Below are 72,089 nucleotides of genomic sequence, written 5' to 3' on the forward strand. Positions count from 1 at the left end.
TCCAGTATTTTCCTTGACCTTTTCTAATGAAGCATTAATGTTTGAATGAGTTATATATCCACATGTTCAAAATATAAAAGATACAAATAAATATGCACTGAAAATCCTCGTGAGAACACATGTCCCCCTGCCAGAAAGTCTCTTCTCCAGATAAAATTGATGTTTTTAATTACCTCATATTCTTCCACATGCTTTGTATTTTATGCACGTCTAACAAAACATGAAAAGTTAGTATTTTTCTTGTGTCTTTACACAAATGGTAGCATATTATACTTTAACTTTGTTTTTGGTTCATTTAACAATGCACATCAGAAAATGTTCTATGTTCCTAGGCACAGTAGCTCAGTCCTGTAATCTCATCATTTTGGGATGCTGAGGTGTGGGGGAGGGTCACCTGATGTCAGGCAGGGTAGAGGGCACCTGTAATCCCAGCTACTCCGGAGGCTGAGGCAGGAGAATCGCTTGAACATGAGAGGTGGAGGTTGCAGTGAGCCGCGATCATGCCACTGCACTCCAGCCTGGGTGACAGAGTGAGACTCTATCTCAAAAAATAAAGAAAAAAGAAAAAGAAGAAAGAAAAAGAAAAAAAAGTTCTGTGTTAATAACTTTTTTCTTCATATTTTTGCCACCGAAGAATGTTGTAGCTGTCTGCCTGCCTACACCTATCTATCATCTATCTACCTATCTCTATCAGTCATCTATCTATCCATCCGTCAATACATCCATACATTAATCTAACCATCCATCTATTCATCCATTCGTTTATCTCATCTCTCTATTATCTATTTATCTCTTTATTAGTCTCTTGATTGTCTGCGTTTGTTTTATTTTCAATATTTTTCTAGCACAATGTTGCAATGAAAATTCTTATATAAAAATATTTCCATGTAGATGATTGATATATGTGTAAATATATAAGACAAATGCTTAGAAGTCAAATTGCTGGTTCAAATGGTATTTTCATTTTTCATTAATTTGTTTTTTATTAAATTTAAATAAAATGTGTACATGGTGAAAAATTCAAAAGAAATAAGATAAAACAGTGAAAATATAAATCTATTTTATAAAGTATTTCTTCAGTCATCTAATTTTCCTTTGTAATACAATTAATGCTAACAGATTATCCTATCCTGTCATAAATATTGTATGCATATATAGACTTATATATCTATAAGATAGTTTATTTTATCTTAACATCCCTTTGTTTTCTTCTATACTCTACAGAGATCAGAATGTTTTTGCCACAGAGTTGGTTCAGAAATAACCCCAAGTTTCATGGTAAGCACTGAAATTCATAGGCACAGTCCAACAGAAGAATTCTGAGATTGAAATAATGATCCTATTTGTTTTCATCATGACTCTCAGTTGTCTTGGGAGGAAGCACAGTTAGGATACAGGCTTCTGCACTGTTCATGGCCAACAATTTCCGTACTTATTCCAGTTTGGACGGGTCGCCCACTGCATGTTGCCTATGGTAGCCATTTTCAAATCCCCTGCATCACCATCTTGGGTTTCTTCTCTTCTCCTTCCTGTGAGAATCTTCTGTTTTCCCGGTACCTTATATATATACATTTTTCATGATTTATGCCTTCATTTCTGTGAAGGACATCCTCAGGTAGATTCTGGTAATAGACGTATGGGGATTTTTTATTTTTAATTCATTAATAATGGTAGTGTCTTCACTGCATCTTCTCATTTGACTAGGAGTTTGTCTGAATTCTAACTTAGAAATAATTTTTCTTCAGTGTTATGAAATCATTTCTTCAGTGTTTTCTAATCTCTAGTGTTGTTTTTGAGGAATCTAAAGGTATTCTAATTCCTACTTCCTGAGGTAAGAACTTCTTTTTGGACTACTTAATTGAATCCCTCCTTCCCATCTTCTCTCTTATTTTTTTTCTGTCTGAGACTCCTGTTATTACTGTAGTAAGACTTTTAGGATTAGTCCTTGTTCCCTATCGCTGTGTTCCTGTGTTTTTGCTGTCTTCTGGGAGAATTTCCTAACTATGTCTTCCAAGTTTTTTTCTTTTTTTGAGACGGAGTCTCACTCTGTCGCCCAGGCTGGAGTGCAGTGGCGCTATCTTGGCTCACTGCAAGCTCCGCCTCCCAGGTTCATGCCATTCTCCTGCCTCAGCCTCCCGAGTAGCTGGGACTACAGGCGCCCGCCATCATGCCCAGCTAATTTTTGTATTTTTAGTGGAGACGGGGTTTCACCGTGTTAGCCAGGATGGTCTCAATCTCCTGACCTCGTGATCCGCCCGCCTTGGCCTCCCAATCACAGCTGGGATTACAGGCGTGAGCCACTGCGCCTGGCCTGTGTCTTCCAAGTTTTTAATTGAGGTTCCCTGTAATTCTCAGAAGCATGTCCTTATGAGTCACACACTATTCTTACCTCATGTGTACAGTAACTTCTCTTGTCTTTCTGAGAATCTTACGATAATATGCTTGACATTCTCTCTCTCTCTCTCTAGTTGTCCAGGCTGAAGTGCAGTGGCATGATCATGGATCACTGCAGCCTCGACCTCCTGGACTCATGCAATTCTCCCTCCTCAGCCTCCCGAATAGATGGGACCACAGGCACACACCATACCTGGCTCCTGGCTTTTTTTCTTCCTCCTTTAAGCTGTTTACTGGTTTTCTGATTTGTATAAACTTTCTATTTCACATCATAGACTTTCCTCAGGCATCAGGACATCCATAATTCTTTATTTATAAATAAAAAAGATGAAATAAGCTGCTATTTGGAAGTTCTGAGCCAGAGATTGGTTTTCTGAACCTTGAGCTTGGTCATGAGATGGATTGTTTGCTGTGGAGGACACAATGTCATGTCTTTATTTTTTTCTCTTTGGCAGTTGAGAGTTTTCATAAAAGTGTCATCTCATCTTTGTCTGAAAAGTAGGAATTCATCTAACTGTGCTCTGGGACTAGCTCTGGAAAGACCACTAGCAGCCAGCATCTGTTGTGCAGAGGTTGGTCTGCTTCTCATTTGCAAAATGGCAGCCGTGCCCTCAGCCGCAGTGGCTTCTCCCTGTCTGAGAACCTCCGTGACTCCCTCTCACCGAGTCAACCTGAGCATATTGGAGTGAAACAGAACAGGTGCAGCCACTGGATGCCTGGAGATGGCGAAAACAATCTGGGGGCTGAACGGCTTCACAGGAAGAGTCCAAGTCCTTGTCCTAGTCAGGGTTCTCCAGAGAAGCAGAAGCCATATGATGTGTCTGTGCGGGCATGCGTGTGAGTGTGTATATGTAATAAGGGATTGGCTCTCATGACCATGGAGGAGACCATGTCATCTGCAGTCAGCAACCTGAAGACCCAGGAGAGCCAATGATTTAGATCCAGTCTGAGTCTGAAGTCCCAAAGACCAGGAGAGCTGATGGTTTTGTTCTAGTCCAAAGTCTGGCAAACTCAAGACATAAGATCCAGTATTTCAGTTCAAGTCAAAGGCTGAAAAATGCTGATGTCCCAGTTTAAAGGCCATCAGTTAAGAGTTCTCCCTTAATTGCAGAGATGTCAGCCCTTTATTCATATTTAGGTATTCAGCTGGTTAGATGAGGCCCACCTGCATCAGGGAGGCCAACATGCTTTACTCAGTCCGCCAACTTAAATGTTAACTGCGTCTAAAAACACCCACCCTGGCACCTCCAGCATAATGACCGTTTGACCAAATATCTGGGCATCCTGTGGCCCAGCCAAGTTGACACATAATTAACCCTCACAGTCTACCTCTTCGATGCAGTCCTATTTTTCATCCCTAATTCCAACAGCACTGGGGGTCCCTGCACCTTTTGAGAATCTGCATTTATTTATTTATGTATTTTTTGTTTTGTTTTGTTTTCTGAGACAGAGTCTCACTCTGTCACCCCAGCTGGAGTGCAGTGGTGCATGGCTTACTGCAGCCTGACCTCTCAGGCTCAAGTGATGCTCCCACTTCAGCTTCCTAAGTAGCTGGGACCAAAGGCATGCATCACCACACCCAGCTATTTTTTTTGTAATTTTTATAGAGACGGGGTCTCGCCATGTTGCCTACGCTGGTCTTGAATTCCTGGGCTCAAGCAATCCACCCACCTTGGCCTCCCAAAGTCCCTGGATTACAGGTATGAGCCAACGTGCCCAGGCTTGAGGATCGGCATTTAAATCACATTGTTTTCCATCTTTCCTCACCATGAGCTTGCAGTGCCTGTTTGGATCTGCTAGATGAATTTCTAGTCAACTGTTTTCTTTCCAGATTACAATATTGTTTAATGGCTTTCTGCTCCCCTGATGGTCAGCTCTTTGTGGGTTTGCATATTTATTTTTAAATGCCTTTGCCATGGTACTGAGGATGTGGAAGAAGGATCTATTAGACACATTCAATCTATTTCCACTTTCTGAACTCCAAAGTGTCTTTACTTAATAAAAATAGTAACTTGCTCATTCAACGTATGAAGGTTAAATTAAGATGTAATATTATTTTATCTCTGCTGTATGTGCTCAATAGATATTTAATTAATGGAATTTTGTGTATGCACGTATCTTAATTAACACAGATAGGTATGAATTATGTGTGCTTACCTCTACCTATAAATATCAATGCATTTGAATATATGTGTAATATGTGGTAATATTCTTTTACATAAGTTGGTAAGTGTACCTACCATCATTCCCTTGGAAAACTGAAGACTAAAATACTATAAAAGATAAGTATGTTTAAGTAGTTATAAGCAAAGTATATATGTATATATATGTAGAATAAATATTGTATTTTTCTGTTAGAATTGAAAACCTTAGGTTGTACTAGAGTCCTTCAATTTTTATGCTAAGTATTGGTTGTAACCTGAATATGATAGTAGTTAGCATGAACGCTGAAATCATAGTTTTGCCATTTGAAATATGACTGAGTGAGATAATAGTGTTCTTCGGTGAGCATTTTGAGTTTTGTGCTTCACATCTGTAAACTGATAAAATCCTATTATGCCTTCCAGCTGTGATGCTTATACCATGGGCTGCAGAATTATAAGATAAAACATTCTACATAAGCATTGAGAATCGTCTGAACCTCTGCAGGGCTATCCTAAGTTGTTATTGACTTCAGACATCTTTTCTTACCCAAAGCAAGCTCAGATATCTTGGAAAGTGCTTGTCATTTTCATTTGTCTTATTTTTACTGTCCATCTTCTTTGTACCTCTGTACCTCCTTATGTGAAACTATTTCTGGTTGTGGATCCTCTTCTAGAATTAGTTGATTAAATCATAGACTCTTATTCTGAATTCCTTGACTACTGTCAAAACATATTTGTGTCAAAGTTTCAATCCCTGTCATCATCTGAGAAGCCTTGATTAGTTCACATTGCAGACTTTCTGTTTATAATGAGAGCATTTATTAGCATCTTGACCTTTCAGATCATTTATATCAAAACTAATATTCCAGGGCTTTATGTTTTAATGAATATACAGTTGTCAACACTTTTTATCTTCTTTTTATACTCTAAATCATGCTACTTTTGGTAAGCTATTTCTTTCTAATTAGTTTTTATGTTCAGATGGTAAAAGATAATGGAATTACTTACAGTTTTATTATTGATACATAGGATTTGGTTTGCAAATGTATAATATGCAATGATTATGTATGGTAATATAAACTATATGTAAGTTATGAAGCATAATGATGGAAGATGTATTCATGAACTCATCATACAAATTAAGAAATAAAATATTTGTTATATCACTAAACTACCCACGTGCTCCTTTTCAAATCCTATCCTCTCGTCTTAACTGGAGAAGATAGCACGATCTTGGATTTTGTTGTGTTTTTTTTTTTTCTCTTTGTTATTCTTTAGCTTTATCACAGAATATATCCCTGCACATTCTACTGTTTGGTTTTTGTATCTTTGATTTTATATAAATGGTATGCAGCCTTCTGCTATAGATGTAAAGTAACTTTTGATTAGTATTGGAAAGTGCCTGCTTTAATTTTAATCACATATTCAATGAGATAAAAGGTAAAATGTAGAATCTCAATGGAAAATTGGAAAGTATCAAAAGCAAACTAGATCGGAAGATGCAAACAAACAAACAAAAACAAAACAAAAAACAAACAAAAAGCTACACTCGAGATTTAGACTTTGGTGTTTGATTTAAAGTTAGATTAGAGATCATTAGGAAAAGTGGAGCAAGGACTTCTAAAAACACTTCTTTCCATAAAAACAAAGAGAACATTTCCCCAAAATTACCAAAATAAACTTTATTAAAACTCCAGAACATAACCAAAGGCTTATACTCATCTGGAAGCACTTATATGGAAGAAAACCAGCTAACTCTGGGTAGAAGAATGAGCTTTGTGATATTTTTACTTGCTCTATTCACATCACCCTCTGCCAGCTCCATGACAGCCTTGAAAATCAAATGCTGTGATCACAACTAGCAGCAAAGCAGCCAGTCAAAGGCTTAGAATGGAACTTGGCCTTTTTCAAAGTCCCAATCTCAGATGACGGTCATCATCTGACCTGTCCGGACTTGCTGTAGAAAGTCTCATTTGTAAAGCTTGTCTTCTGTTCACCTGGTGCAGACATTGCCCAGGGTGAACAGCCTTTTCTCAGAGGGTGTTTGTCAAAAACACAAACAAACAGAAGTAACTGTTCAATAACATAGCTGCCTGAGATTGGGAGAACACTTGAAACAAAAATAAGCTAAGTCAAAACCTTGAAAGTGAAATCTGGGGAAGAAGGTATTCCTGGGAGCTTTCAGAAGCTGCATTGGCTCCTGGGCATCCATAAGCCAAAGCACAAGCTTGGGTCTCTGCACATGGCCAGGGCTGTGCGATGTTCAGGGCAGGACAGAGAAGCACATACACACTCACTTCTGCTGAACCTGAAGGCTCTGCACAAACACGAAGTGAGGGCTGAGGCAGAGTTGTAAAGAAATGCACACCATGGCATGCCATAAAAACTTGTAAAAAGCCAAAGACAGAGAAAATGTATTGAAAACGGCAAGAGAGAAGCAACTCATTGCATACAAGGAAGCCTCAATGAGATTACAATTTATTTATCTTCAGAAACTATGGTGTCCAGAAGTCAGTAGGATGATGTATTAAAAGCACAGAAGGAAAGAAAGAAAGAAAGAAAGAAAGAAAGAAAGAAAGAGGCCATTAACCAATAATTATCTGTGCAGCACAATTGTTTTCACAAATGGAGAAAATACATTGCAAGATAAAAGCAAAAACAAAAACAAAACAAAATGTAAATAATTAGTCATTTTATTAGTCTTGCAAGTAATAGTGAAGGTAGCTCTTCAGGCAGAAATAAAATGACCCTAGACAGTAACTCAAATCTACATCAAGAAACAAAGGGCACTGATGAAAGGAATTGCATAGTTAAGTAAAAAAGACAATATAAATGTATTTTTTGTTAATGACATTATCTCTCTTATTTGATTTGAAAACAATTAGATAAAGTAATAATTATAAGACTGCATTGATGGGGTAGAAAAGATAACATATATTTTTATGGAAAATAATAAAAATAAATTTAAGGGAAAGGAGCCTTATGAAGAGAGACTAAAATAATCTCAATAAAACACTGGTAAATAGAATTCGGCAGCATATTGAAAAGACTATATAGCATGACAGCTATGGTTTCAACTTTTAAGTTTCCTTAAAAGCTTTGTGTTGAAGACTTAATCCCCAATGCAGCAGTGTTGATATCTATGGTCTTTAAGAGGTGATTAGGTCATGAGAGCCAAGTCCTCATGAATGACTTAATGCCATTATCACAGCCATGGGTTAGTGATTGTGAGAGTGGGTTTGTAATAAAAGCAGCCCCCTATTGTTCTTTCTGTCCCATGTCTTGCTTCTGCCTTTCCACCTTCCACCACGTAACTAGGCAACAAGAAGGCCCTCACCAGATGTCTGGGCAGATGCTGGTGCCATGCTGTTGGACTTCACAGCCTCCAGAAGCCAAATAAATCTCTATTCTCTATAAATAACCCAGTCTATGGTATTCTGTTATAGTATCAGCAAACAGTCTAAGAAAATGACCAAGTGAGACTTTCCCCAAAACTGCAAGGTTGGTTTCCTGCTAGAAAATCAATTGAAGTAATGTATTTTATCAAGAAAACAAAAGCCCAAAATTACATATCATCTCAATAGACACAGAAAAAATATCTGTTAAAATCCAACACCCATTTATGATGAAAATACTCAACAACTAAGAATAGAATAGAGCCCCTCAAACTGATAAAGGGTATCTCAAAATACCCATATCTAATGCTATTCTTAGTCATGAGAGACTGAAAGCTTTCCCTTGGGGGTCAACGATAAGACAGAAATGCCCTGTCTTACAATGTATACTCAAATTCTACTTGATTTCTAGCAAGGGCAAGTAGTCAAGTAAAGCATCTAGATTGAAAGTAAAGAAGTAAATCCATGTCTATTTGCAAGGACAATCTAATTTATAAAACATCATAATGAATCCACAAAAAAACAACCTTTAAAGTTAATAAATACAACCAGCAGGATTGCAGCCTACAAGATCAGTATAAAAAATCCATTGTAACTTTATTTAAAATAGCATCCAAAATGAAACATTTTAAAATAAATTTAACAAAAGAAGTGAATATGTGTACAGTGAAGGCTACAAAGCATCACTGACATAAATTAAAGACCCAATTGAATGGAATCTAGTCTATGCTCATTGATTGGAATTTCTATATTGTTTAGATGACAATATGCTCCAAGATGATCTACAGATTCAATACAATTACTATCGAAACCTACCTTTGTTTTTGCATTAAGTAACAAAATGATCCTAAAATTCATATGGAAAATTGAGGTACCCCAAAAAGCAAAAAAAAAAAAAAAAAAAAAAACAAAGAAAACTTAAAAAATAATAATTTTGGAGAACTTCTAAGTTCTTATTTCAAAACTTACTACGAAATAAAGGCAGACAGAATAAACAATAAAAGAAGAAGATAATCTTGATTGTCTCTAAGCTAATTATTTTGAATTTAAATGAAATGTTCAAGTACCCAGAAAAAATAGAAAATCAGCAAAGGTGACTGAGAAATAGAAAATCCGAAAGGCCTAAAAATCACAGTGCAATTTAAACTTTATTTAAAAACATTCCAATGAAGAAATTCCCCCAAACTGTAATTAAACATAGTTTACAAAATATTAAGTAATTCCAAATTTAGAAAACTCTTTCCAAAATTAAAATACAGAATACTACTGATCTTGTCATATGAGACCAGTATTGCCCTCATATGAAAATCAAAGCAATGAAAATGTAAAAATATTATCCTCCCCAAATAGATTACTTGCAACTCTAATGCAAATCTCAGTAGATTACCCTGTACAATTTGATAAGAAAACGCTAAAATCTCCACTAGGATGAAAAGGTCAGAAATAGACAAATTTTAAAGAAGGAGCAAATTGTGGAATAATTTGTTTTACTGGATACCAAGATTTTTATAGTTATAGCAATTAAGATAATATGGCGTTTCGATATAGAGAAGATTAGCATGGCCCCAACGCAAGGATGACGTGCAAATTTGTGAAGCGTTCCATGTTTTTGGGTCATCATGAACAGATGAATAAAGGGCTCTTTTTGTCATTTTCTGAAAAATAATAAAAAATATTTTCCTTTCTTCAAGGAAGTGAATATTTTATAGCTGAAGGAATGGCTTCCAAAGAGTATGAATAAGTTCAGTTATAAAAGATACCAGTAAAGAAAAATAAAACAAAATAAACAAAATGGAGGAAGTATCCCCCCCGGTTTAAGACAAAAAAAGAAAAGATAATATGGTGTTTCTACAATGATAGAGAAATACTACAATAAAATTGAATGGAAAACCCAAAATCATACCCATTCATAAAAACCATAGATTTAAAACAAAACTGTCACTGAAGTCAATGAAAAAAGTATGGCCTTTTCAATAAGCAGAACTTGGTTAATTGTATAGTCATAGTAAAAAATATATATATTTGCATTATTTATGTATTTTGTATATATACACACACACACACACACACACACACACATACTTAAATCCCTAAAACATAGCTTCCTACTTCACATCATATAAATATAGGAAGTATTATAGATGTAAGTAAGAAAGATAGGATAAATATATCTTTTCGATTCTAAAATATTTTCATTTTTGATAAAAAAAGTCACCTTGAATAAGACTTAAAAGCATTAACTGTAAGTGAAAATCCTGATAAATTTAACAATGCTATAATTAAGAACTTTTACTTACCAAAGGACAAATGGATAGAATAAAAAGGCACATCACAGTGGGTAAAATATATTTACAGGCCAGGCGCGCTGGCTCATGCCTGTAATCCCAGCACTTTGGGAGGCTGAGGCAGGTGGATCACCCGGGGTCAGGAGTTTGAGACCAGGCTGACCAACATGATGAAACCCCATCTCTACTACAAATACAAAAAATTAGCTGGGAGTGGTGGCAGGAGCCTGCAATCCCAGCTATCAGGAGGCTGAGGCAGAAGAATCGCTTGAATCCGGGAGGCAGAAGTTTCAGTGAGCTGAGATCATGCCATTGCACTCCAGCCTGGGCAACAAGAGTGAAACTCCAACTTAAAAAAAATTTTTTTTACAAAATATGTAACTGGCAATGGCTTTGAATGCAGAAAATATGCAATGTGAAACATTTTCAAGTACTCCTGAAAACAAATTTGCATAATTTACTAAATGTGAATAAATTCATGTTCTAAGACTCATAAATACTATTTTCAAATCCATTTCCCAACAGAAATATGTTCACATATGCCTGAAGATACCTGTATAAAAATGCTTAAGACAGTATTTTTTATTGAAGCCGTAAACTGGAAAAATTACCTCAACAGTGGTTACAGATAAATATATTGTGGTACATTCATTCAGTGCAGTACAGCAATCACAACAAATAAAATATCATCACACAACAAAATAGGTGATTCTCACAAAAATAAAGAACACCTAGAATTCTGCCTTTATAAAAGAAAAGTAAATAGGAAAAAATGAAACTCCAGTGTTAAGGAACAAATGTGAGAGTGTAATATTACAAGGAAAAGTAAGTCAGTAATTTTCATAAAAGTCAGGAGAGAAGAGACGGGGAGTGAGCCCTCGAAGAGGTTCTAGAGTGGAGTGCTAGCATGTTGAGTTTCCTGACTTGTGTGGTGCTGTGTTTATTTGTTATAATGCATTGGGTTTTATTCTGTTTATCTATCTATCTATCTATCTATCTATCTATCTATCATCTATCTATCTATCTATCTATCTATCTGTCTGTCAATGTGTCTATCTCTTTATTTTTGAGACAGGGTCTGGCTATGACCCAAGGTGGAGTGCAGTGGTGCAATCTCGGCTCAATGCAGCCTCGACCTCCCCAGGCTTGGGACCTCCCAGGCTCAGGTCATTCTCCCACCTTAGCGTCCCAAGTAGCTGGAACTGCAGGTGCACACCACCAAGCAGCTGATTTGTGTATTTTTTAATAGAGATGGGATTTCACCATGTTGCCCAGGCTGGTCTAGAAAGATGAAGATTCACATGGTACTGACATTTTTGTAAGGCAACATCTGATATATAATTCCTGCTTTGAATTCCTTACTTATAAACTGGAATAAAAATAGCCCTGTTCACAAAAAAAGCCAAACTCTGTAAAATATTTGAAGAGGTTTATTCTGAGTCAGATTAGAGAAACATGGCCTGGGACACAGCTTCAGGAGGTCCGAAGAATGTGTGCCCCGGGTGGTTGGGTTATAGATTGGTTTTACACATTTTAGCGGACAGGCGTTACAGGCAAAGACATAGATCAATACACATAAGACACACATTGGCTCAGCCTGGAAAGGCAGGACATCTCAAAGCAGGGATCTTCCAGGTTCTAGGCAGATTCAAAGATTTTCTGATGGGCAATTGGTTGAAAGAGTTAAGCCCTGCTTAGAGAGTTAAAGTCAGCATAAAGAAATGCTTGAGTTAAGATAAGGGGGTGGGGGTGGTGGAAGCCCAGGCTCTTGTCATGTAGATGAAGCCTCCAGGTAACAGGCTTCAGAGAGAATAGACGGTAAACAAACACCGCATGTTCTCACTCATAGGTGGCAATTGAACAATGAGAACACATGGACACAGGAAGGGGAACATCACACACCGGGGACTGTTGTGGGGTGGGGGGAGAGGGGAGGGACAGCATTAGGAGATATACCTAATGCTAAATGAGGAGTTAATGGGTGCAGCACACCAACATGGCACATGTATACATATGTAACTAACCTGCACGTTTTGCACATGTACTCTAAAACTTAAAGTATAATAATAATAAAATTAAAAAAAAAAATGTCTCTTATTGGACCTTAGAAGGTGTCTCTGGAAACGACCTAGTGAGGGACCGGCATCCTTTTTACACTTACACTTTTACTTGCGCTTTTTACAGACTGCAAATTTCCCCCACAAGAGATGACTTTGCAGGCCTTTCCAAAATTGCCAAATAAATATATTTTGAGGTAAAATACTTGGATTTGCTTTAGGGTCTGCGATGTGTCATGTGATGCTATACCAGAGTCAGGTTGGGATTTGGTGTCTTACTGCTACAAAGAGCCTGCTTTGTCAATCTCCAGATCTCTGTTTTAACGTGAATGCTGGTCAGTTGTGCCTGAATTTCAGAGGGAGCAGGGTGTAATGAGGCATGTCTGCCTTTCCCTTCCTGTCATGGCCTAAACTAGTTTTCAGGTCTCTTTGCAATTCCTTAGGCCAAGAGGGCGGGGCCGTTCTGTCCATCGGGGGACTAACAATTTTATTTTTGCTTTGCAGTCTGTACCTCATGAAGTTGTTGGTATGTACTTTTAAATGGATTCGAACAGGAAAAAGCACTTGGAATTGTGTCTGACACACAACAAGCACTCAACAAATGTCAGCTTTTGTTGCCATTAGCCTAATTTTCAGTGTCATCCGTGTTATAAAAGGATCTATATCTCTTCTTGTAGCATAAATGCAGGCAGATTTGGCACTTAACTAATGATGAGTAAAGTAATCAACAATAGCTAATGTATAGTGAAAAAAATAACATTAGATTTTGTCTCTGGTCAACTTTCCCTATTATATATTGCAGAAGCAAACAAATATGTTCTGCATTCTATCAAACGGTATAAAATACAGTGCTCCTTGGAGCACAATAGGGCTTTCAGTGCAAATATACAACAAGTTAGTAACACTGAAACTTTGGCAATGGCTAATCAATATTTTACTTGCTTCAGGGTCCAAGACTACTTGATTTTTTTTTCTTTCTTTGCTTTTTTTTTTTTTTTTTGAGACATAGTTTCGCTCTTTTTGCTCAGGCTGGAATGCAATGGCACGATCTCGGCTCACTGCAACCTCTGCCTCCTGGGATCAAGTGATTCTCCTGCCTCAGCGTCCCAAGTAGCTGGGATTTCAGTCGTGTGCCACCATGCTTAGCTAATTTTTAAATATTTTTAGTAGAGATGAGGTTTCACCATGTTGGTCAGGCTGGTCTTGAACTCCTGACCTCAGGTGATCCACCTACCTTGGCCTCCCAAAGTGCTGGGATTACGGGCATGAGCCACCGCGCCCGGCTGGCTGCTGTTTAAGATAAGAAAAATAGAGCATTTGGGGTCAATAAAATGTAGAAAAAATCACATCTACAAACGTATGGGAAAAAAAAGTTAATATTTCAACCACCATTAATGTGGCAGTTTATTTCTCGTAAATTTCTTTATGGATCATGGTTTTTATAATTTTGTAACACTATCTGAAGCTATTCTCTCAATGTTTTCTCATTATTTATATGATCATTGTCAAACATTTATGTGCCATTTATCAAAAAAAAAAAACCAACTCCATTTACATTTCAACATGCAGTTTTTTAAGATCTTCCCCCAACACCTGTAATTGACTTACTGACACTTCATATATGCTGTGCTCTAATTTATTTCCACCTAATCATCATCAATATTTTCAAAGGATAAACACAGGACACTTTGGTTTTCCTATGAATTTTTCATTTTGTTTTCTTTTATCTCAGTTATAGGAAAGGGAAGATGTGGTAGGATGAGATGATGACTACCTCATGGGAATTCATCTGGGGAAATGAATATTTAAAAAGTGACATGACATCTACTTTGAAGAGTCAAGGAAAATATACTTCAAACTGGGTGTGAAGGAAGAGAACAGTAGTAGCTCAGAGCTGGCCAACAATCAGACTTCCACACGAGGTGCAAGGAACACACTTTACTTACTTGCACGACCACACAGAGCTGGAAATCCTTCTGCTTCACATAATGGTCTGGTTATATTCTTTCTTTTAGCAATAGCATTTTGAGTGAGACTTCCTAGGTTGATTCATAGATACGGTTTTCTGCCATAAAACTGTCAGAGGCATGTGAACCAGAGCAACTCCATCTTGAATAGGGACTGTGTAAAATAAGGCTGAGACCTACTGGGCTGCATTCCCAGATGGTTAAGGCATTCTAAGTCACAGGATAAGACAGGAGGTCAGCACAGGATACAGATCACAAAGACCTTTGCTGATAAAACCGGTTGCAGTAAAGAAGCCAGCTCTAACCCACCCAAACCAAGATGGCAACAAGAGTGATGTCTGGTTGTCTTCACTGTTACACTCTCATTAGCCCCATGATAATTTACAAATGCTATGGTAACATCAGGAAGTTACTCTACACGGTCTAAAGAGAGGAGGCAGGAATAATCCACTCCTTGTTTAGCATATCATCAAGAAATAACCATAAAAATGGGCAACCAGCAGCCCTTGGGGCTGCTCCATGGAGTAGCCATTCTTTTATTCCTTTACCTTCTTAATAAACTTGTTTTCACTTTACGGACTCTCCCTGAATTCTTTCTTGCACGAGATCCTGTAACGAAAGGGCTGATAGACATAACTTACTTTTACATGAAATATTCTTAATACCACTTCAAGTAAAACTTTTCAGAAATCTCCAAACACCCTGTTTCTTAGTGAATTCTTAACCTTGTACCGTCCTTTTTCCTCCTTCGTTGAGACCTAGCATAATCCTTTTTAATCATATGTGTATACAGACCCACCCTTATATTCATTATCACATTATTTATTAAATGTGCATTCTTAATGTAAATGCCAAATAGTATTCTTGGAATCAGATCTCAAAAGAAAATAAAATCCCAAAGATATTGTGAGAATTTAAAGTATTGTTGGAGAAAGGACATATCTTTGATCTTCATTGAGTTTCCACACTATCCTAGAATGTGATGTATTTTTATCTCATGCCTGAAGTAAGGAAATTATTTTGTTGTGGATTCACTGAGATAAGAGTTGGAGGTTTGTGGCCCCAACTTCAGGAGAAAAACTTGTGATTGCAGCTCAGAACAGAAATTTCGCCCAAGGATCTGCTTCTGTTTACACAGAACTGTTTTCCTTTTGAGGCTACACTCCCCTTCTGTGAATTCCCTGATGATATTAGAGATGTTATCATGCTAAGAGCTTCATGCCACACAGAGTTGGTTGTGATCAGAGCTTTGCGAAGCCATCGTCCTCACACAGTCCTAGGAGTGAAATCCAAAGTGAAGCTTGGCTTGTCCATCAGCAAAGGTATCCTTTGTTCTATGACTGGGAGAGGATGGCTTCTGTGAAAATACTGCTTTTCATTTCACCAGACCTCAAAGTGATGCAGAAAAATATTTTGCCCTCTCATCTGTGCTTCTTTACCTTTCATGGCAGGGCTAATTTTTCAGTTCTAATGACAACTTCACTATAACATCAATCAAGTATAAAAGCTGTCTCTGTCAGAGAGGAAAGACCCTTTATGCAAAAAAAATTTGATGCGGAAAACAAAAGTTAAGCCACACAGCAATTAGAAACACATTTTGGATGTATTTTTTTCCTCCATTTTCAAGGGCAAAAACAAAGAAAAATTACTTTTAGGGCAACGGTATGTATGTTCTCAGACCACGCCAAATGTGTCATATGTTTGCAAAGTGCCTCCTCTGTTTAAAGGTATACTCTTTCATTTAGAAATACTTTACCTAAACAAACTCTTAAGGAATTTGGGTGGAAAATGTAAAAGTTAGGAACATTTAAACTATTAAAATTAAGTATTTAAAATTCAACATGTATACGTTTTATTATGTGTTGATATCACAGAAAGGAAAACAGTCTTGTGTAAAGAGAAGCAGATCCTTGGGTGAGGTCTCTGAGATTTTATCATGATAGATACATCTAAGAAATACATTTGTTAGATAAATATTTATGATTAACTCAATGCTTTTAATTTTAAAAATACAAAGTGAATTTCAATCTATAAAAATATTTTTATCAAATGAGAAAGTAAGTCTGTATGAATTAGAAATCAGAAGAACTAATTTTTATACAATAACTAGCCATGAGACGAATTAACTACATTAAAGATTGCAGGAATCTCAGGAAATCAGTGTATGGAGAAAAAACAGCAACATTTTATTTTAGTAGGAAGAGTGACTTATTTGCTCTAATTATGAGCTTCTGTATTTTTTCCTGTTTTTCTAGATATTTATTATCATATAATGAGGCACAGTTAACATAAAACGTGTTATTTTAAAACATTAACAGCAGACTCTCAAACTGCAACCTTACAGATCTGAAGGACCATATGTAGATATTGACCCAGACCAAGTAGCAGTGTCATTGGTTTGTTTGTTTTTTTTTTTCTGTGAAGGGCAAAAGAGTAAATAGCTTAGGCTTTGAGACTGTAAGGTACACACTGGTTCAACTCTGTAGCGGTCATAGACCATATGAAAATGAATGGGCACAGCTGTATTCCAATCAAACTTTTTTTATAAATGTAGGCAGTGGGCTAGCTTTGTTCTGCAGGCCATAGTTTGCTGACCCCTCTTCTGTAGCATGTTTTTCAAATAGTCATGCATAACGTGCTTTAAAATAATCTGGATTTTCTTCAGGGGTGGATTTAGTTTTTATAGTGACTGAACATTATAAATAGAGAAGATTTTCTTTAGGAAAAAAGAACAAAATTGTGAATATAAATTAGGAAGGTAGGTATTTAGTGTTAGAAATGAAATCATACTGAATATCACAAAATTATAAAATCCATAAAATATTATAGTATTTGTATCAATTGTCTGAAATATCTCACTAACACATCTTTCCTATATTTTTGGCTCATACTTTTTCATCTCTTTTTGATTTGTAACGTCACTTTCTACACGGGTAGTAGAAAGTTCATGCCCACTTTTCTAACACACTTATTAAAGTTTGTTAGTAATAGGTACAAATAAATTGTTTTCCATATAATATAGACGTGATATTGGTCATGTCCTGCAAATAATCCAGGACTACTATCAACTTTGAAAAAAAATAAAAAAAGAAACAAGAAAAAACCCCTCCACCAAATGTCCAGTGTAGACCCATGAGGTTTGAGTGTGTTTTCCACAGACCTGTCCTGGCTCTGCACATTTCTAACCCCGTTTCCTCTGCATCCTCTACGTGTTGTCTTGCCTGTGCCCCAGCACAGAAAGCCACTGAGCTCCGCACGTGTGTGACAGGTGGCTGGACTGGCTGAGTGGGGCAGGAGACGGCTCTCCCCCACCCACGAGAAACATCGGGTGATGGTTCAGCAATAATTGCATTGCCTCTCTGAGGGTGATAATCCAGCAGTGCCGGGGAGGCGCCCTTTCCTAATGGTCCACACCTGTTAACATCAAAATGTTCATTGAATGCGGGCCCCAGGGAGAAGAAACTTTCTGTGGATGCGTACTAAGAGACGAAAATGGCGATGTAGGATCTTGAGGGTACACAGCACCGGAAACGGGAAGAAAGCCTCAGGGGACCTGTGTGTCAGTCCCTAAGCACACTGCGCATGCGCATTTCCCAGGGCAAGGAGGGCTCTGCGCATGCGGACAGTGCACCCTGAGGGAAGAATCACGGGAAAGGGGTGAGTCTATCAAAATCTTAGGCTCACGGTTAAACCGGACACTTGACCTTCTCTCTTTAACCTTCATGTGCCCGCTCGGATCTCTTCCAAGGGCACCTTTCGTTCTTTCCTGTTATAAGCCCTCTTTAAGTAGACTTCTATTCCTGCCCTAGAACTTGCCTCCGTCTCTTTTCCTGCTTTATGCCCCTCAGTCAAATTAGTCAAATTCTTTTTTCTGAGGAGGCAAGGGCTGAAGTTGCTACGAACCCATTGGGATTTGAGCTGGTAACTCAGGTCTCTGCCACCGGTAATACGTGGGTGCTGCCAGGGTCCTGGTGCTGTGAATCAACCTAGAGAGGAACAGGCCAGAACTATCCCTATAGGCAGAAACTATCCCTATAGACAGCAGGAAATGGCTTCACCAAACTGAACTCAGAAGTGACCCCAGATAAGTCACAGACAGACGTCTCACTCAAAATAAATGTATTACCAAGTCAGTTTCCCATAACGAATTCTCCCAAACAGCCATGCCCATTACAAAAGGAAGTGTGATGGTGGGAAAGTCATGGCCAAAGGAAGGTCTTTAGTAAGAACAGAAACATCCTACGTTTGCAGAGTTCACAAAGACATTTGACCATGTGTGTGTGCCTGGTCTCCCAGACCCTTGGATGCAGCTGTTGTCAGAAAAGGTCACCAGAGCTTTAGCCCCATTCACATCCTAGCAGAGTCACGTCCAGATTTCCTTCAAATGGAGACCTCGACCCCCATCCCGGATCAGGGGACTGTAAATCTCTGGGCACATGGCCTGGAAGGGCTATGTAATGATCAGAACAACCTTCTAATAGACCCTCAGCAGCCTGGGCCTCCTCTAACATCCAGGGTCGATAAAGATGTTTGGAAAACCAGAGATGTACCTCATTCCAGAATATTACACAAGCACTCTAGTTATAGAAAATCCTCCCTTGTTTGAATCAAAATAAACTATTAAATTTGGGTGTAAGTGATACATGCTTGTATTTTATCAGTGGGTGTATTCGCAGATGCTGAGGAGTTATTTGTTACACCTATAAGTTTATATTGACAATTTCATAATTATTTTAGTTCACGGTTTAAATTTCATAGAGATTTCATACCTTTTGAATACTTAATGCACAGATACAAAATATTTTTTCTTTTTCGTATATATAGTTAATTTAGTAGATACATAGGTGAGTAGGTAGATAGATGTATAGATATTCACAGTAGCTCTTAAGAACATACTTGGTACATGTGCCTTGCAATAAATATTGTTGAATAAATAAATGAGTATATAGGTTATCTTATTTGAGCATCAAAAAAACCTTTGATGTAACTTGGGCTCAAAATGAAAGAAAATTTGCCAGTGTTGATGCAAGAAATGTATTGCCAAATTTGGACTGGTCCCCAGATCTCTGGACTCCTAATTCTGGTCCATTATTCATCCTTTCAATTACCTGAAAAAAAGAAATTCTGTGTCTGCTTTCAAATGGGTAAGTGCAAATTAAACATTCATCCTGGACACTAAGCCATTTTTGAAGCCTTGAAAATAGCAATCACGTGGCTAGTCATTGTTATAATTAAAGATTTATTACATCCTACTTCACATATTCCAAGCAGTCTCCTAAGCCCTTTATAAATATTAACTTAGTAATTCCTCATCAAAGTGCCATAGAGAACCCTTGTTATTGTCCATATTACAGGTGAGGAAACTGAAGCACAGGTGGTTAAGCAGCTTCCCAAACCCATTCAGCCACAATCTAGAGAGGCTTAGGTTCACATCAGTACCTCTGGGTTCTGATTTCACGTTTTCTATCATGTACTATGACAATCTGATTCTCAAACACACAGACCTTGTGGAAAATGCAAATCCTAGAGTTTGAATTACCTAGATAAAAACGAATCTTTGTTTGAACCATGGCCGCTTAAACTATCCAATAACAAATATATATCAATATCTAAAATGGCCTTACAGGTCTTCCTACGAAATCAGCTTTTTTAACATGGTGGCAGTTTGTATTTTATTAATCAACATAAGGCTGGCCTGTCTTGGCTATTAACTATGACTTAAAGGAAATTTCCTATTCCTCCTGGACATTGGCAAATTCATCTCTAAATCATGTGGAAAATAGAATATAATTCATAAGTGGCCAGGGAGATAAAATGGCTGCTGTATAAGCGTCTCCAGTATATGGTCTATATTCTCAGTATTCACTCAGTGCGTTTTCTTCACTTATCATGGAGCTATGTTTGTAAGGTCTCAAGTCATCACAGGGCTATTTTTAAACGCCCCCATCACTTTCGAATTGTTTCCCAATCAGTGACTTGCGAGCTCTCCTTTAACTTTTAATCTTCTTTGACATTTCTTCACCCTGCTGTTGTTTGTGTTTTCTCACCATAAATCATCTCTGTCTAGGAGAAGCCACTCATCAGTCAAGGTCTCATCGCATCTTCGCTCCCCCGAGGCTCCTCCTATTTGGTAGGATTAAAGCTAGGATCGCCTGAGACCATGTAGATAGTTCAATAAACTGCTTAAGAAAACAGCCCTGCCCTTCTTTTACAAGCTGATCTCTGGCCCTCATTTCCAGCAGTTGCTATCCCAATCAATACTGGTATCTGAGTAATTAAAGGCTTCCAGGTTTAGAGTTCTTGCCTTCTTGTAGGCTCTCCTTATCTACAAAAACACTGACTTACATATTTGCTTCCACTGTCCTTGACTTTTCCAGCCGCAATCCACAATTACATTGCTATTTTTTATTCCAAATTGACTGCTGTGTCAGGTGAGCTATTTAAAAGACTTTTGCTCATACGATCCCTACTGTGGCCCACCCTGATAATATTTGACAGAGCCATTTGGTTTGTATCTGTTATCTTAGTGCCGAAGTAAATTCCATTCCCCTCCTCATGCATCTTTCCTGGATAAATAATTCCATTTCCATTGGATTATGCTCACCCCTTCATTAGCTCTCTGAAAAAGTGACTCCAGAACACCCTTTACAGTCTCAGAAGCTCTCTTTCTAACTCTGCCTTTCTGATGATCAATATCTGCACAATAAATGAAAAATTCAGTCAAGCCCAGCCATGACTGCAATGATGTGAATATGTGATATTACATAGATCACCAAACGTCATACAAAATTTTAAAAATCTGAGAAATGCTTCAGATGTTTTTCCTCAGACATCACTCATTGAGGCTGGAAGGCTTTCTATAAATTATGCAAGATGGCAGTCACATGATTCTGAATTTACAGAAGCCCAGATGTCCTTTTTACAAAACTGAGAGTCTATGGACAGGACAAGTGAGGGAGAAGACATTAAGGAGAAAATGATGGAGAAAAAATAAAAACAGAGCTGAGTAGTAAGAGAGAGGATGTGGTTTTAGTCAAGGCTACTCTGTGAAATGGCTCATAAGAGCCTTGCCAACAACTGTAAACATCCCCACTAACTGTAAAGAACCATCACCACCCACCACAAGCAACAGCCATCACCACCCACCACCAGCAACAGCCATCACCACCCACCACCAGCAACAGCCATCACCACTACCAGCAGCAACAACCATCACCACTACCAGCAGCAACAGCCATCACCACTACCAGCAGCAACAACCATCACCACCCAACAGCAACAGCCATCACCACCCATGACCAGCTACAGCCATCAACCACTACCACCAGCAACAGCCATCAGCCAGTAACACCTATCAGCAAAAGCCATCACCGCCCACCAGCAAAAGCCATCACCACTAACCACCTCCTCATATATGGGAGCCCATGGAAGATGGTGCTGGTCAGGGAAGAGCCATAGAGCAATAAAAAGACAAGTCAGGTGGTTAAAAAAAGTTCCAAGTTTTAACCACCAGAGGTCTATCCTTTGCTTACAAAGAAAATAAAAACTAAAGTGGGAAGTTCATGCCACTAGGAAAGACAAGGAGTCTGTAGATATATCTCTTGAAGACAAAGTCATTTCAGGAACAGCATAAGGAAAAGTTTATAACCATGGTCGAAAATAACACATTAAAAGTAGAGTCGGTCTGTTTTTGCTATGATAGTTTGCTTTACCCACATTCACAAATAAAGACACGATGGCTCATGCATCAGATCATGCGACCTTCACAAACTCACACAACAGCTAAAGTCAGTACATGCACCCAGGCAGCCCAGAGTCAAAACCAAAAGTCTTTCGCTGTGCTCACTATCATGGCTTTAGTTTTCAACAAAAATAACTATTCAATAAAGAGTTAAAACATTCCGCTTCAGTGAATCTTTGTAAATTTTCCACTTCCAGCTTTAACACTCTAAAAACTGCCCGTAATACTAAGGGGGAGCAAAAGAAAAAAAAATCAATAAAAGATTATATAATTGTATTTCTTATCTTCCAGTGCTGAAGCTATCCATAGAAAATCTAGTTATCAGAAGACACCCAACCTTGACAAGGTGAGCCTGGATTTGCCGCGGAGTAGCTTGTGATTTTTGAAGTGTTATTATGACAATTGCCATTATGGAGTTGTAGCTGTACCTTCTAATTTGGTTGTCAAGGGAGACAGGGAGCAATAATTAAGGCTAAAAGATGGAGAGTGGAAGCCTTATTAAAGGATATATTGAAGACGGGAATTTGATCTGAGAATTAGATTCTGATGAGCGCTGTTACTGCAGCCTGGGCACTCCTGAGTGACAGAGGCACCGCACAGGCAATTACAGCAACAGACATCTCCCTAATCTTTACAAGCCCAAACTCACTGCCACATCCATTTAAATTAATTTTTATGAAGCCTGAAAGTTTATAGCTTCACCAAATTGGAGATTTGTTTGTTTATTGTTCATAGGAAATATTTTTAGGGGAGCAAATAATGCTGAAAGCCATCACGTCTGTCTTGCTTGTCTTTTTAACTTGTAAAATTAATGCTATGAGATGAATCTGAAGGCTGCTGACTTTATGAAGCTGATGGGTATTTGACAGCCAAACATTATTATGATTATCAGTGGAAGGTCACAGCAAAGCATGTAAAAGTCACAGCTGATTCAGGAGCTCCCTACATTGAGCAAAGGATTGGGGAAAAAAACTAAATCACAGGCTTGTGCTGTTTGGTGTTATAAGTGAGAAATCAGTCTTCCTTGCCTTGCTGAAACTGAAATTTTCAGGAACGGATTTTAAACAACTTTGGACATAGTTATTTCAAGATGTCTGTTCCATAGAGATAGCAATAGTTCATTACCATCCACACTGAAAACCTATTTTAAGGAGTACTTTGCTGCACAAAGATTAATTTACTACATCATTTTTTTTCCTCCCAGTAACAGTAATGTAAATAATTGTTGTATCTTAAATTGGCATTATATTTTGATAGCCTAGTTTTTAATATACAAAGAACTGTTCAGTGTAACTGTTCAGAAACACGGAAATAGAGACAGAAAATAGGAATCTTTGGGAACAGCTCTCCATTTAAATCCCATTTATTGTTCTGATAGAGAGTGCTGGCTAAAGATGTTTCACCATAATAATAATGACTGAACCACGATTGTTTTGCAAGGAAGCTTCAAAAAATATCAGACATTTTTGTTGGTGATTTGGATATGGCAAAATCTGAAAACCCACCCTGATTAAAAGTATTCTGTTAATTCCCATCTGTTAAGACACTGTTATTTCCTGTTAAATTTCTATAATAGGGCTTTTATACATATATGAAGTTGAGCAACACTCTGTGATATTAACTGGTGATAGTTTTATAAGCTCGCCTAGTAATAAAAAGCATTAATATCACAAAATAAAAATCAGTAGATAGTACCTATAGATAATGGAAGAAGAAATAACATGTGGTCTTAATAATGAATGAGGAAAATACTAAAAAGAGTAACATTTCTATATATTGGAGAGGAACTGGGGAAAATGGGGAGTAGCTGAGTCCTCAGTACATGGGGATATTAGTTATAATTTCTCATATTAAGCAGCATAAAGCTATTACTTAGGGACATGGTGATTTAATATCAGAAATAATTAAATGATTTTAGTAGTTATCTTTGGGGGCACAGAAATGGGGATAAGAATGCTTCAGAGGGGGTGGAAGACAGAAATTTTCATTTATGATTTTTTTAATGATGTTCAAATATTTCTGTGATAAAACATTTAAAAGTACATTTAAAATTATACATGTACATTATATATAGAGTGTATGCCATAAGCTACTAATTGCTATGTCAAATGATTCAGCTTATCTTTTTTTGTGAAGCTAGATATTCTGCAAAGAAACACTGCTAACACATTGTCTTACTTTTTGTCAATTTTAGTATGATGATGAGTAACTTATGAGTCAGTATTACCGCACTTCCTGCAGATAAAACTTGAGTGGTAATACCTAAGGTATCAGTGTGTTGAGTTTCCAATTAGCGTAGGCATTTAGGAATGCAAACACGCTACGTGATCTGGGGGCCCTGCTGTGATGACGTGCGCATGTGGTGCCTTGTTGCAGAAAGGCGCCGTCTTCTCTACCGGTTGCACGATAGCTCGGGGTAAACAGCCTTGTGTTACGTCTTTCCTATCACTGTGGCTGCAGCCCAGTATAGATTAAAGGCAGAGACAGCAGGAGGTTACAACGGGGATCCAACCACACCCTCCGCTCCTGAAGCAGGGAGGGCATACTGACTTGTTCCCTGTGGAAGTCCTGAGGCTCCTGTCCTAGTGGACCATGCGTCCCTTGCACCCTCGTGAATGAGCACCCGGCTGTTTTGCAAGATGAGCAGTCCTCCAGGATACCAGCAGACCACCAGGTGGTTACAAGTTCCTGTCACCTGGGACAACCCGTGAAAGAGAACAAAGATCCCTTATTTCTGATGGAATCCCCTCCCCAATCTCCCAACAATCAGTACCAAAAGCCTAAGAAGCTGTTAGCTACAAACTCCTGCCTTGGGTGTGGTCGGGCCCTCTCTGGGGTCCTGCATGTGCAGCTGGGCTTAAGGTTTAGTTTACAGTGGAAAAAGCTTATGGAGGAATAAGTCACTACTTTTTCCTCATATTAATAGTAAAAAACACACCTCTAAGTGGAGATTTTCTACACTAATGACACATGTGCATGTTGGAGCTGGCAGACACTGAGCACATGTGCCAACCACACACGTCCACCTTTGCCTCCTGGACCTCACCAGTATTTTATGAAGATGGATGTGCAGTTCCCATGAAAGGAATTCCCCTCGAGGCACCAGGGGCTGCCTCTCTCTCTGAGCAGCCCGTTCTGCCTCTCAGAGTGGGCTTTCACTTTACAATACATTTCTGTGCCTCTTCTTATCTTGGACTCGCTCTCAAATTCTTTTGTGCAGCAAAGTCAAAAAATCGGAACTAGCCCACCCACCTGCCTCACTCTCGGGCTGCCCTCTGCCTCTAGAACTTTCTCCTGAAAGCCATGAGGAGGGAATGAGTGTCCTCAGTCTGGGTCAGGGTTGAGCTGGTAACGTTCTATAACCCCAGGGGCTGTGCCTTTGCTCAAAAGTATTACATGCATTTTGGGCGGAGGTTTACTAGATTGTTATTTATCAGCCCTTGCAGTGGCAGTGTATCAAATCAATTGAAGGACGAGTCGGGCTTTGTAAAACGTGATGGAAAACATTCGATGTTGGGAAGGTCTTAGTTGATGATGCGAAGTCTTCTATCCTATTATTTCTCACAAGCTCGCGCTTGCTGTGCATTTACAGAGGTAGTGAGCACTAATTGGGGATCCAGAGACAAGTGTGTTATCTCAACTCAGCCAATGACCAGCCTGAGATCTTGGCAAAATTACTCAAAGGAGTGGAGTGTGTGCTTCCTCCTCAGTTATATGTGGTCACTGCTACCTTCTCTACATGACACTTCTTTCTGTTTGTTCAACCAACACCGATGGTGTGCCCAGGCAGTAAGGACATGGTCTTCATTCCCTAGTTCCATAAAACTTAAAATCTGGGGGAGAAAATAAAGATGCCAAGCAAGAGCTGCATAAATGAAAAGACAGATCATCTTCCTGATTGAAAATACTTAACGTTATAAAGGTATTTTAAATAACCCCTCTAGAAAATCTAGAATATAAAAATTCAGCTACGTTATTTGTAATGGAACTTAGTAAGCAAACTCTAATATTAGAGAGAAAGAATATGTACAAAATTAGTCCAGAAAATGTTGAAAAAGAATAATAAAAGGGATTTGAAATACTAAATATGAAAACATCCTATTAAAATACAGTAATTAAAGTAGTAAAAAAAACAGAAAAATCAGTCAATGAAGAAAGGAAGGACTCTGCAAGCCTGGTGTTAGGATAATAATAACATATTTATCAAAGTTTTAAAATAAAAAACACATGCCAACATAATACACACATATAAATATATACATGGAACAAAAAGTTAGAGAAGATAAACACAGACTGTTGGGTTTTTGAAAGGGAATTCCTGATGTTTACAGAGATTACACAAATATAAATTAATGCAGATGAGAGAGTGGCAATTTAATGTTCAAATTAGACTTAAAAATATATACTCCAATAACAAGTATAAAAATTATTGAAAATCGCTGACTTCAACAACCCCTTCCCAAGCATAAATTCCAAATGCTCTCAGCACTTTCATGAAACTGATTATGTAAGCAAGATATTTAAGTTTTTTTCTCGAGCATAAAAAATGGGATATATAGGCATGTGTGTGTGTCTGTGTGTGTATGATATGTGTATATGGTATATGTAGTTATATATACATACATAGTTTTTGTTAGAGCTACTGCATAACTCTGATGCTAACCCAGCAAAAGGTATGATATTTGCTGAAGAAAAGTAGACATCTCTCTATGAAATGAAGACAAATGCTTAATTAAATTATTAGTCTATCTTGCAGTATATTAAAATGATACCTGAATATGAAAAATGAAGATGGCTTCACACTAGAATCTTATAAATAATATTAGCAGTAAGTTAAGTAGAAACATACATCATCATCTCAATAGATTTATAAAACATTTGAAAAAGCAGACAATTTTAAATGTGTATCTGATATAATAATTACTAAACTAAAAGCATAGGAATTTTATACCATTTAATTATATTCATTGCTTTTTCCTGAAATTTTTAATAATCTTATTTTGTCTACATATATATCGTCAAAATTTTATTGAAGGAATCAAAATATGATAAGAAGTCATCATGAAGTGGATTTGTTCATCAAAATTTCTTCAGGGTTTTTCTTTCTGAGGACATGGTGTCACCACGCATTAAAAGACTTTCTAATCCTCGAGTTTATTAACTTAAAATGTTATATGCACACACATACACATATGTAAACACACACACGAGACTTTCCCTTTCTCCCAGGAGCCGGTTGCTTACATGAAATATTAAACAAGTTCTTTCTGAGCTCACAGATAATAAGATGGTAAAATGTTGGCTCGGAACAAGGGTAACAGTCGTTAGAGAAGACACTTTACCTGCAGTTATATTCTGCACCCATTATAAATTAGAGCTGCTTTTCTAAAACCAGCTTCTGTGAAGTATTCTCCATAAGTCACCAACAAGCATAATAAAAAGATGTTTCAATTAGGAGGAAGAACATGACCTAACTGTTTAAAAGAACACTGACAAGAAAGACAATATCATCTTTTTCATTGGACAGTAAGTATAAAACAAAGGAATCCTATTTTAAACAAACGGTGGCTTCTAAAGCATGGATCTTTAGTCTGTGATTGCTGCATTCCTAAGGAGCCTCCTGGCCGTATGTGTGCATATGTTCAACGTCTGTTTCCGTGCATTGCCATTTTACAGATGTTTCGCCAGTTGTCTCATTACTGTAGGCGCACTTGGGAAACAGGATACAAGAAGGAATGCTTGCCCATGGTGTTTTGTTCACCACCGAAATGTCTCAGAAAGTGAGGACAGTGCTGACTGTCAGGCAGAGGAGAGAAGGCAGAGATGTCCATCAGTGCCTGAAGTAGCCCATTCACTGGTCCTGCCTCCAGCATCTTCTTTAAGCAGCTGCACGCTGTGCAGGAGCCCCAGTCCGGGATGCACTTGCCTCTGGGGTTGGGTGGACACCCTTGGTGCCCCTCCATTATGGACTCTCCTGTTACTGCTTCCCTGTCTGATGAAGTTGAGCAATTTCCTCCAGACCGCTATCTGCTCACCCTGTTATTTCCATGCACATTGAAAAAAAAAAAAAAAAAAAAAACCTTAGGAAAATCATCAGTTTGTAACATTTGTCCAGCCTTTTTCTTGTTTCAACATTGGAACAAGACATGCTGGCATTGACATTGTTGCCTTATAAATACCACAGAATGATTTTATTTAAGCAAGCATACGTTTTCCAATGGCTTCTAAAGGCTTTTAATTTGTCTAGCCTACAAATTAAGTTGGCTTACATTAATGTTGATTACATATAAAACACTATTTATCATTACATCTATTCTCATTGAATGTATAATAGACAATTATGGTTTATAACTTATGTCTTCCGTGTTACATATAAAATTTTAACTTACAAATTTCCCTTTTATTCAAACTTATTTTTATTTATATAACTCAAATGTATAGGATACATTTATATTCAATGTGCAAACATTAGCCACAATTAGCTTTCCTTAACTTCTTGTCTCTCTTATGTGATAATGCCAATATATCTCTTATTGTATCAAAATATATTCAGTTTATCAAAAAATGGGTATATATTGTAACAAAGTTCTGTGTAATTCTAAGAGTAATTCTAATAGAGTCCAGGCCAATCTCAGACTCATGAAATTATTTTACTGTAGAATTTGCAACAAATGAATAAGACAAAGTTGAAATAAATGAAGTATGATAAGTCTTTTTGGTAATGAATGCAATATTTCAGAAGAGTCTGTACATACTAATGTGATCAATACAGAAAGAGAAGAGATATTCTAAACTTGAGTCCAGGGCAATTCAATATTCAGAACAAATTTTGGATTTATTCCAACTGATAGAAATTTATTGGTTCATCCAATATAGTTAAAAACAAAACAAAGAAGAACAATAACCTGTCCGGCTGTGAGGAGTTAATACTTAAGAGAATATCAACCTTGAGACCCGATGGATGAAAATGTTCTTAAAGAAAAGCAGACCTGAATGACAATGGTTCAGTTACTGTTAAGAGACTGAGTTCACACTATGAGCATAGAACAGACTACATATATGTACATTTTATGATCAAGGAAGGTTATGTGAACGATAACGAAGTCAGGAGAAATTCACAGGAGGATATTATGTCCATATGTAGTTTGTGTGTAAGTAAAAGTTATGAAGTGTCCAAATCATGGTGATCAGCCCTTCCATCTTTAGAAAGTGGAGACACTTCTGGTTAGAACACAAAGCATCCTGGGAAATCATGAGCCCATGAAACACACAGGATCTCTGAAGCTTAACAGTGCATTTTAATGTTCAGAGTAATGATTTTCATTAGACTGCCTCTTAATCCCTTCCCGCCTGGGAAAATGTTTCTCACCTCAAGAAATTGTAAACCTGTTAGAAAGTTCTGATTAAGTCACCTTACAGAAATAGAATTTTCATTCACTGGAACATTTCTAAATGTATCCTGATATAAGTTTTAGATAGCAGGAAGTTGTAAACATGAGCTTCGTAGGCAAGATAAATGGATCAAACCCTGGCCCTTTACATTGAATATTTAGACGACTGTGGACAATTAATTCAATGTTATGCTCAGTATGGTATAAGCAACACACATAGCAGTCCCGGTGAATAATAAAAAGCCCGTGTCTCAATTTTCTAGAATAAAATAAGATTAAAATGTGTTTTATATATCTGTGTGAAAGCTAAAAAATGTTGTACATAAATTATAGTAATTTTTCAGGTTACTCACTTTCAAAATCAAAAAATTATTTCAATAGATAGAAGATAATGAATATAATGTTTCTATATAATTCAGTCATTTAATAGTTAAATTTCGTGAATGTGTATTTGTTTTATTTTGGATCAACAGAATTAACTAGATTCTGTTAATTAATCTCTTAAGATATTTTTCACCTACTGAAATCATTAAACATTGTCTTCATTTATTATCTCTTTGACACCTTAAAGAACATCTTCACTTTGACAATATGTATAAACTAGTTTCTGTCATTAATGCTGTATCTTTTTAAAATTAAATTGTATTGTGTATATTTAAGGTATATAAATGATGTTATAGGATACATATATATATATACACATATATATACACACACACATACAGTAAAAAGGTTACCATAGTGAAGGAAATTAACAAATGTGATCTCACAATTACCCATTTTTTTTGGCAATACCAGCTAAAATCTACTTATTCAGCATGAGTTCCATACAGTACAACTGTATGACCTGTGGTCCTCAGACAGCACATTAGCTCTCCAGGGCACCTGGTATCCTCTGTCCTGGTCTCCCCATGCAGGATTTTGAGTACACCTGCTTTGTTTATTATACTATTTATTTCCCATGCACAATACCTGTGTTTTTTTTAAATTTAAGATTACAAAGTTACAAAATTCTTGTCACAATTTCTAAAGAAAAGATGGATTTTTAGGGTTTAACAAATTGACTCTGTATGTATGTATATATGTGTGTGTGTGTATGTGTATGTGTGTATTTGTGTGTATGTATGGGTGTGTGTATGTGTGTGTGGTGTCCATAGGTGTATGTGTATGTGTGTGTTGTTGACAGGTTGACAGAATCTACAGCTTAATTTGTGAAGGACAAAAAAGAAGCTAGTTCTTTTGAAAAATAAATAAGAATTGTCAAGTAAAATAACATATATTTAGGAAATACAGGGATTTTTAGAAATGTAATCTGATAAATTTCATTTTATACTATGTTCAGAACTTAATATGCTGTGGAAAAAACACCCAGGAACAGATTATGCCCCACAAACCTCTGGATGACTTAGACAGAGCCTTTTTAACTTCACATCCTCAAGGACTCTCTCCCAACCTAGGTTGCTGGGTAAACTTGCTTATATTCTTAAAATCATGGTCCCACAGGGAACTGTAGTCCCTGGTGATGAATCAGAGTCTCTCCTAGTTATGTGACAGCCAGGGTAAAATTTAAGTTTCCAGATAGAAGCCTGTACAATAGAAGGAACAGAAGATTTGGAGTCAGAATTTCAAATTCAAATCTTTGAATTTGCTGCAAATGACTCTATGATCATCAGCAATTGACTTTGACTCCCTGAAATTTGTCAACTCATCCATTAAAGAGGTATGAAAAATAATACTATCTGTTAGAATTGTTTTGGAAATTTAATGAGCAATGGCACAAGAAAGTGCTTTGTATAATTTAAACTACTATTTATGGTTTTTCTTTTACAAGCTCCAGCTGGTGTAAGGCACACTCTTAATAATATCTTTATTGTTTTTGTTCAGCCCTATCTTAAATAAAGCACCAGAGACAGAGGTGGCTCTGTATCCGTTTTTCTTCTTTCCTTATCAGGAAGAGGTATTTATACCTTCCCAGAGGGATATGTAAATTTATGTATATCATCTTTAAATGGTTTGGTATTTAATAAATTGTAAGAAATGGTATGCTCCACGCATTACTCACTGTTGAACTTACATTGAAATCTACCCATGCTTATAATTTTAAATCTGGCTAGACAAAATGACTCTATTTAGTGAGCTTTTATTTTCACTTTGTGGTGCAATAGCAAGCCCTAAGTTTAAGGTCTAATTCTCTGGATTCTGTGGTGTTCTTTTATTCAATAACAATTTCTAAAATTTATAATTTTAATCAGCAAACAAATATAAACTTTACTGAGCATCAACAGTGTGGTGTGAGCGTAGCATAGATCAGGACTGTAAAGGTTCATATGCCATGAACCTGTCTTCAAGGTGCTCACTAAGTGGGTAGAGAAGCGTGTGTGTGTGTGTGTGTGTGTGTGTGTGTGTGTGTGTGTGTGTGTGTGTGTGTGTGTGTGTGTGTGTGTTACCACTAGAGGGTAGCTTCAGAACTCATCTTATAATTGTTAAAGTAATGCATGTTATCCCAACTTCCATTTCTAATCTCCTCTCAACCCACAGGTCAAAGGTGGCTATGTTGACATAATCTTTCACTTTCTCAACTATGATAATCACAAGAAGCTCTGGCATTGTCTTTTAAAGATGTGTTGATGAAGACATTGTCGTCATTGTGAATTACTTCAAGCATCAAGGAAGTCCGTCCATGTATTCTTTCTGACAGAGAGCAGGTTCTTACATCTGGAACTAAAAGCAGGTGCAATGGATTGAATAATTCATAGACAGTCTCACTCAGCCTCACATACACCAGCAGTTCTGCAGTGGGGGCGATTTTGCCCTCCAGGAGACATTTGGTGGCATATGATCACAATTTTATTGTCACACTGTGGAGTGTCCCTGGCATCTAGGAGGTAACATCTGAGGATGTTACTGACCAGCCTGCAGTGCACAGGACGGTCCCCGCAACAGATGATGCAGCCCAGGATGTCCGAGTGTTGAGGCTGAGAGCCCATGGTTAACCATCAGTCAGAGGCCGGAGGTATCTCAGCAGAACACTCACACCAGACGTCTCCTTCACAGCCATGCCCGAGCACATCTACTGCTATGACAGTAAAGTGACAGTGAAACCCGCCTCTGCCTTCCCATCCTTTTCAGGTATCAAGTCAGCAAAGTGAGCTTAGAAATTAAGAACTGCAAATATTCTTACAGTTTATTAAACTTTTATCCTTTTACTTGTGTATGAAGAGAACTCAAATATTCAAAGTTAATCAGCAACTTAGCAGTGAAGTCAGAACAGAAATTCCTCTGTCTAGAACCCAAATTCCTTGAGTATGAAATTTACAATGCACTGGCAGAGAGGGAAGCCTGGCAAACCAGCCGTCTGGAGGGACCTGTTTGCCTGGGTGATATCTGCAGGCCACACTGTCCTGGTTTCTGGATTCAGAAGGTTTGGTGTCTGTCTACAGGGACACACAGCACTCTGGTGCTGGCGTGGAGACTGAACTGGAGCAGATTCAAGACTGAAAGAGTTAGAGGTAAGTGTGCATTCCTTTGTGTTTTCTCACTTCTTTACAAAATACGGAGGAGGCCTGATGCAAGATGACGTTTATGTAGTTTCATCTTACTTTTTTATTTAACTCTAATTGTTCCATTTATTTATTTACTTATTCATTTTTCCACTTACCTATTTTTAGCTGCTTCAATAATGATGTCCTTGTCTGAACATCCCAAACAATTCTTCCTTCAATCTGTATTGGCCCAATTAGTCGCTTCTCAGCAATATTTGTTTAGTTATGTACTAGCTTAAGCCTCCCTCCAAGTAGCTGTTTTAATCAGCGATATTCACAATTAGAATTGTTTCCTTCTAGGAGCTGAAAGTCTGTGGTTAGTTTAACCTAGAGGGTGACTTATTTTGATGGCCGGAAACTTCTGCCTTCGTTCAAAGGAGTATTCTGAGTCTTTGGACCACGGCTGCTACTTTCCCCTGACAATGTGAAGTGGAAAGAGCTTTTCCTGTTTTACATTAAATGAAGGATGTGCTGAATATAATTTCCTCGCCTGTAAAGAAAAACTTTCTCGAACACAATCTCTTTGTGATCCTAGAAATCACCAGCCCAGGTCAATGCATCTTAGATCAGTACCTTTGAATCAGTCTCAGTATCACGTGGGCTACTCTGCCATACCACGTTCCTGATGTCTCAAAGCCTTTACATTAGAGAGTTAATTACCAATTTTTTAAAAAGCCAACAAATGCATTCTTGATCTATAATGTCTTTATTTAATAATATAATTTGATAATAGTCTCCATCTCTTGGGATGGAAATTGAATTTCTCCAGAAGCAGAACATAGAGACCTTTATGTGAGAATGTTGCAGACCTGCAGATATTTCTCCCTCATGAAGCTGATCCCTATGAGTCTGCAGATATTTCTCGCTCGTGAATCTGATCCCTGCACTTCTTTGACAGCAATAAATCCTGTCTTAATTCAGGTGCTAGAGAGGCCAACAGAATTGCCTGACTTTAAACCACTGTTCCCAAGTTCCCAGCTGTCTTTACTGGTCTCATCTTCCTATTGCCGACTACACATGGAACTATCCAGTTCTATGACTGCTTAATTGAATTCAGCTCATTTTAAAAATTACAATTATTTTGACAATGATACTTCAACTTATAATAATTGACTGTTGAGGTCAAGTGAATAATAACATCGGAAAGCCCCTGGAATTGAGGATTATAGCATAAATCATTCACATGAGACCTTTATGTGTCTGCAGACATCATTACATCACTATGAATTTTCCTTTTTTTTTTTTCTCTGTCACTCAGACTGGAGTGCAGTGGTGTGATCATGGCTCACTACAGCCTCCACTTCCTGAGCTCAGGTGATCCTCCCACGTCAGCCTCTTGAGTAACTGGGACTGTAGGAGTTCACCACAAGTCCTGGCTAATTTTTGTATTTTTTTGTAGAGGTGAGTTTTACCATGTTGCCCAGGCTGGTCTCAAATTCCTGAGCTCAAGCAATCAGCTTACTATGAATCTTCATAGATGGTAGGATCCTGAAAAAGTAATCATTATAAATGTAGATCTTTATGACTGATCAGGTTCTGAATCTGCCCAGACCCTCTAGGAGAATGTTTTCAGTTGTGTTTTTTTCACAACTAAACTGAAGTATTTGATTTGAACTAGTTCTTAAATACCACTTTAGAAGAATCGAATTCACACTTTAAACAACATGAGGCAGGACGGAGAGTGTAAATTATGTTTAAAGTAGTTAAATGTGAAACACTCACAGTTTTTTTTTGTTTTTTTTTTTTTTTTTGGTCATAGGTGTTAGGAACTTCTTACCAAAATATATAAAAATTTATTTTTTAAAAAAGCTTTTCATTGTGGATGTCAAAAATCCATCAAATTTCCCTACTGAGTTTATTTACTTCTATTACCACATTGTTCTTAAGAAATTATTGAAATGGGAAAATAATAGACAAACGTAAAATATCAGAAATACAAAGTCTCATAATTTGGACGATAGGAGTCTGTGACCGCTCAAAATGCAGAGATGACCTCGTCTTTTTTTGTCTTCTGCCGCCCTCTTCCTCCATGTCCACGTCTGTCTTTTGCTTCTGTCCGTCCTCCCACCCAGCCTTGGCTTTGCCCGCCCCTCCTCCAGGGCTCCCTCTGATTTAAGGCTCTTATTCCAGGCGACCTGTCAGTGTCTCTCCCAGGCCTGACCTGCTTTGCGGCTCATCACATGCAACACTAGGTGGCCAATACAGGGATTTGGCAGCAAATGAGCAGCGATTTGCAGAGGGCAACACTTAGGGTGGTTTTAGCTGATTGTAACGTGGAGAGCTATTTAATAATTACTATTTGATTATAGCCATTTTCCTGTAGCAAAAATCAAAAATGTGGAGGACATGCACTTCTGGCCAAGTAGAGTCACAGGCCCTGGGTTTACTCTCTTGCCTGAAACAATGAATATGTAAAACCAGAAAAAGTCTCTAAAACCATGTTTTTCAAGACGCCGGATATTCAGCAACGAAGCACAGCGATGCTGAAGGGACAGGAAAGGAAGAATGGCGCTGATTTCCTTCTCTGGCGACCTCAGGGGGTCTTCTGGCCACGGCACAGGGAGTGGGAACCCAGGAAGGTGCTGCAGTCCCGGCAAGGCAGGGAGGGGGCGGCTCAGGAGAAGTCAGGGCAGTGCAGGTTCCAGGTCACGGTGCTGGAGGGACGAGGGCTGCACAGAAGGGTTGCAGGACTTTTCCTAAGTTCAGCTAAAGAGAGGGTCCTTGTCACACGGCCCCCAAAATTTAGGCTTGCAGACGATTTGAAAAGTCATAATAATGAGATTTATTGGGCAAAAAGGAAAAAGAGGGGAAGAGGGACTCCCCACGCGGCAGAGCTTGTGCTCCTGCAGGCTTCCTGCCTCACAGATTGAATCCCAGGTTCCACACAGGAAGAGGAGGGGTCGGGCTCCAGGAAGAGGAGGGGCCGGGCTCCAGGAAGAGGAGGGGCCATGCACCTCCTCACTGCATAGGATGCGAACTTCCCGAGGCTGCGCCCTGGTTGCCAGTCGGTTGAGTTTTGCCTGGGAGCCCTTCGAACCTGGCTGTCTCAGAAAGACAGCTCAGGACAGCTGCAGGAGTCCCCCTCCAGGGTTCCAGGGTGCAGCAGGGTCCTGTCACTGCTTCTGAGGACACTTGCCAGGACAGGGGAGGATAACCCGAGAGAATGGGCCGGAACTCACTCAGGACTGAAAACTGGGGCTGTGCCATCCCTACAGACAAGAACAGCCTGTAATTCATGGGGCCCTGGGTAGAGTCGTGAGCAGCCTTGCTTCTGTTTTGCTGCGTGATCAGCCTAGACTAATATCACATGCTCTGGTTTTGCCTAAAATTCTTTAAAGCAAGATTCAGAGGAATCACACTCTTAACTGTGTCCTAGCAAAAACCACAATCACATTTCCAACAAAACAGTAACCTCCGGCCCCCAACAAGAGAAAAATTCACAATGCCTGGCAGCTGATTACAGACAACCAGGCACAGCACAAAAGCAGACAAACAGGCTCACGTTTAGAAAAATGATCACTCAATCAACATTGAACTAGATCAGACACGTAAGTTAAAATTAGCAGACAAAGTCATTGATGCAATTATTATGATTGAATTTAACATATTGAAAAGTTGAATAAAGACCTGGAAGACAGGAATAAAATAACTCAAACCGAAGAAAAATTAAGTCAAAGGGATAAAATACTTCATTTTAAAACCTAAATTTATAAAATTTATAAAAAACATAGAAAAATACCTTTTTAATCATGGGTTAATTAAAGATTTCTTAATGTAACATGAAAAGCATGATTCATTAAATTAAAAAATCATAAATTAGACTTCATCTATATTGAGAAGTGTTATTTGAAAGATGTTGTAAGAAGAACGACAAAAATACCACCTGAAATTATCTTTGCAAGATGTGTATCTGATAAAGGACTTGTATCCAAGATATATAAAGATCTATACAAACTCTCCAAGTTCAAAAATAAGAAAACAGTTAATACAACTAATAAGTTTGCAAAAGTTTTAAAGATAAACTTAATCAGATATGAGATGACAAATATGCATGAATATTTAAAAAAGCTCAAATTCATTAGCTATTCAGGAAACCCAAGTGAAAGCCAGCATAGTATCTTATAAGATGGCTACCTTTAGGCCGGGCGTGGTGGCTCACGCCTGTAATCCCAGCTCTTTGGGAGGGTGAGGCGGGCAAATCACAAGGTCAGGAGTTCAAGACCAGCCTGACCAAAATGGAGAAACCCCGTCTCTACTAAAAATACAAAATTAGCCGGGCATGGTGGTGCATGCCTGTAACCCCAGCTACTCAGGAGGCTGAGACAGGAGAATCGTTTGAACCCAGAAGGTGGAGGTTGCGGTGAGCTGAGATCAAGCCATTGCACTCCAGCCTGGGCAACAAGAGCGAAACTCCGTCTCCAAAAAAAAAAAAAAAAAAATTGGCTACCTTTTACAAGGACTGACAGCACAAATGCCTGTGTGAAGGTGGAGCAAGTGAAGTGACTCTCTTACCCATTACTGCTGGGAATGCATTATTGCACAACTGCTTTGCAAAGCAATTTGGCAATTTCTTTAAAATTGAAATATATGCTTTCTATATGTCCTTACAAAGGACATGGATGTCTATAAGAGCTTTATTTGCAACAGTAGAAAACTGAAAGTAACAAAAACTGCCGTGAAGAGGTGAAGGGAATAAACAACATTTGGTATATCCTTATAAGGGAATATTATTTAGCAATTAAAAGGAATAAGGATGCCTGCAGAAACATGGATTACTCTTAAAAGAAGTACGCGGAGTAAAAAAGTTAGAAAAAAGCAGTGCGTACTTTATGTTCTCATTTATAAAGATTTCTTGAAAGTGGAAACTGAGCTGCCGGGACGGGCGGTAGATCAGTGTGTGCTGAGGGTGGCTCACTGGCAGTGGTAGGAGGAAGGGGCCTCACAGCGACACAAGGAAACATACGGGCATTTTTCTCCCTTTCCTGGTTGAGGCAACTGTGCCAGGAATGAATACACAAATCACAGCTCACCAAATTGCGACGCTTAAATAAATGCATCTTATTATATGCAAATTTACCTCAATACAAATGAATTATGTAAATTTGTGGATTACAGGCATAGATTTTTATTTCCTGAAATGCTGTCAATGAGGATCTTTGGGCTTTGATTTTCTTATCTGCTAATGATACTATCAGAGATAGGTGTTTAAAAAGCCCTCCAAAAAAATGCTGATTTTGAGGCATTTTGTCCTTTTTTTCTCCCTAGAACCATTTTGACGGCCATTGATTCACAATAAGGGGTTGTTATCTTTAGATTGAGAAATAGAGACTTAGTTCATACTTTCATCATTCCCTAGCCCCTACAATGCCCCAAATCTGTTGAACTCTTTTTTTCCCCCAAAGAAGCTTCACTAAATTTAGCGCATATATATCCAAAGGAGGCTGATAAAATGGAAAATCACATTCTTATGTTACCCATTTGAAAAACCATCTTTAAATAATAATGCTCAATCTGCCACTTGACAAATCAGTGCAAGGGAGGGCTGATAATATTTCTAGATGACAGTTCAGTTTTTTTTTTTTAGAAAAAAATCTCTAAATTGCCCTTTAATCAGAATAATACTCAGGGAGACTGAGTATCCAGGCAACCGTGCTGAGACTGCTGAAACTGATAAGAAGGCTTCCTCGGAACCTGGTGAGAAAAATCCATCAATTCTCCCTTTTGTAATAAAAGTGTGTTACATTTGATAGCATGTATTTTGGGGGGTGAATATAAATGATGGAAATTGCCTTTTAAAAATCATATAACCATTCAGTGTGCTGAGACGTGGCACAGACATCTCCATGTGCAAATGCGCTTTGCAGCTCATATGACCCCCTTTATAACATGAATCACTGTCAAGGGAATGCCTGACTGTACAAAAACTGGCCACAATTGAGCATCTATCACTGAAGATCTCTGAGTAGGGCTCCTCTGTAGGTTATGCCAGATCATTGGTGGTAATGCAGAGGACCACAGAGGTGTGGGCAGAGCTTATGTCCCAAAATACAGGAAAGGATGAAACTAGGGAGCTGGTGGTGAAGGACATATCGTCTGTCTGTTGTGAATGGATGAACTTCAGCCCTATCCCTTAATAGCAAAATTTCTTAACAAAAGCGAAATTATCTGCGTTGCACCAAAAAAAAAAAAAAAAAAAAAAAACTAGGACAAAGGGAATTCTTGATAGATGATGAGGCAAGGTGCCCCAAAGCTGTTCTATGGTATTAGCCAACTCTTCCCTCTGGCAAAGCTAAACAGAAGAGGAGTTTCATTATCAGGGTGGTGGCATCAGAGGTCCCCAGTCAGAGATTCCAGTAGAGACTGCCACGTATGGACACCTGGGCAAGACTCACACAGTTACAAGTCCCAGCTTCCTTTTTTAGGATAAATATATATCGTCTTAAGAGTCAGTGTGAAGACTCAATGGAACAGACCCATAGTACCTCCTTCATCTGCATTTTATTTGAAATTTTACTTATTCACTTTTATTTAATTAATTAGTTTATTTATTTTGAGACAGAGTCTCACTCTATTGCCCGGGCTGGAGTGCAGTGGCAGGATCTCAGCTCACTGCAGTCCCAACATCCCAGGCTCAAGCCATCCTCCTACCTCAGCCTCCCAAGTAGCTGGGACCATAGGCATGTGCCACCATACCCGGCTAATTCAGGGCTTCATCATGTTTCCCGGGCTGGTCTCAAACTCCTGGGCTCAAGAGATTCACCTGCTTTGGCCACCCATCTTCTGCATTTTAATTGTTTAAGAAAGGTGTTTTCTATCACCCCTCCTAATTATGCATTGCAATTGACAAAACATTTTAACTTGGACAAAATATTAATTTAGTTTTGAAAAAAAGTATTTATCTCCTGTAGAGGAACAAACCCTGCACTTCCGCAAGGAGGAAACCAGCATTTCCTCCTAGCATAGGAGGAAAAATAAAAATTGAAGTCTAAATGTGTAAACTTCAGTAAGGATATTAAAATGTCTCAGTGTCAACTTCTAGCAGATGGGGATGTTTAATCAGGTTGACAAATGCCATAGATAGTTGTGAGTATAATGGATATCAAAAATATTTCAAAGAATTAAATAATGTCTTCTACTATAACATAATCAAAGTATCACGATTATCAATCGTAATTTCTTCTGCCTTTTTGTTTTTCTTGGATAAATGTTGATATTAAAATGAGAAAACAATTATCATTTGTTTTACTATTGTAATTGTATCTTAATTTCTTTCAGAACTTTTAATTTTCATAACTTTTATTGAATTTTGAATTTACTTAGACAACTAAATTAGACAAAGTTATAAAAATTAAAGTGCTTTACCTTTGAACTTCCTCTTGGACTGTTCTCTGCTTTACAATACTTACCCCCATTTACGTATTCATTTATTAAATAATTAAGTTCTACTCTGCACTATGCTAGTTGCAAGAAACTCAGGTTTGGTTCAGGTGTTACATCATTTACAGTCTAATGGAAAGCACAGCTATTGTGCAATAATAATAAGCATAAAAGCAAATAATTGAGTGATAATTAGGATTAATGCAGTGTTATCAGAACGCATAATAAGCAGATTTAATCTAGTCTGAGGCTGCTGAAGGACAATTAGGAAAATATCTTTGGCAAAATGACAGTAAGGACTTTGGTCTCACCTCTAGGGGTATTAGGAAACTATAGAAGGGCTTTAGGCAGATTCTGTTTAAGCAGATTACTCTTATTCATGCAATATTATATTTTCTTCATGAATAAGTGTACTTTGACTGTTTTGTGTGACATAAAGGTGCATATGTGATTTCAGGTGAATTTAAAAATTGATGTGCTTGAGTGTTGGCTTAGAATGAGTTAAAACAGAGAATGAAGTAAATAGATGTAAAGGAATATAACGTAAATGCAACTTGCTGATATACTGAATACAGAAGTTGAAATTTTCAACTGGAAGATGACAACGTAAGCCATAAATATATATGACACGGTTTGATTCTGTGTCCCCACCCAAATCCCATGTTGAATTGTAATCTCCAGTGCTAGAAGTGGGGCCTGGTGGGAGGTGCTTGGCTCATGGGGACAGGTCCCTCATGCCTTGCTGAGTGAGTTCTCATGAGATCCAGTTGTTTTAAAATGTATGGCACCTTGGCTCTCCCTTGCTTTTGCTTTTACCATGTGACCTGCCTACTCCTCCTTCGCCTTCTACCTACCTTAGGTTTGGGAGTTGGATGAGTGACCATTTCTCTATCAACTGGCTGTAGCCAGGTTGAAGTTTTGAGGTGCAAATATCAAAAATTATGCTGTAGGATTGCTGTGTGTCAACCTACTAATGCCAATTTTCTTCCACTGATTGTGAACATGCCCCCTATCCTTTGATAATTAAATACAACCTAGGATCTAGGTGTCCCCTTTTCAGTGAGAAAACCCATTTTAATTGAGATGTTTTCTACCTGCATCCTGTACCTTCGTTAAATAGCAACCAAAACATTCTTCAGGGATAATGAAATCCCCTCAACAAATATTTATTTATCAAGGTCTTCATGAAAGACTTACATTGTGGGCCCTTTTGGAAATAGAAGATGGGTTTGCAAATTGCAAATGATAAATCATCACCATCTAAGTCCTTGGGTCATTTTCTGCACTTTATAGCACACAGTGCATTAGATCTCAGGTTAATTTAGCTATAGGTAGTACTGAGTTCAGATTCCAGTGAATCAACTGAGCCAAAATTAAAACATTCACAGTCATTTGAGTCATTACATGTAAGCTGGTGTCTCCTGAAACTCTTTCTCCGAATAATTTCAGCTCCCTATAAACTGTGGTCTTTCCTGGTAAGATTGCATTCTCACAGGACCTGTTCCTAGACACATTCTTCAGGAATTTACACCTATAAATTCAAAACATTTTGTATTTTTAAAGTGTGTATCAACTTGCATGGAAGATTGTAGGCAGAAGGCATCTGGAGGGATTTAGGAAATGTGGATATTCTCCCAAGGCACAGAGATAAATTTGGAAGAGAACCGAACCATAGAGCAGCATCTAGAATGCAATGCAGGTGCCAGAGGCTGGCTATTAGATTTGATTTTTATATTTAAGGTAAAAAATGCAGGCTAATTGGGCTAAAAACAAACACATTCAGCTTCTGGTGAAACATTTCATGAATCAGAATCAGTTTCCCAGAAGCACATGTACCCCTTGAACCTAAAATAAAAGTCACTACATATATATATATATATATGTATATATATACACGTATATATATATACGTATATACGTATATATATACACACGTGTATATATATACGTATATACGTATATACGTATATATATACACGTGTGTATATATATACGTATATATGTGTATATATACGTATATATGTATATATATAAGTATGTATATAAGTATATATAAGTATATATATACTTATGACTATATGAATATATATGTTATATTTTCTATGCTTATTACTTTATATTAGTAATATATTTTTATATACTTATAGCTAATATGCTATATATACTTGTAGTATACTTATATACTATGTTAATATATTAATATATAAGTACAAATATGCTTATATAAGTACTATATTAACACATAAGCTTATTAGTACTTATATATTGATATAGTACTTATTACTATATATGTGTATCTGTATATAGTAATCAAAGGAGCTTAAATTTGAAGCTGCAGTTAATTTATTTTCCCTGCTGCATTATATTTCGTTACATACACATACCAGAAAATGTCATCCATTCTTGAGTTGATAAAAATTGGGTAATTAAAAACACACAACACAGCAGAAGCCTCGAACAGCAGTTTGTTTTGTTTGTATGTTTTTTCCTCCAAAAGAGTGTAGGAATAATGATTTACTACTAGGTGGGTTCCATCCTGGACAATTTCCACTGCACCGTCAGTCCCGATGCATATGAGGTGTGACTGTGTAAACGGGGCCAACAGTCAGGTTTCAGGGGGGCACAGGATGGTTGGAAAGAGTGGTCGTGCAGGTAGGATGGGGGGACCGTGGGATTGAATGGGGATTAGGACAGTGGAGATGCTTGAAGATTAGAGTGGTTACTCTATGTAATTACCCCATGTACTGCACCCACTTCAAAAAGATCAGCCTGTAATTTAGGAAGATTTACTGTGCTGAGATCAACTTTGTTTTGGCATAATACATTTATGTTGCAGCCACACCGGGTTTTGCGTGTTAATCTCTGAGGTTCAGGGAAAGATTAAACCTTCCCATAGGATGTATAGGATGTAACAGCTGCAAGTGTCTTCTTTTTTTTTTTTTTTTTTTTTTGAGACGGAATCTCACTCTGTCGCCCAGGCTGGAGTGCAGTGGCGTGATCTCGGCTCACTGCAAGCTCTGCCTTCCGGGTTCACGCCTTTCTCCTGCCTCAGCCTCCCGAGTAGCTGGGACTACAGGCGCCCTCCCCCATGCCTGGCTAATTTGTTGTATTTTTAGTAGAGACGGGGTTTCACCGTGTTAGCCAGGATGGTCTTGATCTCCTGACCTCGTGATCTGCCCGCCTCGGCCTCCTAAAGTGCTGGGATTACAGGCGTGAGCCACTGCACCTAGCAGCAAGTGTCTTTATAACAATATACAAACACACATATATTGTCTTACATCTTCGTGTACAACCACGGATCTCTGTTAGCTAATTTTTATTTATTTTTCTGTCCAAGTAGCAGGAGTGCGTTATTTAGAAATATGGGCACAAAAACGATAGGAACTACCCAGAAGTTAAAGTACTTTCCTTAATTTCTAATGTGAGGGGGCAGGAGAAAGGGGTGTGTGGATGAGTGGAAAAAACCAAGACTCTTTGTAATCATGTGACTTCAGCTATACTTTAAAATCTGTCTCTGTATACAGTGTAGATAAAAATCAATGAAACAAAATGTAATAAAGTAACAGCACGCAAGAGAGAAACAGAGAATTATGCTCTGTTTATAAAGTGTATGAAATGAGTAATTTTGGGCACATAGAAGACAGGTCATATGTGGGCTCAAAAACAGCTGCTGGTGACATAAATATAAACCTGTCAGTTGGTTCCTGACCTTAAGGAAATTGACATTTAAGAAAACTGAAGAAAACATTTCCGCTTTCGTCTATGTTATCATAGCTTGTATTATTCTCTCATTAAAGTCAACGAAAAATAGCTGAATAAACTGCACAAAAGCTCAAACTGCTTGAAGTCATTGGAAAGCAACCAATACACATAGGAACTGAGGAAAAATGACCCTGAAGAAAAGGAAATTACAAAGCACTGAGCCTGAAATTCTGCCTGGAATTTCCTCTCTGAGCACTTGTTAAATTCTAAACTGATAAGAGGTGAGAAGCCTAGAAATCAAAAGAAAATAGCTTCTAAGAAGCTCAACCCCAAGCAGAGCTGAACAGACAAACACTTTGCTATGTATCACAGGTGTCCAAGAGAAAAATCTTAAAGAGCCCCACTTCAAGAGTAGACAGTGACATTAAAAATGAACCAGCTATTACAAAGTCACTTCAGTCTCTGCTTACATCAAAGAGAGCTTTTGTCGTTGTAACTGTGGGCCAGAATAAAATAAAGTCTGATGTGGAAAAAGAAAACAAGACAGATCATTTACTATTTTTAATGCCTAATGTGCCATCTTCAATAAAAACCACTTAATGTCTAAGAAGCAGACCGGTAGGTAAACCAGATACTATCAGTCTCCAATTCTAAGCTAGGATCAATATGTTTAATATATTAGAAAAAAGGATAAAAATTTCACCAGAGGACTAGAACCTATAAGATAGAAAGTATAGATACATAATTAACTATTATCAAATGTATTAATCCAGTAGAAGTGCTTGCTAAGACATTAGAAACAGTAAAAGAGAGTACTAATAAACCGGAATATAGATCAGGAGAAAGTATTTAGAACAAATCATAAAATGAAGAAATAATGAAGAAAACAGATACAAGTTTAAAAGATACATCTAGCCCTTGGTGAATAGGTCTAAATACATGTAATTTTTATTCTCAAAACATTTACATTGATGATGATGGTGATGAAGGCCAAATAAAGACATTTGCAGTCAAATATAATACAATCTGGAAGGATTAATCACCTGTAGACCTGAACTAGTAAACATATCAAAGTGAGTTGTTTGGCAGAAGTGGAAGGATTCCAGAGTCTTGGCTGTGCCAGAAGAAAGAAGTCGGGAAGGATAACATGTGGTTAATACTAAATATATATTAATTATTTAAAATGAAAATAACACTCATGTCAATGGCATTTTTTCTTTCCCTCTGTCACTGAGGAAGGGGAGATGAGACTGGGTCTCATGGAAGCCATTGTCCTGTCATTGTCCTGTCATCCTCACCATGGATGCACTCTCCTTCTGCTAGAACGTGTTTAGAACGAGTCTCCTCAGGACCGTCACATAGCTGTTATTTTTAGATAAACCAAACTTACTGAAATACTTTTAAGAAATACAAAGACTTGAGGAATCACTGTGAAACTATAAAATGCCTAAGCTCCCTCCAGCTTGCGTTCCAGGCTCCACTCCCTGCCTTTCCTACTCTGAGGGATGAAATTTTGCTCTTGAGCCAAACTTCTGCTCCAAGCCATGTTGGTGAATTTCTTTATTTCTAGTCCCCGAGCTGCCTCAACATGAAAAGGAGACAATACTCAAGAACCATCACTTTATCCCAAGTGTCATGCTTTCTTGACATTGTCTCTGAGCAGATTGATAGGCATAGGACTGAAATAAAGGTCTCAAACTATAATGTGTGTGTAATTAATGGTCTCTTTGCTCAATGTTTTCTTTTGTGATTCCCATTAAATTTTGTCTTAAGATGTCTTCGTATATGCCAAATAATTATGGCAACTTGACTGCTGGTTCTGGACATGATGGAGTAAACATATTCTACTCCATTCAGATGATTACAGTTTAAAAATCTCAGACATATAGAAAACTAGATCAGGAAACTCTTTTTTTTTTCTTTTTTGAGACGGAGTCTAGCTTTGTCACCCTGGCTGGAGTGCAGTGGCGCGATCTCGACTCACTGCAAGCTCTGTCTCCCAGGTTCATGCCATTCTCCTGCCTCAACCTCCCCAGAAAACGTAAAGACAGAGAAAAGAAGTCAGATTGTCTAAAGAGACATGGGAAAGGATACAGTCGTGACTTCCTTTTTTCTCCCCTCCAGAAATGCCCAGTCTGGAGAGGCCCTTAACCTGGAAATAATGATGGAGATTTTATAAAATGCCTAAGAAAAGCCCATGCTGTCTAGCCACAGGCACCTGAAAGGGGTGGCCCAGCAGGATAGAATTCTGTGGTGATGCTCTCCCTGCCCCGCTGAACACCATGAAATGACACTCGTGTCCTCTCACAGTGGGTGTTCTGCCTGGCTGGGGTGTGGGGGGAGGGTAAGCAGATGGACCCACTGCATTCTTTCCAGGGCTGTGTAAACTCCAAGGCTGCTCCTGAGCGACTCATGTGTGGACCTGACAAGAACTAGCACAGCAAAAGGCATGAGCACTGAACCAGAGTGCCCAGTGCTGCCCAGGTGTCAGAGCTGCCTGTGGGAAGTGCGCCTGCAGGACGGCCAGGCAACCCCACGGAGACTTTGAAAAGTGACATTCGAACCGCAGTCAGCAAACTGGCCAGGACACATGGGCTAGACCTATGTAACAGTCCCTCCTCTGCTGCTATGAAGAAAATACCTGAGACTGGGTAACCTACAAAGAAAAGAGGTTTAATTGACTCACAGTTCCTCATGGCTGGGGAGGCTTCAGGAAACTTAGAATCATGGCAGAAGGCACCTCTTTACAGGGTTGCAAGAATGAGAATGAGTGCCAGCAGGGGAAATGCCAGACGCTTATAAAACCATCAGATCTCGTGAGAACTCACTCACTATCACGAGAACAGCTTGGGGAAACTGCCCCCATGATTCAGTTACCTCCCACCAGGGCTTTCCCATGACATGTGAGGATTATGGGAACTACAGTTCAAGATGAGATTTGGGTAGGGACAGGGCCAAACAATATCAAGCTTTTAGCATGGCCACCTGCTAAAATAAGATTTAAGTAGGAAACAATGTCTCAAAACACAACACCCACAATGTTGAGGATGCATTGGAAAATTACTCACCGACCAAGATCAGAATATCACAACCCTAATGAGTTAAGACAAACAACAGACACCAACAACAGGATAAACAGATGACTCTATACGACAGGATTTGCTGTCCTCAGGCTGTGGCTGGGTGACTAAAAACCTATGAATGAAATGTATTCCCTTTTACTATGGAGAGAGCATCTGCATTTATAAATAACCTTTTGGGCCCTTAATTGGACATCAGGCAAATAAACTGAGAGGCTCTTGGAGACTGAATCCTAGTTTAAAGCATCGGGCACACAGAGATGCTTTATTCAACAAATATATTTCATAGATGCCAACTGGTGAGGTTAAATCAGAGTCTCTGCCTTCTAGAAACTTGTAATCAGTCAGAAGATATGAGGCACATTCATAGATGGCCACTGTTTAGGCAAACCCTGGATCATGTATGCCCAATTACATGCTCTTACGCATGAGTGAGTGGCCAGGGGAATCCATCCTCACGTCTTTCTGCAGAGTGCATTGGACCCAGGTATACACATGATGGATTTCTATACTTGTAATTTCAAATGTACACAAACATGTCTCCTCTCTCATAACTCCGTAGCTGTCAGAGGAAGGAAAGTTAGTGAGGAACATCTGCATCCAGTTATGACAGTACACCACCCAAAAATCAGGGCATGGTTAGACATTATTGTTTAGGAAAAACAATGGTTTTTCTATATAAATAGGTGCATGATCACTAAAACCAATCTGGATTATGCAGAGTTTCTTTTAAAGAAGAAAATAAATACTTTCAAATAAACACACTCACAGTCAACCTGTTGACATTTTATACTTGGAGCCTATTTTTTTTTCTAAGTAATTTTTCTGTCCTGTGTTGACATCACTTAATTAACCAGACCCCTGGGAGATATTGTTTGGCATTTCACAGAAAATGTCAGGGTGGAGTGAAGCGGAGGTTACCGAATTAATTTTAATTAACAGTGAAAAGGACCCCACAGCACCTCTGCCTCTGGCCACACCCTCACCCATACACAAAGACAGAATAAAGGCTCAGATTCTAAGGTGGTCATAAGCTGGTTTCCCCACCTCCCCAGTTCATATGTTAAAATCCTAACCACCTAGATGAGATGTTGGTAGTAAGAGGTAGGGTGGGGCTTTGGGAGAAGATGAGGTCATCAGGACAAAGTGGGATTAGTGGGTCTCTTAAAAAGTGGGTCTCTTACAAAGAGACCCCAGAGAGATCCCTCACCCCTTCCACCAGGTAAGGACACAGGGAGAAGGTGGCCACTTGGCAGCTGGGAAGAAAGCCTTCATGAGAGCCTGACCATGCCTGCACCCTGATCCCAGCCTCCCAGCCTCCAGAACTTGAGGAATAAACTCCTGTTGTGTGCAAGCCACCCAGGCTATGGTCTTTTGTTAAAGCAGCCAAAGGAACTCAGATACTTCCATCACTGCAACCTTAAGAAGATGACACTCTTTCAAAGTTTGGGGCCAACAATGTTCAAAGCATCTTGGGATTTTCCTAAAGTTCCTGGTTAAAGAGTGTTTCAAGCCTTGGTAAACATAGAGCTGACAACCCAGTGTCCCATGTGGGCAGAAAATGAAAGAAATGCATTGTGCTTTGTCACATTGTTTATTTTATTTTTAATTTTTAATTTTTTTGTAAATATAGGGCAAATTTATTAGAAAGAATATGAAAATCCATTGCAAAAACAAATAAACAAACAAACAAAAATAAAACAGGCAGACCAGCAAAAAGAAGGTGACTGCAAGAAAACAAAGACTTGCTGGGGATTTTATAGAATAGTGTTTATGTTGTGTGCTCTAGAGGGCTTTGTGCAGTACTAACAACGCCAAAGTTGCAGTGACCTCACTTGCAGTTAGGTGTCTGGGAAGAATTGGGCACAGCAAAATTGTGAGTTATTTGTGCAGGGGGGCTCTGTATCCTGGACCATGAAGAAAGGCAGAGTTATAGCTTATCTGTCTTCTCGTTTTGCTTTCCTCTGTCCCACCAGCCTAACTCCTTTTCCCCAGTTACGACTCCACACGCACGTTGAATTCTTTTCTAAAACCGTTATTGCTTTGCAGGCATCTGACGTGTAGTCGGGAAGTACGCTGGAGCAGTGCCGCCTCCAGAACAGGGTAGGCCCAGAGGGACTTAATCAAGGATTCTCCAGTGTCCCAGGGGATGCGTGAAACTCTCCGCTGTCTTTCTGGTGTCTGCTTGTCCCTCAGAGCCCCTGATGCTCCAGGTTTCCAGGACACTCAGCTCCATGGGTCATTTGCTCCCCGTCTGCCACTAGATCTTTCTCTTGCTCTCTCTGTTAGCTCCGTGGGAACACAGGTACAGCCAATTTTCAAAGTACCACATAGTAAGTAAGCATCATAGAACAAGTATGTTTCATGCTGTAACTCTTTTTTTATTGACATCTTTCATGGTGGTTACATTATATTCTGTCAGTGTAGCTGCAGGAGCCTTTACTTCATTAAAACTGTATTGTAGCCTATTTGTTTTAAAATTTTCACAAATATAAATGTTGATGCTATTAGCATATTTGTGCTAAACACTTTTGTTTATATATTATTATTATTATTTTCCAAGACAAGCTTTCTATCAATAAAATTATTGGACCAAATGGCTTTTAAATACTTAGGGCTTCTGATTTTTTTTTTAACCACCATTTCTTTCTAAAAAAATTACCAATTAATCCTTCTGGCAAAATTGTGCTAATTTTATTCTATCATCAATAGGAGTATTAAAATTTAAACAAATTTTACAATTTAGCAGACAAGAAATGTTTTGATTTTAAATGTGTATTATGGTAGTAAAGGCATAGATAACACAGTAACTCTATGAAGTTGTGACATGATTTGCTTTATGACATTTTATAAAATTGAACTAGTTTTAATAAATCTGAAATTTATTTGAATTGTGCATATGAGCAAGTTAGAGGAACTAATGAAATAAAAATTGCTGAAAAAAATCAACAATTGTAATGAATATGTGCTTTGTTTGCTGGCTTGTTTTAATATCACAAGGAGCCAAAAGTTTACCTCTACTGTCTGTGATTCTTGATATTAATGGATCAGCACTCTAGGGCTACTGGAAGGAGAATAACTATACTCACATTTAATTTTACATTTCATGTCTACAAAATCAGTTTTATTAGTCAATTCTCTCTTGAATCTCTACATTGCTTCAAAGGAGTCAAGCTCAGCAGATAAGGGTAGAGAGAGATTTGTCTCAGAGATAGTCTGCAAAAAATGTAATAGAGAAAATTATATATATAATGTATTATATTATATATAATATATAAATAAAATAAAATTATATATAATTAAAACATAATTATACATTAAATTATATATATAAATATTATATATATATTTATTTTCCCCTGCCATCAGGGGAAAATAAAATTACAAGTAAGATAAAGGAAATGAGTGCTAGGGAAAGAAATATTTTAGTCTGTTGGTCACAGGGAAAGGGCATCTGAGACCTTGGTGATCTCTTCTGTGTCAATCTTTTTTTTTTTTTTTTTAAAAAAAGGTCCACAACTAACACACGACGGCTGTTTCTGAGGAACAACATGAACTCTAGATGTGGGGGTGACACTATCGTTATCTGAATTGAAAAGAGAAACTTAAAGCCCTTTCCTACAGGTTCTGGCCAAGGCTTTAGATTCTCCTCTAGACACCATTTTCAGAGTTTTGTTGAGACCGCAAATGTAATATGAATGGAGTTGTGGCCGTCTAACCTGCATGTGTTGAAGCCCTGACCCTCACTGTTACAGTATGTAGGGACAGTGCCTCTAAGGAGGTGGCTAGGGCTAAGTGGGGCCATAAGGGTGGCGTAGGATAGGGTTAGTGTCCTTACAACAGGAGGAAGAGGCCAGAGCTCACTCTCTTCCTGCACACCCAGAGGAAAGGCCCTGTGAGGACACTGTGAGAAGGCTGTAGTCCGCAATCCAGGAAAGGAGCCCCTTGCTGGAACCTGAATCAGTAGGCACCCGGATCTGGGACTCCCAGCCTTCAGGGTTTTGAGAAATAAAGTTCTGTTATTTAAGCCGTCCAGCCTGTGGTGCTTTGCATGGCACAGTGAGCCACCCAAGACAACATCTTCAGCCTAATGCACTTTCTTTTTCCAGGTGTTTTCATGTGTGCTTTCATTCATTTCCTCTGGGACCCTCACGTACGGACACGCTGCTCAGATGTTGAAGAACCACGCACTGGAAGCACTAGCTGAACATGTTGTTCATGCTGTGTCTCCTAACTGTGAACTGGGGAGTTTGTTGCTATGAGCGCGAATTGACACTGGTTATTTGTGGCACTGCCTAATTCCTCATCAGGAAAATGCACATCAAAACCTTTCCTGTGGATTTCCTTTTTCTGATGCATTTGAGCAGAATTATCTTTCACTTCCCTTTTTGATATTGAATTCTTCATTTTATTTCCCACTCTCTAATAGCAGCCTGAGCCTCTCTATATTATGGCATTAATATACTGCCTTTTAATTACTTCAGACAGAGAGCTGACATTCTGTAGTAAAGCAAGTAAATATATATGATCGAAAAGGTAGAAGGAGGCCAATAGTGCCAGCCATCATATTGAAGTCACTGAATAATGTTGAGGGGCAGCTTTGAGCCTCCCAGACATCTCGAAGTCTAGACACCTTTAATGGAAACAATGTAAATTTTACATCTGTTATCATAGTTCATGAAGGCTATTTATCATGTTGTTGGCCTGTTAAACTTATTAAATGCTTTATAAAAAATTCACTGGCTTATCTAAATCACTGGAAGTTCTTAATATTCATTCCATAATTCTCTGACAAACGATTATTAACATCATTTACCAGACTTTGTTTTAGGTGCTGGGAATACAGCCATTACAAAGAAAAGAAAGAAAATGTGTCTGCTATCCCAGGAATTGTATTTTAGTTGGGTAGCCTGGAATGATCCCCAGATAGGCCAGTGCGTATGTGCACAGGGAGTGTCACAGAGGGCCACACTCAGAGCCATCGTGGGAAATCATCAGAGCCTAAGCCACCTTGGAGAGCGAGTCCGGGGCTTCCAGCATGGTGTGTCGACGCCAGGCCTTCTCCTCTGTATGGCAGAGTAAGCACAGCCCTAAAGAAGCATGTGAGCAAACGCCACAGATGTTCCAGAGACAGGTGCTAAAATTAGTAGAAAAAGCAAGTGACAGTCCCTGAGGTGGATTAACTAAGGCAGAGAAAAGAGGCCACTGTTGGGTTAGAACAAATGAGTGAGGAAGTGAAGCAAACGAAACGGAGGTGAGGCGGTCGGGCCATGGAGACCCTGAGGAAGGAGGCTTGTTTTATTCTGGGCTGTGAAGCCATTGAGAAGCCTGGAGCAAGAAAGTGGTGTCAGCTCCTCTCCATAAAGTTTGCTCTAGATGCTATGTAGAGCATGGACCTGGGTGGGGTCAGAGGTCAGGGGTCAGGTGGCTTTGCAATATTCCAGGTGGGAGATGAGGGTGGCTTAGATTACAGTCTGGGGCTAGCAGTGATGGATTCACCTGTTTTAGAGTAGATAGCCACCATATGCCCTGATGTTTGGATTTGTACGTATCAACAAACAAACACAAACAAGGTGTAGCTAGAATTCTTAAAAGTGGACTGAAAAATGAAACGAATGATTTAGCCACTGACCATGGGGGCAGCAGAACAGAAGCAGCATGTTTGGGTGGAGCAGTGGGAAGAAAGTGCCTGTTTATCAACAAGGCACCAGTATCCACACGAGCCCTACGAACCATGAGCCGATGGGCCTTTCAAATCACTGGAAACCTGGAACTGTGTCCAGGACACACACTCAGCCACGTTCTGAATCTGTGAGTCGAATCGCATCTGGGCCTGGCTCGCTCCTGTTTCTCCACATCACGGAGTGCAGATTTTCTCTCCAGGATAGTGCTTCTATTGTTGCTCTGTTTCCCATGTGCAAGCTTTCTTCTCATGCTCAGCCGGGCTTGTTGCTTGCTTGAACAAACAGCAAACTGTGATGTTCCAACACCATCTGGGCCAAGGAGGCAGCAGACTGTGTTGCAATGTGACACTTGGCACAGGATGACGCCATCGCCACCAAAGCCCCTGTGCTCTGGTGGAAGCAAAGAGACTGAGGTCAACCACAGCCACTCCTGAACACTGAGCTCAGCACACAAGCAATGTCCCCCTGGAGCTAATCCTGCAGGCTTCCCACCCCACATTCCCACAGTGCCTGATCTGTTGCCAGAGACACATCGAGGCCACTGAGTCCCCGCTTCTTATAAAACATGAACATTACAGGCCAGATTACGCCAGTGCCCTCCAGAATGAAATGCAGAGACGCTGAAACCACAACTAGTCCCTGTCATTGTAACCAGCTTGACCTCAGATGCACAACCCGTGTGGACCCAGCCCCACTTGTGTTTAAATGACAAAGAAATCGAGGTGCACAGCCAGTTGTCTCCACCTGAGATGTGGGTTTAAGACTCGGCTTGTTCTCGCTTGGTCATTGTTGTGTGGATTCCAGTCTCACAGCCCCTGCCTACATCTCATGCAAGAGCCTGCCCACCGGGCATGAACCTGGCTTACCTGAGTCCTTCCAAATAACCCGTGTATTTCTCCTCATTTAACTTTCTGGCGTTTTCATCACTGGACAACGCTGCCTTCAAGCTCCCATGTCTAGGAATGATGTGGACCCACAACCTGTAATGAGAGTGTGACAAACACAGAGCCTCACGCAAATTACCAGCTTCTTTAGTTATAATACAGTTTCCTCGATGAAAGTGTTAAGTTCACTGAAGAATTGCTTGACCACAACTTAAAGAAGAATAGGTTTGGTTAAAAAGTGTAAGTGCACACTTGCTCCAGTGTCTCTCCAGTCCCCATCCTGTAGACTTCACATTGCACAGCGTCGCTCGACGTCTAATACATAGTGTGAGCTAGGTGTGAGCTAGATCATTACTTCCTTGCCTGGAACTATTAGTTGTGGTCTTACCTATTAGCCTTTCTGTGCATAAGTGTATGTACCTATGTGTGCATGTGCACATGTATTCCTGGGTGTATGTGCATGTGTGCATATGTGTATGTGCATGGGGGAAGGTGTGTGTGTATGCATGTGCTCGTGTGCGTGTGTGCATGTATGTATGTGAATATTTGTTCAGGTATGCATGTGTGCACATGTGCATATGTATGTACATATGTGTGCATGTGTGTAAGTGCATATGTGTTCGTGTGTGCATGTGCATGTGTTCGTGTGTGTGTGCACATGTGCATTTGAATATGTGTGCATGCTCAAGACTGTGATCATGGGAAATGATCTTTTCTGGAAACAGCATTTAATCTAAAGACAAAAAGAAGAAACAAACATGGCCAGGCGCAGTGGCTCACACCTGTAATCCCAGCACTTTGGGAGGCCAGAGGGGGGTGGATCACGAGGTCAGGAGTTCGAGATCAGCCTGGCCAACATGGTGAAACCCTGTCTCTACTAAAAATACAAAAATTAGCCAGGCGTGGTGGCATGTGCCTGTAGTCCCAGCTACTCAGGAGGCTGAGGCAGGAGAATCGCTTGAACCCGGGAGGTGGAGGTTGCAGTGAGCGGAAATCGTGTCACTGCACTTCAGGCCAGGTGACAGTGCGAGACTCTGTCTCAAAAAAAAAAAAAAAAAGAAGAAACATATAGGTATGGTGTGTTTTATTTTTCTCCAGAAATATTTTTAAATTTTCCTTTTAAAGAAAATATATCATTTTCTTTACTTAATACAAACTATAATTGTGGTAATTAATCTGAAACTTGCCTTTATTAATGACAATTTAGGAAATATAGAAAGACACAAAGAAGAAAATGAAAATCATTCATCCCAATGATTACAAATAAGTTTTATGGCCACACTAGCATGGAGCTTTCAGCGATCTTCTAGCCATATGTATAAACAACACATGGATTAACTAGATGTTGTGTATCATGACCTATTTTTATAATTTAAAATATTTGTTAAACAATTCAGGTCATTAAACAGTCCTTTACAAATTTTTTGCATTAATAATATTACTATTCAGTTGAGGAATTAGTGGTTTAACACCATGGAAGTTAAATTTAAATTCAAGAACATCCATTGTTGGGGAGGAGTGTGGGGCGGGGCTCTGCTCCACACAGACACTCATGGATCTAGGTTGAGAGAGGCCCTGGGTTGACATTGTAACAGCAGAAGGGAGGGTTAAAGCACACACACTCACACAGGAGGTTTTCATGAATAAGGTATGGAAGGGTTGGCCTCCTTCTGTGTACCTTTATTTCAACAAGAAGTGAATCACACCAGCACACCAAATTGAAAGGCGCCTGGGAAGTGAAGTCTTGTAGGTACGGGAGCCCCTATTTTTGTCTGATCTCAGGCACCTGGCTTCACCCACCCTATTTGCTTAAAGTCTTTGTTAATTTAATCTTTGGCCTCTTGGGGTCTCAAAGCAATCACCTTTTATAACTCTGCAAACCCCCCAAAATTTAGTTTGCCTGTTTTCTTGATCCTGCTGGTCAGTTGCTGACTCACATCTGTTTGCATCTCTTTCTCCAACAGCATGCTAAATGCTGCCGGCTCCAACAGCACCCCTGATCGAGTGTGCTTTTCCACCCTCCTTCCTGGGAGTTTCACGTCTAGCAAGCTTCCACATCATCCCAGCTGTGCTGTTTCACTGAACCTGTTTGCCACTGTGTCAGACAGATCTTAATTTCTCAACTTCTGAAAAGTGCAGGGCCCCAGGACTAACCAACGTCACGTATCTTAGGTTGTCTTACAGTAGCACCCTACTTCCAGGACCAGTTTCATATGAATTAATGTAATTAACCTGCTGTCATAAATAAACCCTGAAATATAAAGTTGTTAATATTGGTTGGTAAAGTTCTACTGATGGCTTTGGGCAAGGGGTGTGTACTCCATGGAGCCATTGGGAAGCCCAGGCTGAGGGCAGTTCTATGATCTTACTGCAGGGTTGAGGCTCATCTGGTCAACCACTTTCAGCTGGCAGGGGAGGAAGAGCGAGCACTGAGGAATCCAATAAGCCAGACCTAGAGAAGGTTCTCTTCCCTTCGCTCCTCCAGGAGCACTGCACAGGCTCCTAGCCAGGAGTGGCGGGGCCCCGCCACCCTCCAGGGGCAACCTCAGCCCAGCAAGAACTCTCCAGATGGAAAAGAATGATAGGATTTTGGTGGCCAGCCAGCCGTTTCTACCACACAGGCATTGAAAAATAAAGAGGTAATTATTTGGAATGAAATTGGTATGGATTTTGATTTTATGTTGGGTCAATTACTTCCCGATGAATTATGCCGGCATCTCCCTCTCCTCACCGAACTCTCTCTATGTCGCTGTGTGAAATGGGTCCCTGGGAGGTGTCCCGCAAGGCTCTTCCAGAGCAGCCCACACCAGTGTGTGGAGTTTTCCGGCTTCACTCACAAAGCAGGCCTGCCCTGTGGCCTTCCTGACTTTTGGGTCTATTATTTTTTTATAAATCTTAAGTTCCAATGGTCATGTATTATTTGACCTAATATTCCTTTTTTTCTACTGAATACTACAGGTAGAATAAAGTCATTTTGATTTCATCCAATTATGACATTTCCAGTAAATATCTCTAAGTTATAGGGGTTTATCTTGTAGTAATATAGAAGTCAGATTCCAATAATAAATGCGGGAATGTAATTAACATACCTAGGTTTATAATCCCAGTTTACCATTTTATACCCAGAGTCACAAAATTATAAAACATGTATGATGTCAGAAACACTTTCAAAAGTATTCCCAGCAAAAAACTTAATGCAAAACCTAAAGAAACTCACATATACTGGATCCTTTAAAAAAGAATATGCTGACTGTATTAATATAACATTAAAATTTAAATCTAAATTATCTTGGAATTCTGTACATCTTAGGAAGATTATATTCATTGAGAAATGATATGCTGTTGTAGCATTGGAGGTTTAGTCTAAATCCACAATTTCAATGTTTATATATAAATGTTTTTCCATTAACATAATTATTCCTATATGTCTATAACTATATGTTGTTTATACAATGAATGTATGTGCACATTTTTCAGCAATAAAAGAGCATTTTACGTTTAAAGATTTTATAAAAGAACATTATAGAATAACATTTTATATGTAAAAAAAGTATGTGTATATATATGTATATAAAATTATTATTTTTCCTGATTATTAAAAGCAAAGCTATTGTGGGAAGTACCCAAAATAATAAAATAAAATACATTAAATGTAAAAGAATGACAATAAATGCCTAAATCATCTGTAATCTCTATCTATCTTTTAATCCTTTATTTTTCTTTTCAAATAGATTTACAAACTCTGACTTTCATCATAGTCACAATTTCTCAGGTTAAAAAAATTATTTTTATCCTCAATTGTGAGGAGTATGCACCCACACACCTAAGTCTTCACTCATCATTCTCCCCTCAAAGGCATCTAAAAAACAGTTATGAAGTTGGGAAAATTCATCCTCCTGCTGTTTGGGAAATATGCCAACATGTACTGTATCCTAGGTGGTCATTCCCGTAGCACGTCATGGTAGAGTTCTAGCTAATGGAAAGAGGATTTGCAAGTGCGACTCCCAGCCACTTCTGTCTGCATCTCACCTCAGGCAAACATGCTTTGGAGAAATTGGAGACCAGGCTTCCTGACAGTTTTTCCCAGGAGAGGCCTAAAGCAGTTCAGCCAGTGATTCACAGCCTGGAAGTCATGGTGCTTTAAGGGTACGATCTGGTGGCTCAAGGTGTTTCTCCAGTTTTTGTTCCATTATTAACCAGGTGCCATGCAGTTCTAAAATCGGATTCACCCTCTAGGCAACCTCCCTGGGTAGTGAGAACACTGGTTCTCAGGGGCAGGTGTTGTTAGCACCTGTTCTGGAGAAACTCTGCTCCAGCCTGCCTAGAGGTCTCCTGTCCAGTAAAGACTAGATGAAGAAAGTAAGAACTGAAAAGGGATAAAATAATGAACTTTATGTTTTCTACTTGTTTTTCTGGTTGTTTAGGGATGGGATCTTGCTCTGCTGCCCAAGCTGGAGTTCAGAGGTGCAATCATAGCTATGTATATTACCTTTTTTTAAAAAAAGTTTAACTTTTAGAACAGTTTTCAATTCCCAGCAAAATTGAGAAAAAGGTACAGGAAGTTCTCATATATACCCCAGCTCCTACACATGGACATTCTCTCGCCATCAGCACCTCCCCTGGAGGGTGCATTTGTTACAATGGATGAAGCCACATGGATGTATAACTGTCACACAGAGTCCACAGTGCACCTGAGGGCTCGCTCTGGACGTTGTACACTTTGTGGGTTTGGACAGATGTATAATGACATGGAGCCACCATTGTAGCATCATAGAGTAGTTTCACCGGCCCCCAGATCCCCCAAATCCACTGTGCTCTGCTTGCTCATCCCTGGCTTCCCCTAACCCAGGGCGACCACTGGTCTTTTTACTATCTTTATAGTTTTACCATTTCCAAAATGTTGCCGAGTTGAATGACACAGTATATAGCCTTTTCAGATTGGCTTCTTTAACCTGGCAATATGCATTGAATGTTACTCCATGTTTTTGCATGATGATAGTTCACTTCCTTTTTTTCAGCAGTGTATAATATTCCATTGTCTGGATGTACCACAATTTATCCATGTCACTGAAGGACATCTTGGTTGCTCCCAAGTTTTGGAAGTTATGAGTACGGCTGCTATAAACATCTGTGGATAGGTTTTTATCTGGACATATTTTAACGCTGATAACTACCAAGGAGTGTGATTACTGGATAGTATGGTAAGCATATGTTTAATTGGGTAGGAAGTTGCAAGCTGTCCCCACAGTGGCTGTACCATTTTGCATTTCCACCAGTAAAAGATGAGAGTCCCTGTTGCTCCACATCCTCTCCAGCATGTTGGTGTTGTCAGTGGGTTTCGGCCATTCCACTGAGTGTGCAGTCGAGTCTTATTGTTTTAACTTCCGTTTCCCTGAGGACATATGATGTGGAGCATCTTCTCCTATGCGTGTTTGCCAGCTGTAGATGTTCTTTGATGAGGTGTCTGTTCAGGTCCTTGGCGCATTTTTTAATCCGGTTGTTTGTTTTCTTATTGTTGAGTTTTAGGAGTTCTTTGTATATATTTTGGATAACAGTTCTTTATCAGATGTATATTTTGCAAATATATCCTCCCAGTGAGTGGCTTGTCTTGGCAGTGTTTTTCACAGAGCAGAAGTTGTTAATTTGTTTGAAGTCCTTTCACGGACTGTGCCTTTGGTGTTTTATCTAAAACATCATGGTTGTGCCCAAGGTGGCCAAGATTTTCCCCTCTGATATCTTCTAGTTTAGAGTTTGCCTTTTGTGGTTATGTCTAGCATCCATTTTGAGTAAAGTTTTGTGATGGGTGTAAGGTCTGTGTCTAGATCCTGCCCCCCACACACACTTTCTTTGCCTATGGATGTCTGGGTGTTCCAGCACCATTTGTTGAAAATGATCCTTCCTCTACTGAGTTGCCTTTGCCCCTTTGTCAAAGATGGGTTGACTGCATCTGGGTGGGTCTGTTTCGGAGCTCTGTGTTCTGTTCCCTTGATCCATTTGTTCTTTCTTTCACTAAAGTCACACTGTATTGATTACTGTGGTTGGCAGTAACTCTTCAATGATTACTACTTTTAATACACTAGATACAGTTCCAAGACTATGGGTTTTTAAAGCTCTAAAATATCTTTTATTCTAAATAGTTTAAACTGTATCCTTTTTGTTCCAGTTTTCACATTTTTCTTCTTGAGAAAGCTAAAATATGATAGGTGTCTCCTCTATGGCACTGGTGCCAGGGGCGGGACAAAGTACACATTATAGCCTAGACCCTGGGGGCTGGGGCACTGATCAGAGGGTGCAGAAAACAGGAAATGACCCAGCGTTCGTAAATGTCTGTGCTTTAAGTTGTTACAAAGGCCGTGGTATTTGTTTTACTCGATGGATTGATGGATGCGGTAAACGTGGATTGGGATTTTATTTCTCAGCAATGCAAGCAGCTAGGAAAGGCAGAGACTTTCCTATGCTGCTCAATGAAATGCTGCTCAAATGAAATACAGGAGTGTGCCTTAAGCACTATGCTCTGCACAATGCCAGGAATTTTGAGGAAATTCAAAGCCGATACTTCTCAAACCCAGATATCCTCACATTATTTACATATGCACTACATTTTTCTAGACACTATGCTATGATGTAACTCTGGATGGTATTTCAAGTAATGGCATAAGAAAATAATTTTCAACTTCTTTTTTTTTTAAAAAAAAAAAAAAAAAGCTTAGAAGTAGTTTCTCTTATCAGTAGGCGAGACAAAAAAAATCTAATATTCCTTTCCTTTTAGAAAAGATTTATTGACCTGCTAACATTTCTGAACTTCTAAAACATAAAGTGACAAATATGAGACTCATAAAATATCCTTGTTCTGATGTGCGAGACAGTGGAACTCGATAACAAATACCGACTGGGAACCACGGTAGCAGAACCGCTCAGCCAGAAACTCAAACCTGCCAAGAAACTGTTTAAAGACGAAGGTGGAGAAACCTTCTCTAGCAAGGGTCTTTTAACACTGTCAGAGGCCGTTCTGTTGCTCTGCAGAAACGCAAGAAAGACAGATTGTATTCTCATGCTTGGATGTGCCAACATTTCTGCCCAGAGCACCGATAACTATGTATTATTTCCAGGATGACTTGTTTCTTTATTTTTAAAGGTAACCAACATTTTTAATGCAAATATAATTAGTGTGAAACAGTAATTGGTATGGGTACATCTTACATATTCATTTGCATTGTCTCAAAACCTCAGAAAAAAGAGTCTATTTATTTTAAAGAAAGAGGAACACTCATTTCTCTTTAAATGCATTTTACCTATTAAATTTTCTGTCAAAAATGCCTCCCTCCTTCTTTAGAAGAAAAATAAAATGCTAATTTCTATACCTACATACAACACTCAATCGACATTCTTTTCTCCTGAGCACATTCGCCAATTGCCCACCTACCCCCAAGTGACTTATGGTGACACATAATATAGAAATGACATTTCACGTCATGACTTCCAGAGGCCTGTTTTATTAGGAATTTGTCCTGTGTGTAGATTTCTGGGCAGACAAAAACTCGCTCTTTCTATCACAAAGATCACCTTTTTTAAGGTTTTCTACTTACTTCCTAAAAGCAATTATTTCTTCTTTCACCCTTACCACGTCTTTCCTTTCCTAACACACTGTTTATTTACAACCTTTGTTCGAGAGGGTCCCAAACACTCACACGGCCTTGTGGATATTAAATAGTTACGGCTTGCTCTAGTGTCGTAACTGACTTTTCTAACAATGCAGAAATTTCAGACAGAGGGATAGCCTGACCAATATATCCTTTGTGTAGCATGCCCTTTTATTTGAATTTCTTGTAAAGAAGGAACGTTATAGAAATTGCAACATTTTAAAGCAGCATGTGACTTAAGTACCTATGGATAAATATTCCACTGGTCCCCTTCTTGCCGCAGGTAAAGCATCTCCCATCACTCGCTCACGAGGATAACCTGCCTGGCTTTACTAGGGCATTGTGTTTATCCACCAAGTGAGGGGCTGGGGCCTCCTGCGTTTTCATCTACTCCACCCATTAAAAATAATACATCACACCACTTCAAGTGGCCTCTCAACTTTAACCTTTTGCCTCCAATGGCGAAACTGAAGTATTTGAGACAAATCTCAGTAACATGGATTTCAGGAAGTTGAAATCAGGATGTTTCTCATCTGCAGTCACAATCCATGAACCCAGTAACTTCTTTCTATCTAGAAGGATAGAAAGTTCCATGTCATTGCCTGAGATTGCCTCTGAACAGTTTATGGGCCGTGGATGTGGATCTCCCAGGGACCACACCTCCTCCTCTCTCTGTGCTTCCCACTTAGCACTGAGGGGCCAGCAGGTGCCTTCTCCAGACCTTGCCCTGACATCCCAGAGGGCCCGTTTGTGTTCATTCCTACAGTTCATTCGATGTCATCTAGTTACTAGTGACATTTCAAGGCATCTGCGTTATCAGGCACTTCCAGAGCCCCTGGACTTCCTCTCTCCAACGTCGATATATTCTTTCCATCTGTCTTCTATGGAAATAAATGTTGGTGGGACATTTGTACAACTGTTTTTCCAAATTTCTTTTTACGCACCTTCGTATAATAGTAGAGCACAAATAACGTCCACCCACAGGCCTCTTTGGGCTCATTATTGTATAGTCCTTGTGATTTCAGACTATTCGCTATTCAGGGGAAAGATGCTATTTCCTGGAGTTACTCCATACTGTCCATTGCAAAACATTGTGCTATATATTAAAAAATTGCAAGTACAATGATGAAAACAAAGCAAACTGTGGTAATCACCCAAATATACAACATTCAGCTTTCCTTAAATGATGAGCTATTAGTGGAAAATGGCAATGGATATGAGCTCAACCACAATTGGTATATAGCTATCTGCAAACAAAAGCCAAGTTTGGAGAAGCGAGCTTTGTTTCCTGATAAGACAAGTTATTTAATGATTGCTATTCTGAATATGTGGACCCGTTGTTGAATTGTGCCAAGGACAGCTTAATGAAAACAGCGACATATATTCCCAAATATATTGCAGTTACAAACCTGTGGCAGGTCTTTAGCAAAGTAGTGAAGGCAGTTCTATCCCAACCTTCCAACCCAAAGTTACTCTTCTTTGCTTTCTCTTCCTTTCTTTTATAAAATCAGGGGGGGTTTTGCTCCTTGAAGGTGCTACAGGCCCCTGGCGAGCCTTCCCTCCCCTGCCCTCTTTGCCTTCAGTTAAATCTTACAGCTTTTGAGAACAATTTGCTGATGGTTCTCTTCTCAGCAAGGTACCAAGAAGTGGTCGACAAAATAATCAGAGAAGTCTGCCTCAGCTAATGTCTTCATTTACTATTTGCAGTTTATTTACCTCAAACTTCTCATCCATTGATTAATCCAGACATCAAATGGATCCTCTGTACTTGAAAAGGACAAATAATAAAAAGGACAATAAAAAGGACAAATAACAAAGTCATCATGGCTAAGGAATTTACATCTTTCCTTGAAAAACAGCCTAATACAATCGAAATAATAGAAATGGAATTCTGTCATTTAGGTTTGCATTTTTCTAATTATGGTATTAAAGGTGAGAACAACTAAGTAAGAGTTGGAGGAAGGGAAATTAATAAGAGCAGGGAAAATTCACATAGAGAAGCAAACAGAGGATCCTGTTTATCTTCACACAATTTGGTGACAAAGACCCCAAACGCTGGTGAAACTGTCCCAAGGTAGAATGGAGAATTAGACTCCAACCCTGGCCCTGGAATCTTAATCAAGTTCTTTTTCTTTTAAATTACAAATGGGCAGAGAACTTTGCCTGGGAGCATGGGACTTGAGCTGAGGTTTGATCACGGGAAGGATTCAAAGTGGAGGATCTTCTAACATCATCAGAAAGCAAGCCCTTTGGACGAAGTCGTCATGGGTTCTGTACCTGCAGGTGGGACCACAGAAAACAGAAGCAGGTGTTTCTGAAGGCTTTTGGACAGGATCAGTCAGCTTCTCCAAGGCCAAAAACCACCCCCAAATGGTCATGGCTTACCACAGGTGACAGGCACGTCTGACTCACATCACCCATGGCTGCAGGTCGGCAGCCCTGCAGCTCTGCTCCAGGTGGCCATTCTGCCCTGGGGGCTGTCTCATCCTAGAGTGCATGGGGGGCACCCTTTTTTCAGAACATGCTGTTCTCATGGCAAAGGGCAAAGGCAAAAGTTCAAGCCAAAGCAGACATCTCTACTTAGAGCTCCTGCTCCGATGAGACGAGTGTCACAATGACTCAAATCAGTCACTCACCAGGCTGACGATGGAAGAGGCAGACTCCCACCACCTAGCAGGGACAGCTGCACATCCAAGGACAGTGATGGGTGCAGAATCCTCTCACAGGGATAGAGCAAACAGTCACATCAGCCAACGCCAGTTTAGCTTTGAATGTGAGAATGCATTATTTTTGCAGAAATATTTCCTAGTGACTTTGTCACATTATCGGCAATTTTGCAACATAATTTTCCAAAGATTGCTTATCTTTAATACTATCCACCTGATTTATTTTGCAACTCTCCCAAATAAAACACACATGTGATGTCCATCCTTTCTACCGCTGCCTGCTCATTGGAGGTCAGTGGACGCTGACTTTGTCTTTCTGACAGTCAAATTTAAGAACTATCAGAGAAGAGTTTGAACAGGAATTGACTCAAGCATGACTGAATTTACAATGGCAGTGTGAAAATCTTAAGTCCAAGTTTACAAAAAATTTTTTGAGCCAATGATACAAAAAAGAAAAAGAAAATTCTTTGACAAGTGCCTGACATTTATCTTAGAGTTTTGTTTTCACAGATGCTTTCCTATGTCAAGAGATTCAAAACCCTGACAACCACCATGCTCACGGTAACCTAGGAAACATAATCAACAATAGCCTGTTTGGCAATCATAAAAATGAATTTATATTAAAAATAAATACTTCTGATCCTCTTGTCTAGCCAATTATCCTAATTGGATTGAAAAATCCTGACATTTCCAATTAGCATTTATGACAAAATATATATCTGCAAATACAGCAGAAGACAAATACTGATTTGTGAAACTAGAATGAATTGCAGAGACAGTACAATGTGTTAACATTATTATCTAACTTCTACTACTTTTGAATGGAAACAATCATTTGTAAATTATAAGTGTCAGTAAAAACGTAAGTGAAACATTTGGAAATGAAATATGTCAAGTTGGTCTCAAAGTAAACAGAAAGCAAAAAAAAAATGTTTTTTTCACTGAAAATCTGCTGAAGCTTATAAAGCATGCTAACTATCTGTCAGCAGTTGCTCAGTGGAGACCTATTTTCTAGGTCTCCATAGCTAGTCTACTGCAATGTATTGGGATGATCTGAAGAGCATAAAGTTCAATGGAATGTCTATTGACTCTATAAACTTCCTACAAAGATTGCAGCTCACAGTCACTTCAACAATGACAATCATCACTTAGGGGTATTGAATCGTGGCCCCATCCTAGATTTAGGAGAAACCTAAATATGGATTTTAACTCTGTAGAGATCCATAGAGTCTACAGAAACAGTCTGTTGAGTTTTCTTTTTACTTTTTGTGTTGAAACTCTGAGTTTTTTTTTTTTTTTTTTTTTTTAACTAAGTTGGTCAATGAGAGACAAATCATATCACAGCCAGGTGGAGCTATGAGAAATTTTAACACCTACTTTTTCTGTGAACGCCTCCATGACATCGGCCTCCAATGCTCCCCTGGTTCCTCTGACTCTCCCTGACCACCCATGGTATTCGTACACCCTTCCTGGGACTGTGAGCGATCGATATATATGTATCCTGTAACTTGCAAAGTGTTGAAAAACTGGGACCTGAATCCTGGCTCACCTGCTCTCACCTACAACATTTTGCTAGTTATAGAGAAAGAGAATTAAAAAAAAATTACATTTTAAAAACTCGGTTTATTTGGCTAAATAATCAGATATTTGCTGTAATAAAGACTATGTTTGTTCTGATAACTCCTTTTTTTTTTTTTTTTTTTTTTTGAGACAGGGTCTTGCTCTGTCATCCAGGCTGGAGTCCATTGCACTATCTTGGTTCACTGTAACCTCTGCCTCCGGGACTCAGGTGATCCTCCCACCTTAGCCTTCTGTGTAGCTGGTAGCACAGGCAAGAGCCACCACACCCGGCTAATTTATTTATTTATTTATATTTTTTGTAGAGACAGGTGTCTCACCATGTTGCCCAGACTGGTTTCCTACTCCTTAGCTCAAAACGATCTGCCCACCTCAGCCTCCCAAAGTGTTGGGATTACAGGCATGAGACACCACACTCTGCCCTATAATTAACTATTATAAAGAGCTTTTAAACATACCTTTTATTAAAATTTTTTAACTTAAGGAACCATAGTAACAAGTGGGCAAAAAGCTGTGAAAACCATTCCAATGATCATGTCATTTTGGATATAATCTCTGTCTGTCGAGTGGGTTGCAGAGAGGTTTATTCTTGGTGTAACCCTTTAACTTTCAACCTTCAACCCTGCAACCTAGAGATGTTTGTCTCCACCCCCACCCCCAACACACACAGGCACACAGGCACGGGCACACAGATACACACAGACTCACAGACACCTACGTGTACACAATGGATGTGTCAGGTAAGACTAGGTTAAGCTGCAGTGACAAATGAATGCCTGGCCATCATGGCTGCACACAGTGGAGGCGTGCACCTCACTCACAGACAAGGCTCCTGTGTGTCCACCAGACAGGCTGCTCCACAAGTCTTTCAGGGACCCAGGCTGACAGACACTCCACTTTCTTTGGCTGCAAATTGGTCATCGAAACATGGAAAGACAGTTGGGAAGAACACATGGTGCTATGTCGACCATCCACTGGATAAAACTAGTCAAATGGCCTCGTCTAATCCAGTAAAGCTGGGAAATACGCGGAAGGAGATGGGACATTAGAAGAACAGCCTGGCTGTGTCACTTGTTATAACTTCCTGCCAATATAAGAGTAGAAAAGGGAAGCATCACCAAGAAGTAAGCAAGCCAGGATGACATCAGAAGAGTAAAATTACAATCCTAAGTGTCAAAAAAATTTCAAATTAGTGAAAATTACTTACATTTTTTGTGACTCTGTTTTTTTTCATTTGTAGAGTAATGGGGTAATACAAGATGTTTACAAATATGTCATGCTTCTATGCAACCATAAGCCTAACGTATAGTCCGTATCCACCAGGATAACTTTGGATGGGTTGCAATAAATACACTAAAGTCTCACTGCCTGGAAACCCAAAGGTTTATTTTCACTTACTCTACATGTCCCTCACAGGCACCATCTGAAACATTACTAGACACCCAACTGTACACTTCTCCTCAATTTTCCAACTCTTCCATATTTTCCCAGATGAGAAAAGTCATATGACTGCACGTGTCTCTAACAGAGCAGAGAGGTCCCATCTTAACAAGCACTCAGAAGAAGAGCTGGCTGTATTTCGTGTTTCCTTAAAGACATAAAAAATGTAATAAGCAATATAATAATTGGGATAACATAGTGGTTATATAAATGTATACACAACTATATACCCTGTGAGGGTGGGCTACATCTATTAATCATCACTATTTCCAGTGCTTAGTACCATGCTAGCACAGACAGTAATTGTACATTTTTGTGTGTAAAATAAAATGGAAGAAAAAATTAGACTGTATAAGTATGCTATATTAATATCTTCAAAGCATTTGTTTAATATGCTCTTGAAACACAGAAAAATAAACAATAGCTTTGACCATAGAAACCTTCTAGACTCTGTTGGGTCTGTCTTACTGCTTGTGAAAAATGTCATTTAAAATATTTTGTTTTTTTCTACAAAACTTTTTTAAACTACTTCTCCAAATCTTTTTTTTTTCCATTTAACACATCTTCCTCTTCGATCTTTTGCTTTATTGTTTCTTTTGTCTTAAGTTTTGAGAAATGTTTAATAAATTGAGAAAATGTGACACATTTCTATCTTGGAAATAAAGAAGACTCAACCCTATGCTGACTACAAGAGACTCACTTCACCAGGAAGGATACAGGTAGAATGAAAGTGAAGGAAAGGAAGAAGATATTCCACAAAAATGGAAACCCACAGAGAGCAGTAGTAGCTATCCTTATCGCAGAAAAAGTAAACTTTAAATTAAAAGCTCTAAAAGGAGACAAAGAAAGTCATCACATAAGGATAAAGGGGTCAATGCAGCAACAGAATATAATAATAAATATATTTGCAGCCAATAATAAAGCACCTAAATACATAAAGCAAATATTAATAGATCTTAATATTAATAAATATTAATAGATCTAAAAGGGAAGACTGCAATACAATCATAGTAAGGGGCTCAACACCTTACTCATAGCAATCAACAGATCATCTAAACAGAAAATCCACAAAGACATACTGGATTCAAACTGCATTCTAGACCAAATGAATCTAACAGATATTTACAGAATATTCCATCCAATGGCTGCATAATACACATTCTTCTCAACTGCACATAGAATATTCTCCAGGATAGATCATATATTAGGCCATAAAATAAGTCTTAACAAATTTAAGAACATTGAAAGAGTATTGAATATCTTTTCTGACCACAATAATATAAAGCTAGAAAACAATAACAGGAGAAATTCCTAAAACTTTGTTTCTTATTTTGTTGCCGAATAATATTTAATTGCATGGATATACCATTGTTTGTTTATATATTCACCCATTCAATAACATTTGGTTTGGGGAGACCTTTATTAAAGCTGGTTTAGACCTTTAGATACTGGATTTGTGTGGACCTACATTCTCAAATCAGTTGGCTAAATACCTCCGTGGTACAATTGTCTTGGTTTGTAAGAAACTACCAGACTGCCTTCTATAACGGCTGTGACCATTTTAATTCCTGCCTGCGATTATTGGTCATTTCCTGTGGCTTGTCATCCTCACAAACAATTGGCATTTTCCATCTTGAGATTTTAGCTGTCCAAATAGGCGTGTAGTAGTATCTTGTTTTGATTTGAAATTCCCTAATGAAAATGATGTGAAACACCTTTCCATATAGTTACTTCCCACTCATATTTTCTTTTCGTGAGCTTTGGGTCCAGACCGTTCGTCTATTGTTTAATTGTAATTCTGACTCTTATTCCTCTATGGATAAGTGGTTTTTGTCCTCTGCTTTTTTTTTTTTTTTTTTTTTTTTTGAGGTAGAGTCTTGCTCTGTCACCCAGGCTAGAGTGCAGTTGTTCACTGCAACCTCCGCCTCCCGGGTTCAAGCGATTGTCCTGCCTCAGCTTCCCAAGTAGCTGGGATTGCAGGCGCCTGTCACCAGTCTCCGCTATTTTTTTTTTTTGTATTTTTAGTAGAGACGGGGTTTCGTTCGCCATGTTGGCCAGGCTGGTCTTAAACCCTTGACTTCCGGTGATCCATCTGCCTCGGCCTGCCAAAGTGCTGGGATTACAGGCATGAAGCACCGTGCCCTGCCTGTCCTCTGATATTTCTTAAAGATTCTCTCTTTTTTTTTCAGTTCAAATATGATATGATGAGGTAAAATCTTTTTCCTGCTTTATTTTCTGTTTTTTTTGTGTGTGTGTTAGTTTTCCCTGAGCTTCTTGGATAAGTGGTTTGTGTCTGCCATTAATTTGAGAAGTTATCTGCCATCAGTATTCAAACATATGTCTTTTGCTCTCTTCTCTCTTTCTGATAAATCAATTATGTGCACATTAAGTATTTTGAAATTGTTTTACATTTTTGGGACATTTGCTTCTTTTTCTTTAGTTATTTTCTTCCTTTTGCTCATTGCATTTCAGCTTGGGAAGTTTCATTTGACCTATAATCAACTTCACTGATTCTTGCCTTCATTGTATTTAATCTACTAAAGAGTCAGTTTAAGGCATTTGTTGTTTCTGTTAGAGTTTTTCATTTCTACAGTTCCTTGATTCTTTCTTTTTGTTTCCAGTTCTCTGTTTACATTAGCTTTTGGTCCTCGCATGTCGTCTACTTTTTTCATTACAGTCTTTAGAACATTAATCATATTTATTTTAAACTCATTCATAGTTCAAAAAACTGTGTCATATCTGAGTCTGGTTCTGGTCATTGTTTTGTCTCTTTGGAATATGTTTTTTCTTGCTTCTTGGCATGCCTGACTTTTTTTTTTTTTTAATTTTTGGTTGTGCAAAGGCAAACATGTTGTATCATGAAACAAGAATTGGCTGTTAGTGCAAAAATGCCTGTTAGGAGTTAAGCTGCATTTATTGTTGGCTGCAGGTGGCAGAGGCTTGGAATTCTCCCTGTGCCCTTGACTTTGTCTCTCTTGTTTGCCTTGGGCTTCCCTTCTTGCTTCTCCACAGAGACGTCTGTTTTTCTTGGATCTTTCAGCTGTAAGCCACATTATTACACTGAAATCCTGTTAGTGCGATGTTAAGGTGTGACTTGGTGTAGAGGATTTTATATTCCTTTTATTAAGTGTTGGTGTTTTGTTGTGGCTATGTCTCTGAGATGTGGCCTTTATAAATGTGTCTCTGGTGGTATGGCTCACCTCCTGGGGGATAAGATGGCCAGAGGGGGCTGGGTGGGAAGAATGACCTTCTTCTGCAGCTCTGGGAAAAGGGTCTGGTAAATTATTTTTCTTTTTTTTTTTTTAATTCTTTTATTTTTTTTATTTTTTATTATTATTATACTTTAGGTTTTATGGTACATGTGCACAATGTGCAGGTAAGTTACATATGTATACATGTGCCATGCTGGTGCGTTGCACCCACCAACTCGTCATCTAGCATTAGGTATATCTCCCAATGCTATCCCTCCCCCCTCCCCCCACCAAGTAGAACTGTCTTCTGAAGATGTCTCTCTCTATCATCACTCTATTTCTTCCACCATCAAGGTGTTCTGGCACATCATCAACGCCCAGGTGTTGACATCATTATTCATGACTATTGTGATTTATAATGATGATGAAGATGATGATGATGATGATGATGGCATTCCTGCCACTTATTATTTTCACTTTAGCTTCCATTTACCTATGTGACATTTAGTACTAATTGCTGTATGACAGTATTTCACTTTATAAGCCTCAGCTTTAGCATAGGATGCTATTTTTGGTTTTACAAGTCATGAGTCTGAAAAGCCTGTGAAACAGTTGCTACGCTTGTCTGAATTCAGGAAAGACTTCTGGCCTAGTGCTGTGGGAATTAAAGAATGAAGATTATCATCCATATGGCAGGTGTCTCCCTGTCCTTTGAGGTCTGGGCATACCTCTTTGGAAACATCCTTCATTGCCTTGGCCTCTGAGGAAGTAAAAATCAATCTCAGAGTCCACGATCCTTTTCCCCACACTAAACTGAGACTATGTGGATGTTGCTTTTTCATAGATCTTGACTTTAGCAGACACTTGTAAAAGAGTTTGGCAAAAGGGGAACATGGAAAGTTGACTTATAAAAAAAAATGCCCTTGTATGATACAGATTCATAACTGTACAGATAGAACAGAGGAACCAGTGTATAAAAATAGCTCATTTACTACTTACAAAGATCATCGTTTTATTTTCCTATATGTTAATGAGCTTCCTTTAAGCCTTTCCAAAAGAGGAAGTAATGTGGGGCTCTGTTGTCATTATTGTGGAGATACAGGCAAACCAGCAACTCAACTGAAACAAGACTATTGTAATTAAATAGTAAGGAAATAATTAACGGAGAGTATGAGGGAACACTTTGTGAACAAAATAATATCAAATACATTTTTTAAAGGATAAAATGAAATATATTCTCCTGAAAGCAGCCCTTGGTACTTCACTTTTTCATGAACCTGACTAATATGTCACAAAAGTCGAAAATCAAAATTTTCACAGGAGATCACTATATTTTCAAGCACAATGAGATTGTTTAGTAATTATGTAGAATTTCAGAAGTTTAAAATGATCAGAGAATTGTATTTTCCCAAACTACTGTTTAGATCGTTTTCTAAAGCATCTGGAGAGATTTTCAGAAGAACACAAGATATTTCACTCTGCAAAGGCACGGGGGTCAGGACTCATTGGCTGCTGTGTGTGCCTATTTGTTAGGCAACAATGATATTTTTTGAGATTCTGAATATTCATTTTAGTTTCCACATGGGTGAAGATGATGAAAAATTTCCTCTAATTTCAAAAAGTTTTAAATTAATTAATAATCCGTGATATGTCATCCCCAGGATCATGTAAACCAGGTATCTTGTAGGTAATAAGTGAGTGAGTGGTTGAACCTCTGCAAGTCTCTCTCAGTGAATAATTGAAGATTAAACAGATTTAGGGAAATATTGCTTTTTAAATGAAAATGTGGCATGAGATTGACTTGGCATGCAGTTTCATTACAGAAGAGAATCTGTGTCTGCTTAATTTTGTTTACATGAGATCAGTTCTGTTCCTTTCTCCTTTCAATTTTTCAAATCTTACAAAAACGTGGCAATGGATCGAGGTTATGT

At 38.8% G+C, this 72,089-nt stretch overlaps 1 long non-coding RNA gene and 1 other non-coding gene across 2 annotated transcripts; both read left to right on the plus strand.

The window, feature by feature from the left end:
• Positions 1–9,442: 9,442 nt before the first annotated feature.
• Positions 9,443–9,544, plus strand: LOC112135297 (U6 spliceosomal RNA). Its single transcript, XR_002916599.1, has one exon. It is a non-coding gene; the product is annotated as a U6 spliceosomal RNA (small nuclear RNA).
• An 8,312-nt stretch (positions 9,545–17,856) lies between these two features.
• On the plus strand, positions 17,857–50,013 carry LOC129048139 (uncharacterized). Its single transcript, XR_008510236.1, has 4 exons — positions 17,857–17,899; positions 22,275–22,329; positions 31,913–32,883; positions 49,125–50,013. It is a non-coding gene; the product is annotated as an uncharacterized LOC129048139 (long non-coding RNA).
• Positions 50,014–72,089: the final 22,076 nt, after the last annotated feature.

This window comes from Pongo abelii, chromosome 8, assembly GCF_028885655.2.
Source record: "Pongo abelii isolate AG06213 chromosome 8, NHGRI_mPonAbe1-v2.0_pri, whole genome shotgun sequence".
Lineage (NCBI taxonomy): Eukaryota > Metazoa > Chordata > Mammalia > Primates > Hominidae > Pongo > Pongo abelii.